General features: G+C 42.6%; 1 protein-coding gene across 1 annotated transcript; it reads left to right on the top strand.

Moving 5' to 3' along the window:
• Positions 1 to 13128: 13128 nt before the first annotated feature.
• Positions 13129 to 42002, top strand: LOC124621857. Its single transcript, XM_047147311.1, has 2 exons — positions 13129 to 13334; positions 38391 to 42002. Exons 1-2 carry the CDS (start codon positions 13170 to 13172, stop codon positions 38700 to 38702), a joined length of 477 nt encoding a protein of 158 aa, XP_047003267.1. The 5' UTR covers positions 13129 to 13169; the 3' UTR covers positions 38703 to 42002.
• Positions 42003 to 72089: the final 30087 nt, after the last annotated feature.

Below are 72089 nucleotides of genomic sequence, written 5' to 3'. Positions count from 1 at the left end.
CTTTGCAAGTATTAGATCAGTAAAAGCAAAACTTTACAAATTTTCAATGGGACATATGTAAATGTTCACACAAAATTTTGACAAAATGACTGTGATGGTCATCTGCGAACTTTTCCCAAAATTAGGCCAATTGGCATGGGATGGCCCTGCCCTTAACTAGAATAACAAAAAGAATTAAATATTTACTTACTGCTATCATATTCTTGAGGTTTAACATCATTCACACTTAGGTGATGCTTAAACATGGTTAGTATAGCTAATACATCTTCTATTATTGTTATCATATGCTTCACTGATTTCTTCTGCGAATGGCTGCCTTCACAGTACTAGAAAATTTAGTGGTTACATGGGATAATACAACAGTCAAAATTCAGCAAGATGTTTATTGACATGTACAAAATCATAAACAACAAGAGAAACTAAAGTGGTGAGGGTGACAAGCTGCCTAAAAAATTAAAGAGTACAACTCAGTTATGAAAATCTAAACCATAAAAAGGAGTTAATGGTAAAAACACATTTTTAAACATAAATGGATTTTATATGAAACATATAAATGGTGGAGAAGAGGAGAAGAGGATCTATAAATTTTTTTGATAAGAGGGAAAAATATATTAATTGTTTGCCCAAATCTTCATTTGGTAACAAATGGCTGCACCAAAATCCTTGATAAATTTAAGAGGTATGTTGTATCCAGTTGTCTTTGTATTAGTAACAAAATTCATGGGGGTTCCTGCATACTAACTAAAAATTTTCTAAATGATAAGGACATATTAGAAAATTGCTGTATGGAATTAATGAGATAAAATATTCTAATTATTTTGACATACAGAATCCCAGATAAAGAAGTAACAAAATTACTTATTTTTAAACTAAGGAATCTCTTACAGAAAGATGCTATGGTAATATTGGTATTCTTTGCAAAATGGTATTTATGACCCTATAGGGTCAAAATGGTAGAAGAGTAACTTGTCCAAACCAGTTTCTGATTCATAGTTGAAGTCTTATTTCTCTTAACAATTTGTTTTGTGTCCTTGTGGCCACACTTCAATATCTGACCTGCTGTCTAGGGGAAAATAAACATTAATGGCTTGCTTATGCCACACACACTTGGATATATGACCAGCCTAAAAACATGCCATTTGTAATAGTTGTAGAAATTCTTCCAGTCCATATGTGGCATACAGCAAACCAGTGCTTAACAGTATTGGTTAAAAACAGTCTTGGTTGCAATTTTTTCGCCTTATTTAGTCATCTTCAGGCTGATCTACATAGAAAACAGAGAACAAATGCATCTGTTTAAGAAATTCGATCACGTTGTGCAGACTTAGCTAACCTAAAAGCATGTATAAACAGATCAAATACTGAAAGAGCAAATACGTTAATTTGGTATTTCTTAAAACTATCCTTTAGGGACTGTAGCCAAAGGGCATCATTGAAAAAATGGAAATCCGGAAAAAGTTTACTCGCATTACGTCCGTCTTCCATATCAGTGTGTATGTATAAGTGTAATAATTTTACTTGTATTTTATAAAAAAAATAGTTTTCTTGTTAGGTAGAAGTTATAGCTCCGAATGACGCAGTATTGAGCATTATATGGGGGGTTTCTTCATCTGAAATTACAGTCCTGTGTTTTTAATGTTCTTGTTCTAGTGGTATATGATACATAAAATCTGTTTATGTACTGCAATGTTATGTTGTATTATACACCCTGTTTTCTCATTTTAATTTACCACCTTCATTTGCATTTTACTTCATCAAAATTTTAGGATAAGTTACTGCACAGGTGTTGCTCCTAGTAATTCCATCTTATTAATGTTTTATGTGCATTACATTTATAAAGTTTTAGTGGGTATGTATATCCAGTTTACGATCTCTCATTCTTACCAGCAGCTGCATGGCAGCGCCACCTATTGAGGTGATTCCATATTAGGCACCAGTACTAGCACACAACGCTGTGGTGCATTATGCTTACTACCTGAGCATCACCTTATTCTGTTACTCACTCCTGTGAACAGAAATGCGTTATGTAGGTCTTGGAGTCACTCGCGTCCATCTAGAAAAGGTAAGGCCTTATCATAAGGCTTCGGCAATATGATTACATTTCTGAGTGTCTGATCACTGGTGAATTTACTTATCTGTTTTTACTATTTTATATTTCTAGTTTTTACTGAGTTTAATGAAGGCAATGTTGGCCTGATGTATTCAACGATGCCCTTTGGCTGCACTCTCTAAAGGATCATTTTAAGAAATACCAGATTAAGGTATTTGCTCTTTCATTATTTGATCTGTTTATACATGCTTTTAGGTTATCCAAGTCTGCACAATGCAATCACGATTTTTAAATAGATGCATTTGTTCTCTGTTTTCTAAGTAGATCAACCTGAAGAAGTCTAAAGAAGGCGAAACGCGTAGTTGGAAAAAAATAATGGCAACCAAGACTGTTTTAAACCAATGCTGTAATAGTTATTATTATTAGTCTGAATACTGATGTATTGTTGTTCACTACACTGACATATTAAAAAACAGTAATAATTTTTCTCAGTGAGATTCATACTTTCATCTCAGGTGCTAGTCTCTTCCTGAACAAGATTCTCACTACCACCTCAGGTGCTTGGCTCCACCTGGTCTTGATCACAGGTCCTTTTTTTTAAAAAAAATCTCCAACATTACGTTAGTACAATTTAAGGTGTTCTGCCAAATTGGCCCACACTACAGAAAGGAGTGATGTACTGGGTTCCAGAACAGCACATAATAGCAGTTATTTCAGCACGCTCAGTGACAGTGTTGACCAGACTAGGGTCTGAACTTATTTAAAAATGCAGTAAAAAGTACCTGTCAAACAATACATTCTGCGCATTGAAGTATTCTTTCAGGGTATGGATCATTCCCCAGAGCAAATGTTATGTAAATGAGCCACATGTTCATCTGTCTTATTTAAGTTTAACAGTACAGAGTAATTCTGATGTAGGCTAAGTAATGGATGATTATAGGAAAAGTAAGATATAACATAATTATTGAAATCAAACAATGGAAAATCCAGGACAGAGTAACAGAGTAATGACAACATTATTAAAAGGATAGTTTACTACTCACCATACAGTGGAGATATTGAGTCACAGACAGGCACAACAAAAAAACAGCCAAATAAGTAAGCTTTGGACCAAAAGGCCTTCTTCTGAAGTAGAAAATGCACATTCACACAAACACAACTCATACACACAGGGCCACTGTCTGTGGCCACTGAAGCCAGACAGCGAGTAGCTGTGCATGATGAGAGAGGCAATCTGGTTGTTGGAGGCTAGGAGGAGGCTGGAGCAGGAAGGGAGACGGATAGCAGGGTAGGGGTGGGGGGACTGTAAAGTGCTACTTGTGGGAAGCATACAGAGGTGAGGAGGAGAGAGGGTAGATCAACTAGATGTGGTCAGGAGATTAGACAGATGGAAGCAGAAGGTGATGGGGGGTGGGGGGTGGGGGTGGGGGTAGAGGGGGAGCATAAAAGAAGAGAGATGAAAAGGCAGTAGGTGCTGGTGGAATGTAAGGCTGTGTAGTGCTGGAATGGGAATAGTGAAGGGATAGGTGGATGATGGACAGTGACTAACAAAAGTTGAGGCCAGGGGAGTTACTGAAATGTAGGACATGTTACAGGGAGAGTTCTCACTTGTGCAATTAGGAAAATATGATGTTGGTTTGAATGATTCAGATGGCATAGGCTGTGAAGCAGTCATTGAGGGGAAGGACAACGTGTTGGGTAGGATGCTCAGAGAATGGGTTGTCAAGCTGTTTCTTGGACACAGTTTGTCAGTGGCCATTCATGTAGACAGACAGCTTGTTGTTTGTCATGACTTGTTGAACACAGCACAGTGGTTGCAGTTTAGCTTGTAGATCACATGACTGGCTTCACAGGTAGCCCTGCCTTTGATGGGATAGGTAATGCTTGTGACTGGAATGTCAAATACATTCTCCCATGATACCTTCTCCAGTAACGGAATGGTAGAATGGTGTGTGGTTTCACCACACACTCAAAACTTTCCTCATCATCATGGTCTGAAGCCTAAAGTCCTACTTGGGATAAGACTGACAGTGAAGGAGTTCTCGCACACATATTTAGTCTGTAGCGGGTAGCTGAGGGTTTCAAGAGAATTAATCATGCCAGCATCCACACAGCCGGTTGTCCCTGAGCTATGTATTCAGTTTGCAGAATAACCCAGCATCAGAATGAGGCACATTCAGCCTACCAATTCTCTCATATATGGAGACCAAGAGTATTTGTGCACAATGGTGGTTAAAAGACCCATGTGTGGCTTGGAGATGTTACTGTGCATCCATCACTCAATTCAGTATACCCCAGACCTTACAGGGTTACTTCAAAAAGAAGTCACAATTTCTCAGTTAGGCACCATTAAAATATTAGCATCTTTGTAATAGCCAGTGACTTGTGATGACATACCCTACATACACTCATTTCTTAGGTGTTCACCATGGAGAATATTAATAAATTCTGCCTAAATACTTTTATACACAATCTTGGAACTAGAGCCAGTTTGTAGTTACATTTATCCCAGGAAAAACAAACATAAAACTCAAAACTTATAACAGGGACTAAAATTGTATAAAAAGTTGCTAAAGGAAGTGAAAAAGAATGTTAAAACAAATTTGTTTGAAGAGGCAGCTACAATGTTCTTCACAAATAATGCACATTACTCAGTTAAAGATTGGTTAGAGGAGCCTGAGTAATGAATAGGAATGAAAGGGGATAACTACAGCACCTTGTCACATTTCAGCACTTGAATATTGTTTGCTACTTTTACAAGGATCTTCTGTCAAGATGTATAATGCATGATAGTAACGTCCAGTGATTTAGTTTTTCAGGTGGACAGTAGCAGATAGTTGAATATGAGGTCTGGAATTGAACCAAGGGGCACAGTAGCATCTTCTCAGTCCAGGAGTAATTGATGCGTGTCTTAATGTGAGTAGCAATGAAGAGTGGAACTGATTTACATAAGGAGTGCCCAGAAGCAGTCCAGGAGTGTCTTCAGCGTGTGGGCAGTTAGGAAGAAAACTGTGTGTCATATTACAAGTTATATGAAACATTTTGTGTGTAAATGAAGAAACACTATTCATCAGAGAATTATCAAATGAGGTAGTGCAGCTGTTAGGGCACTGATCTCAGTTTCTGATGTAGCTGCTCTATCCACCCATCATAACTTTAGTTTTCTTTATTTTTCATGGATTGCTAAAGCAAATGCTGAGATGGTTCCTTAATCAAGGCTATTGCAACCACCTGTGCTATCCGTATTGGCTACCTGTTCATATCCTCTTAAATCATGTTACGTATGCTGTGTATTATATGTTAGCCCATTGATTGGCATTGTATTACCTTGACAAATCCTATATCATTGTGAGATGATCCTTGGATGAATAAATAAATACTGCTTATATGCAAATAATTTGTACCATTGAATAATCCGCTCATCCTAATTTTAAGGGAGGGAAAAGAAAAAAATGAAATATTGGCTTTAATGTATGTGATATTTACAAAAAAAAAATATTCAGATTTAATGATTGTATTCATCTTCACATTCATCAACATCGTTTCTAGTGCAAAATAAATTTTATCATTGCCATCTTTCCATAAAGCATCGTCCTTGGTTCCATCCATTGAATTTGTGCTACCAAATGTTTTGAAAGATTTTTCCACCACTGGTAGTGGAATGGAGTTCCATGCACATTTTATCCACTCACAAATCTGGGACAAATCTGACTGCTTGATTTTTTTCTACCCAGCATGAACTTGTGGTTTTCATCAGCCAGCCATTGTGTATATCACTGTTTGAGTGCAGCTTCAAAAGGCCAATTTATACATGCATCTAGTGGCTTCAGGACAGGTGTTTGGTCTCCAGGGATAATGATCAAGTCAGTTTACCCTTTTTGAACTCTGTCTTGCACTTCCACCGCTGTAGTCTGTGTACGCTGTCCAGTATCAACATGTTATGTAAATTCAGTTAAACACCATGGCGACATTGCCAAACATTTATCACCCAAGAAGAGAGAGAATTTACAAATTCATTAATTTGTAGCTACATATAAGACTACAGACATTTTGCTGAATCTTTATACATCATAGTCATCACATTACAGATGTAATAAATATGGTTTTTGCATTGACATTCAACCCGCATAAAAATAAACTTTAGACACTCTTCATGCATTTATATAAATGTGCAGTGTATCTCTAGTCTTTGGTAGTGTCCACGGTGGAGCAGTCCAGTTTCAATGTGAGTAACAGGAAAATAATCCTATCAAAGAAGCTTTATCAATGTTTATAAATAAAATGTTCCTTGATGCTATATAAACTTTGGGTTAATATCATCTTCCTTAATTTCTATTTAAAAATATGCAATTTTTTCACTATTTTTTTTTTTTAAAGCTAAGCACTGTACAGAGCTCGTGGAATACACAATACACTTTTCTGGTACAAGACGTATAGTGCTATCATCATATTAATGTGCAAGTTGCTATTGCAGAACTGTTTTAAAGATTGGCGAATTGTGTACATAGGTCATAAGTGGCACACATTTTAAAGCAAGAGAAGGCCTGATACCAATTAGCATAGATAAACATTTTGAATTGTCAGCTGTTGAACTAATAAAGCTAAGCGTGCACATAAAATTGATAATTCTGCACCAGTACTGCTCACCTAGTAATTTGAACTCTTTGTGATGACTACCATCCATGATTGCCAGCCTCAGCCAGCCACCTGTATTGTCACCTGTCAGCCAAGGTGTGAAATTACAGCACAGGCCAAAATGTACTGCTGCTAAAAGCCTTAGCTAACCTGTCAATTTACAGCATCAATTACTGTGTAGCGCTGCTTGTACATGGATGGGTCAGCCAACATAAAAGCAGAAATACATAACCCTAATGTTAAAGTTTGTTAGTGTGGTATATAGTTTCAAACAACTGTAGAGTCATCCCACGATATGCCCAATTTTGGGAGCTCAGCAGGGTTATCCAGCAGAGAAATCTAATGTGTACCCTTTGCTGCAAATTCACTGGACATGTGTATAACTTCCTCCATCCCCCCTACACACACTTGTTGGAGTGTGCTGGTTCGTTATGTGCACTGTCATGATACTGCAATTTCAGTGGTTGCCCTTGAAACAGGTTGTATAGTGACATCAGTTCTCACTTGCGCTGAAACAAATGCTGTGATTTCAGTGGTCATCCAAGTGAAAGATTTGGTAGTGCTATCAGTGGTTACCCGTGCGACAGGATATGCTGCAATTTCAATTGTCACTTGATTGGTGGCTTGTGTAGTCTTTTCAGTGGTCACTTGTCCAATGGTGATTGTGCTGGTCACCCAAGCAACGGATATTGCACAGTGTTTTCAGTAGATGCACTTGTGATGGGCCATGTCCGGTTGCACTGCAATGGGTAATGTTTTGTGACAGTGTGACCATTTCTGTCACTAGTTACTTGTATTGAGAGGGCTGTTACTGAATGTTAACTGAGTGAGCAATTGTGTCTTTTATGCACCATAATACGCCTGTTTTATGTAAATTATCCCAAAGTGATGACACTCAGCTGGTACTGATCAATTGCTTTGGAATTCTGGTACATCGTGATTAACTTCGAAGAGGTCATTTCTGCCAATCGTGCTATTGCTGCTGACACTGCTGCCATGTCATCTCCCTGTGAGCTGCATTCTATGGTTTCTCACATCCCTGTCTGACTACCACCTTTCTGGCCTACCTGCCCAGCCCTCTCATTCAAACTGGTTGAGACCAGTTTCCATTGAAGTTGTGTAATGTCACAAAATACAAAGTACCACAATTGTGACATGAAGTCGCATAGTGGATGGGTGACCATGTTGAAAATGAACAGTGGTACTGCATAAAGGCTGGATGGGTCACTAATCAAAAGATCATGCTTCAAAAACAGAATGACTTTGTTGCTCATACTATGACACATTTTGGACTTAGCCACCTTCAGATATCTGCCAAAAATTGCAAAGATTCATTATTCTGATTCTGTTTTGTGACTTCCATGTATCTTTACAACTTTTTAACTGATATCTGAAGATGGCTAAGTCTGAAATGCATCATACTACGAGCAATGAGGTCATTCTATTTTTGAAGCATATCTACTTGATTAGAAACCACTCCAGACTTTATGCAGTAGTACTGTCAATATGAAGTACATTTATGTGGTCAGCCAGCTTGACCAGTACAACACCGCCATGGTTGCCGACATCATCACTGCATCATCATCCACCGAGCCGTACCTGCACCTCATGAGGGAGCTCATATGCCACCTCTCCGTATCTCCAGCTGAAAGTGTACACCGGCTGAATACTGGCAATTATGTAAGTGACAGAACTCTGTCATAGCTCCAGCAGCACCTCAACAGCATGGTCAACATCAGAAAAGTTCCTCATGAGCTACTCCATGCTCTGTGGCTGAACTGGCTGCCTAGCCAGGCACGTGCAATCTTTCCAACTCAACAGTCACTTTCACTGCAACAAACAGCAGTCCTCGCTGACACCATGATCAAAGTCCTCACGGCAACCCTGTGTTCTGGTTGGGACTCATTTTGCCACTACTAGTGCTGCCTCTGACACAACAACTACACCGCCAGCCAGTATGGCAATGCCTAGGCACCCACACAGCAATTCAGGTTTTTGTGCTCACAACACAAGTATCTGCACTTCATGCCTGGTCAGCTGCTGCTCCCGCACAAGTGCCCCTTTTTCAGCTCACCCTGTTCCATCATCATGCTGAAGACTAGCATATGGTGAGTAAGCTTCCCCCTGCCACCACCATGCAACCACTGAAATATCAGCAGATTCATAGGTGAGCACACACAGTTGCTATTTGTGATAGATCTTATTTTGTTTTAGCCATAAAATATACATCATTTAATAACTATCGGAACACTATGCAAACACACATGCACAAACTCACGCACGCACACGCACGCGTGCCCACACACACACGCACACACACACACACACACACACACACACACACACACACAAATGCAAATGCAACTCACACACACCTGAACACAGTCTCAGGCAGCTGAAGTCAGACGACAAGAAGCAGTGCATGATGCAAGAGGTAGTTGGGTGGGGGTTAAGGAGGAGACTGGGGAGGGGAGGGGGGGATAGCAGGTTAGGGGTGGGGAACAGTGAAGTACTGCTAGTGGGACCATGCAGGGATGAGGTGGAGAGAGGGTAAGGCAGCTAGGAGCTGTTGGCAAGTTAGACGGCGGACAGGGGAGAAAGGGGGGGGGGGGGGGTAGCTAGCAGAAAAGGAGAGAAGTAAAAGGACTCGTGCATTGATGGACTAGAGAGCTGTGTAGTGCTGGAATGGGAACAGGGGGATAGATGGGTGAGGACAATGACTAATGAAGGTTGAGGCCAAGAGGGTTACGGGAAAATAGGATATATTGCAGGGAGAGCTACCGTGCACAATTAAGAAAAGCTAGTGTTGGTGGGAAGAATCCAGATGGTACAGGCTGTGAAGCAGTCATTGAAATGAAGAGTGTTGTGTTGTGCAGTGTGTTCAGCAACAGGGTGGTCCAATTATTTCTTGACCACAATTTGTCAATAGCCATTCAAGCAGAAAGCTCGTTGGTTGTCGTGCCCATGTAGAACGCAGAGAAGTGGTTGAAGCTTGTACATCACAGACTGGTTTCACAGGTAGCCCTGCCTTTGATGGGATATGTGATGTTTGTGACTGGACTGGAGTAGGTGGTGGTGGGAAGATGTGTGGGACAGGTCTTGCATCTCAGTCTATTTCAGGGATATGAGCCATGACTGAAGGAGGTTGGAAGCAGAGGTTGTGTAATGATAGATGAGGATATTGTGTAAGTTCGATGGGTGGCAGAGTACCACTGTGGTAGGGGTGGAAAGGATAGTGGGTAGGACATTTATCATTTCAGGGCACGACGAGAGCTAGTTGAAACACTGGTGGAGAATGTATTTCAATTGCTCCAATCCTGGGTGGTAATGAGTAATGAGGGGGATACCCCTCTGTGGCCAGATGGTGGGACTTTGAGAGGTGGTGGTTGACTGGAAAGATAAGGCATGGGAGATCTGTTTTTGCACAAGGTTGGGAGGTTACTTAAGGTCTGTAAAGGCCTCAGTGAGACCCTTGGTATTTTTCAAGAGGGACCACTCATCACTGCAGATGCAACAGCCATGGGTGGCTAAGCTGTATGGAAAGGACTTCTTGGTAGGGAATGGGTGGCAGCTGTCAAAGTGGGGGTACTGCTGGTTGTTGGTAAGTTGGTAAGTTTGATATGGACAGAGATACTGATGTAGCCATCTTTGAGGTGGAGGTCAAGATCAAGGAAGGGTGCTTGTTGGCTAGCAAACAGAGGAAAAGGTGTTGAGTTGCAGGAAAACTGTGGATAGGGTGTCCTCACCCTCGATCCATATTACAAAGCTGTCATCAATTAATCTGAACCAGGTGAGGGCTATGCTCTGCCAGGCATTTCATAGTGGTTTGCAAGGTATTGAAATAGATGTTGACTTTTTCTTGTGAATCTGCTGCATTTGATGCTTTGATGAAAAGGCTTGTATCGTCTGCTAAAAGCACTGCCTCCTCTCTTGTTTAGTGGTTTGGTAAATCATCTATGAGGACTGAGAACAGCAGAGGACCCTCTATTGAAGCCTGTGAACAACAGAGAACCCAATATAGAACCTTGGGCCACACCACAGTAAATTTTCCAGTACGTCAAGAAATACTGTCTGCTATTATGAGGCTTTTCGACTCTTGGATGTCTATCATATTGATATGACTTAAACTATTTGTGGACCAATCCACTGCGGACACCATAAAAATATAATTTCTCTAGTAATAGGTCGTGGCTAATAAGAGCAAATAACTTCAATAGGCCCAAAAATAACCCAACATTTATTTCACCCTTTTGTACTGCAGTTAGGACCTGTTCCAAGAATTGATATGCACCCATTTCAGTTAACATGTTCTTTTTGAAACAATTATATACTCTGAGAAGTGGTTTGTATTTATTAATAAAGTTTAACAGTCCCTCACACATTATTCTATCAATTACTTTAGAAAAGCTTGACAATTGCAAAACTTGTGTGTAATTCTGTTTGTTAAATGTGCAGCCTATTTTTTTAATAAAAAAATTTATATAAGATAGTTGGGTATTTATCTTGTCTGAACTATGTTTAATTGAATAAGAAATTTTATGTCCAACTTGTTATAAACATTTTCTACCTCTGAACATGTTACTACGTATGTTTGTATTTATTTATTACCCATAAATATTCCATACAACCTTTTTTATGTGTGAGATGCTAGCATATGGAATGAGTCACAAAATATATGCAAATAACTTACATATAACATGTAACAAGACTAAGTACGAGCCCAAAACATTATCTTTTTGTTTATGGCAACTATTATACTTTTATTATCTGTGTTTCCGAAGTTGTTAATGAGGTGTTACACTACCTATCCCATCCTTGTCAAACTAGACATGTCCAATATTTTTGCAGGAGTGAGTAAAACTACTACTACTACTACTACTACTACTACTACTACACTGCAGTTGTGTAGTGATTATTAAATACACTAACAATCTAATGGGGTGTCTTAATAACATTTAATACTTCTTTATAATGAGCTCATTGTTTTTCGCTTTATATTTACTAAAGTTATTATTTATTGCCTTCCAAATTGATTTTGTTTTGTTGCTACCTCATCTAATGAATAAATCACTGTTTAACTTTTTTGCAGCACATTCAACATTCTATATTTTTCTGTAAAATCTGAGTTCTGCTACTGAGAATATGATCAGGTTCTACAAGTGGTAAATGGTAAATAATTAAATGCCCCCAGTTTGTATTTTCTGTGACCTATCTGTAAGGTATATGATTGTGTGAATCACACTATCCTCCTAGATAAACTGAGGTTTTATGGTATTTATGGTACAGCCAACCACTGGATAATGTTATTTCTACACAAAATAATGGAGAAAGTTGTACTTCGTAATTCAACCAATGTAATCAGGGAAGATTCTTCTGACTGGGGAGAAATCACATATGGAGTTCCCCATGGCTCAATTTTAGGTCCGTCATTGTTCCCCTTATATGTAAACAAACATCCAGCTAATATGCAAGAAGCATAATTAGTTTCTTTTGCAGATGACAGTCTTCCTGTAATCAATCCAAGCACACAAACAGCAACAGAAGAAGCTCTAAAAATGTTCTTAAGTGCCATCAACTAACTGGTTTTCTGCAATTACCATCACCCTCAATTTTAGAAAGAGGCAACATATTCAGTTCTGCATATCTAGGGGTACTACACCAATGAGAAGTGTAACACACAGTGAGAAAATAATAGGTGTGGTGAACAGTTTAAATTTTTTAGGTCGATATTGATGAGAATTTATACTCAAAAACCACATTTTGGAACTCCTAAAACAATTTAGTTCTGCCACAATTCGATTTAGAGTATTTGGAAATCTTGGGGAGAGAGAAATCAGTAAGTAGACATGTTTTGCATACTTTCAGTCAATGATGTCATATGGAATAAGTTTATCCATAATTACGTTTTCTAGTTGTGGGTATACCTGTCCTTAATGCTTGACCCGTTTTAAATAATGGACGTAATTTTAAAAAAAACGGTAATGAAAAAGAAGTTTTAATGTTGGCTAAGATAGGGGGCCGTTTGAGTGTAACAGCTTTCACCAAGAAGACGTCAGGTTGATAGCCAACATATCATAATGAGTTTGACAATCTGTTTTTTTATTTTATTTGTAGTGGTTGTTAAGTTACCATTAGTAGTCCTTTAGTTTCAGCTTTTGATTATTTCCACTAGCATACCTTCTCCGTTAAATTTCTTTCAGTGGCTTCCATATAGATTATTTCAATGGTGGTAGGAAACACGGAACGTCCCTTCCACCAGTGTTACCGAAGTACACTCCTAGGTGGCATTTACTGGACGGTGCTGCTGGGAAAGGAACATGCTACCACGGACAAATCGTGAAACACAAGATTAGTTCACGCAGTTACCACATGCAGCGCTAGTAGTCACAGCATTTCTCTATTATCATTCGCCCGTGCTGCTCGGGCTGCATTTCGCCATATCCCGCGGCGGTGTGAATCTGTTCAGCGGGAAGCCTGTGCCGATATGCCGGTCGACGTGGTCACCTCGATGCCGGCGCGCTATCTAGCCAGGGCGCCGCCACCGCAGCCGTCGTCGCCAGATGCGGAACAGCGGCGGTGGAGCGCCGAGATGATGAGCGGGCCTATAACATTAGTTGGGCCTGACAAGCGTCACAGCCAAGCAGTGCAGGTCAGTTTCAATTTTCGAACATCCTCTTATTTTGCTATTTACTGTGACACGTAAGCTCTCCTGCCTAACACAAATGCATTAGTAAACGTTGCAATTCCATTGTTATTCTCTTTTCACACAGTCCATTTATGTAAACTAATATTTGATTTCCTTCTATATTCCTGAATCCGGATTATAATATCGTTGATTAGATAAATTTCCGAGGTACACTGCAGCATCACAGCTACGATACTAGTAACTTTTCAGATAATTCGCTGCAATTATCCATTTCGCCATCACCGAAAAAAGCCTTTTGTTATAGTTTATATCGGTTTCAAACCGATATTTTTGAGCTGTAAACCGCATAAGCTGTCTGAAAATCGCCAACCAAAGATAGTTGAGACACATGTTTTGGGCTCGAATCATTTCAGTAAAATATAGTAAAAATTACGAATAAAGATTTTGTTGAGATGTGATATTTAGTGTGATTTGAACATGCAGCGGAAGCAGTTCTGCATAGTATAAAACGTACTCGGCCAATAGAATACCTGCAAAAGTAGTAGAATTATGACCGTAATTATTTTGCGCCAAAATTTTCACAATGAGGTTATCGCTCTCCCAAAAATATTATTTCGTTCATTGACGTAAGTTCCACGTCCTCTTTGTTGAGTCGTCGAGTATTTCAGCTCATGATTAACGTAAAATTTGAGAGCGGGAAATGTTTTCCGTCAGCTCATTGATTAATGTAAAATTTGAGAGCGGGAAATGTTTTCCGTACATCGTGTTTCCGCATTCAGTTGTGAGATATTTGTGCCGTAGTATAATGAAGCTAAATAGTAATTCTGTAGGCTTGCGTTTTGAAACTTGCTGGTGATTCTTGAACGCCATGAAATAGATTTTAGCGCTTAGAGAACGATAACGTCCATCGCATTATGATGTGTCCGGAGGTTCAGGTGAGATAAACTTGATAGGTAAGCAGAACAATGGATATTACCTTCGCGGGCAGACGAACAGTAGAATATGTTTGCTGTTTTGTAGTATTGCATTGTATTTGCTCCTCAAACCGCGCGATCATCGATAAACGGGAGTAGTTTTATCAGATGGTTCAAATGGCTCTGAGCACTATGGGACTTAACTGCTGTGGTCATCAGTCCCCTAGAACTTAGAACTACTTAAACCTAACTAACCTAAGGACATCACACACACCCATGCCCGAGGCAGGATTCGAACCTGCGACCGTAGCGGTCACGCGGTTCCAGACTGTAGCGCCTAGAACCGCACGGCCACTCCGGCCGGCGTAGTTTTATCAGAAACGTCCTTGACCTAATAAGAAAGCGCCAGTGTAACTGAGGTCTGTTGCTTCGTTTGCGTCAAGGCTAACAACTCTCTCTAGCTATGCAATCTGTATTGTACAGTGTAAGTGGTAATTCTGAACCCAACCTTTTGCGCAAGTATATTGGCAGCCCTGTTGAAAAGAGCGTCTCGTGAGTTAGTAGATTGGTATTTACCGCTCTCAACGTGGAGCCATTCTAAGTTCGTGTCTGACGGGAGGAGCTGTTGCATTCTTAGGTCGAACTCAGTTTCAAACTATCACAATGGAACTGTCGAACGAAGTATCGAAGTGTATCTGCCATCTTACCCTACGCTCAAGAATAATGTTTGGGCTCTTAAAATTATTACAGCCAAAAATACGATAAGGTAGGGAGATTAGGATTCAGGTTCCAAGGTCATAATGTACAGCCAAACCTGGATCACCGGCGGGGATTTGATTGAACATTATTCCTCGTGAATTCGAGTCCAATGTGCGGTGTGTCTCTTGAAACTGATGTTGGCGTTCATTGTGACTTTTATGAATTCATTGATATTGGACTTCTAGGAAACACGATGAAACACCACATATCTGAAACTATTTAGTAGTAATTTTTCTTTGTCCTTCTTATATTCGTAAATATATTAGCTTTCTCATAGCGCTGAAATACATTTCTCGTAAATAAGCTGGTTCGATTGACAATTCTGAATGGAGAACAGCGTTAATAAATTGCGCTTATAGAACAAAAGGTCGAATTATTAAAAGTAAGCAATGACTATCATTCAGTGATGGTACACTCCAAGTTCAGCAGTATCAGAGAATATTATTTTCAGTCAATATGTTTAATAGTTTTAATTCTATGACTTTCAGTTAGTTTCAGATACAGGGATGTAAAATACTTAATATTCTTGAAATAAAATACGCAGAATTCATATGACGTTTTCTCTCACAAATCTTCTCTGATCGATGTTTATTGTCTGTACCAGGCGAACGGTCTACCCGACGGGAGGCCCTAGCCACACGACATTTCCATTTCCATTGTCTGTACGATACATACGTAAATTTCACTCCGTCTATACGACGTAAAATGGACTATTTCCACTGGCGTCCTACTAGTGAAGGATACTAAACATTTTCATTTCATCAACTACAGACTCGATTGTAAAGTTTTTGATTTCAACTATTTTTAATTAATGTAGTAAAGCACAATGAGTCGGATCCATCTTCTCGCGGTGGTCATGACATTGTGTTGACCTGCACTGCAAAGCTGCACGTCCACAAAGAAATACCATGCCCGCTATCACCATCTCGTAAACTCAACGTGAAACAGAAAACGAACAAAATTGTGTGAATATTTGGAAATAAATCTAATACAAATGGACTGAAATAAAATTTCATAAATATAAAAATGATTCAAATGGCTCTGAGCACTGTGGAACTTTAACATTTGAGGTCATTAGCCCCCTAGACTTAGAACTACTTAAACCTAACTAACCTAAGAACACCACATACATCCATGCCCGAGGTAGGATTCGAACCTGCGACCGAAGCAGCAGCGCGGTTCCGGACTTAGGCGCCTAGAACCGCTCGGCCACAACGGCCGGCTCTCATAAATATATACCTAACGTCACTCGGGCAGGAATGACATCAGTGTTGACGTCAATATTTGTAACACTAAATATGTCTTAGCCATTTCTCTCGGTCTGAATTTGGATGATTTTGCCGAGCTATTATTTGGTGTTTGTTGTAGTCTCCAAACGGCAGCTAGTGATTACCACTCTATTCTTTTTGGCAGTATGTCTATAGTTCGTTAGCTCAGTTCAGAAAAGGATTAGAGAAGAAACCGGTCACAGCTTTTGGCACTCGCTACTGAACTATTTCTCCCTGTTAGTGGCGTACGAGAGGGCAGGATGATTAATAACAGTGATACGTTTATCGTGCTTTTGTATAGCTCGGATTTTTTAAAATCCTCTTCGTTTTCTCGTTGCCGGCCAGGAGACATCGTTTTGCCTCTTCAAATTCTCTTCCTCTTCACTAACTTTCTGCAGAATTACTGGACATTTTGCTAGACAATGTGTCTCTAACTTTTAGCAAACTACCGAAGCTACTATCAGAATTCCGAAAATCAGTCTGCGTTAAAAAATACTAAGGTTATATTAGCCAAACTAAACGTAGTTTGCGAACCTCAGATATAATCCAAGTAACCGTGTTTCTACCTGACAAAGGACTAATTTACAGGCCGTAAGGTTTCCATTCATTCACTACAACTTTCAAAGATCGCGAGTTACTCTCAAAACTTACCGGTCGCAATAATGAGAAAAGATCCATAGTGCGGAAAAATTCAAATACCGTATCATGAAAATGCTCATTCATCCCACACCCCCAAAGCAATCAACCGATAACCAGTAAGTTACAGGTCGTGAAATACAGGCGATGCAGTATGAAAATGTGCTCTCTCATTTCAATGTTATAACATGGTCCTTGAGTATAAGACAACAGGTCCGCACGCAGACGTCGAGTGTAGCCCTCTGTCGTGACGGTCACGTAGAACAAGTCCACATCTAGTCTTGCAGCAAAATACGTGCTTGGCAGAACGGCAAGTGTTACTAAATAGAGGTTTTTGAAAGTTAAGGATTTCACTCATAATGTAAAACACTGCAAAATCCGAAGGGAGCGTGACTTAAACATCTGCAGCTGCCATACAAATTTTCCTTTCATTAGGCCCGCGAAAGGCAAAGGTCCCGAGTTCTAGTCTCGGTCGGGCACACAGTTTTAATCTGCCAGGAAGTTTCAGGCCAAAAAATGTCTTTACGTTAGCCGACCCTATAGCTGCTGATCGTCCATTCCTTCTTTTGAAGGAAAATCTTCTATTTCTTCAGTTTTGGATACCAGGTCATGTAATCTTGCTTTGCTGACTCCGAAGATAATATGATTCATTCCAGCGAACTTTTTTCCTAGTTCGAATCACCTGTATCGTTCGCGTCAGCCTCCTCCGAACGTGAACTTGATGAGAGAGAGATGATCGTAACTATGGCATTGTTGGCAGGGAGGCCCCTCCTGGCGGGGGAGTTCGGCCGCCGTATTGCAAGTCCTCTTTAGATGACGCCACATCGGCGACTTGCGAGTCAATGATGATGATGATGATGACGATGAAGGACACACAACACCTAGTCCCCTGTCGGGAGTCGCATATTACACGTCTTCTTAAACATATAAACAATGCATCTACGGAAAATATCAGGTTTTGGCGTCGAAAATGTCAGAAGTGTGATTTATTTTTCCTTTATTCATTCACTGAAGTCTTGTGATATCATACTCTTGGGTAACGCGTCAGTGAGGCAAAACCGCGCATGTAACATTGAATCGTGTAAGGACGTGTGGTGGCCATTCTAAAAAGTATTGCACACAGGTCTTGAGATCGTTGGGCATACTAACTGCAGGCTAACAGTATTTTTACTCAACGTGAATTTTGTTGTCAACAATCAGTCACAGTCCGTAAAATCACAGTAATATTCATATGTTTGATACTAAAGGGAGAAATGACTTAGCATTATTAAAAAACTTCCTGGCAGATTAAAACTGTGTGCCCGACCGAGGCTCGAACTCGGGACCTTTGCCTTTCGCGGGCAAGTGCTCTACCAACTGAGCTACCGAAGCACGACTCACGCCCGGTACCCACAGCTGTACTTCTGCCAGTACCTCGTCTCCTACCTTCCAAACTTTACAGAAGCTCTCCTGCGAACCAAGCAGAACTAGCACTCCTGAAAGAAAGGATATTGCGGAGACATGGCTTAGCCACAGCCTGGGGGATGTTTCCAGAATGAGATTTTCACTCTGCAGCGGAGTGTGCGCTGATATGAAACTTCCTGGCAGATTAAAACTGTGTGCCCGACCGGGCACACTCCGCTGCAGAGTGAAAATCTCATTCTGGAAACATCCCCCAGGCTGTGGCTAAGCCATGTCTCCGCAATATCCTTTCTTTCAGAAGTGCTAGTTCTTCTTGGTTCGCAGGAGAGCTTCTGTAAAGTTTGGAAGGTAGGAGACGAGGTACTGGCAGAAGTAAAGCTGTGGGTACCGGGCATGAGTTGTGCTTCGGTAGCTCAGTTGGTAGAGCACTTGCCCGTGAAAGGCAAAGGTCTCGAGTTCGAGTCTCGGTCGGGCACACAGTTTTAATCTGCCAGGAAGTTTCATATCAGCCCACACTCCGCTGCAGAGTGAAAATCTCATTCCTTAGCATTATTACTTTTTCAATCTTAGTGAAGGATGGAAAGGAGTTAGGTATTGAACCATAAGGACCTAGCATCTACGCAGTGATGTAAATAACTTAATAGAGAAAGAAACAAACTGAAATTGTATCTGCTTGACTACACATACTACGCCGTTGGAGAGTTTCTACTGTAATCAACTGATTCTGACCTCGTCAAACCGAGGATCGAAATTATTATCCCGGCAATACGCAAATAAGCAACATCTTCCACCTATTCCGCCACCTTCACCATCGTACAGACCTCTGACTTATCCCTGTCATCTGCCATATTTTGTGGATATAACTGACGTTTCCCACCTGCACCACGTAGGTTGACTTGTATTTTTTAAAATCTCTGAAAATACTTTCTACTCACCTGTAGCCCTCGTCAATATTTACAATGACTATCTCAGTACAATTTTTTCACTCTTTTTTATTAGGCATATGATCGCCAGAGTCCCAGTTAGCTAATGTTAATAATAACAGTAATGAACTGTATTTATAGGTATCATAGGGATATTGCGCCCATAGTTGATGCGCTATAGGCTGGATGTACTTAAGCACCTTAGGTGCCAGGTGTCTTACGTGGAACTGTCTAGTGCAGATTACTAATCAGGCGGGTATCTAGGACGGGAGGCGGGGCAGCAGGAGAAGGAGGGGTAAACACATTATTATGATTAAACATTCTTTATTTTTTTTTGTTATTAAAAGTCTTAGACGTCTGTGGCACGTTAAATGTTCGTGTGATGGTAAGCTGTATTTCTGTGTGTGCGGGAGTAGGGAGAGGGGGGGGGGGGAGGGGGGCGAGGGCAGTGACATGTCTTCCCCCCAGCACTGAATCTGGAGCAGCATCTACAGTGAGTCTGCGTGTTGTGTATTATCATACCTTTGTTCCCGTTGTTGATAGTGGTGGTGGTAGGGAGGGGCAGCCTAAATTGAGTGAAAAACTGGGAAAGGGCTTGGAATGTAAACAGGACATTTGCTTTAAATGCGGTGATCATAATTCATACCTGCCAAATACTAAGACGAAAATATTGTCACACATTAACCAATGCTGAAGTTGCAATGCGGGGAACGAACCTATTGTACGTTCAGATGCAGGGGATGTTATTAGAACCGAAAGAAACTTTTATCTTAGCAACAAAAGTAACACAAAAAAATCGGTTAATAGAAAATATGGGTCATTTCAAAATTAGAAGAGACAAAGAAATACTCATCAGACTTCCGGACGTGTATGGAGGAGGAACTCAAAACATGACGACAGTAACTGAAATACAAAATCGAATTAAAAAATTATCTAGACGTTGTTGTTGTTGTTGTTGTTGTCTTCTGTCCTGAGACTGGTTTGATGCAGCTCTCCATGCTACTCTATCCTGTGCAAGCTTCTTCATCTCCCAGTACCTACTGCAACCTACATCCTTCTGAATCTGCTTAGTGTATTCATCTCTTGGTCTCCCTCTACGATTTTTACCCTCCACGCTGCCCTCCAATGCTAAATTTGTGATCCCTTGATGCCTCAGAACATGTCCTACCAACCGGTCCCTTCTTCTTGTCAAGTTGTGCCACAAACTTCTCTTCTCCCCAATTCTATTCAATACCTCCTCATTAGTTATGTGATCTACCCATCTAATCTTCAGCATTTTTCTGTAGCACCACATTTCGAAAGCTTCTATTCTCTTCTTGTCTAAACTATTTATCGTCCATGTTTCACTTCCATACATGGCTACACTCCATACAAATACTTTCAGAAACGACTTCCTGGCACTTAAATCTACACTCGATGTTAACAAATTTCTCTTCTTCAGAAACGCTTTCCTTGCCATCGTCAGTCTACATTTTATATCCTCTCTACTTCGACCATTATCAGTTATTTTGCTCCGCGAATAGCAAAACTCCTTTACTACTTTAAGTAGTAATCTAATTCCCTCAGCATCACCCAACTTATTATCCTCGTTTTGCTTTTGTTGATGTTCATCTTATATCCTCCTTTCAAGACACTGTCCATTCCGTTCAACTGCTCTACCAAGTCCTTTGCTGTCTCTGACAGAATTACTATGTCATCGGCGAACCTCAATGTTTTTATTTCTTCTCCATGGACTTTAATATCTACTCCGAATTTTTCTTTTGTTTCCTTCACTGCTTGCTCAATATATAGATTGAATAACATCGGGTAGAGGCTACAACCCTGTCTCACTCCCTTCCCAACCGCTGCTTCCCTTTCATGCCCCTCGACTCTTATAACTGCCATCTGGTTTCTGTACAAATTGTAAATAGCCTTTCGCTCCCTGTATTATACCCCTGCCACCTTCAGAATTTGAAAGAGAGTATTCCAGTCAACATTATTGACTAGACGTAAGTGTTGTGAAAAATAAAACAGAAGAGGCGGGGGGGGGGGGGGGGGGGAATGGGAGTGTCTGCTTCCCGTACAAGAAGCCCTGGTCTCAGACCCTCGTCCTCCAATAAAATTTTCTAAATGCACCATTGTCTATCTTTTCTTAAATTATATTTTTACACGTTCACTTTAATTTTGGTTTCAATTGTAATCAAGCAATTGTAAGAAAAAGAAAATGTTACAAAAAAATGTCGAGCATCAACGCACATGCGTGTCAGCGACCTCGCTTACGGAGGTTTGTTGTTACGGCGTTCAGCCAGAAGACTGATTTGATGCAGCTCTCCGCGATAGTCAGTCCTGTGCAAGCCACTTCAGCTCCGAATTACTACTGCACCATTGAACCTTCTTGCTTGGTTCATCCCTTGGTCTCCTTCTACAATTTTTGCCTCCCCTCCCCCCTCCCAAACTATTCGTTGATGCCGGCCGCTGTGGCCGAGCGGTTCTAGGTGCTTCAGTCCGGAACCGCGCTGCTGCTACGGTCGCAGGTTCGAATCCTGCCTCGGGCTTGGATGTGTGTAATGTCCTTACGTTAGTTAGGTTTAAGTAATTCTAAGTTCTAGGGGACTGATGACCTCAGATGTGAAATCCCATGGTGCTTAGAGCCATTTGAATTATATTCGTTGATGGCTCCGGGTTCGTCCTACCGACCGATCCCTTCTCTTAGTCCAGTTGTACCATACATCCCTTTTTCCCCAATTCGATTTAGTACCTCATCAGTGGCCACTCGAACTACCCACATAATCTTCAGCATTCTACAGTAGCACCGTATTTCAAAAGCTTCTAATCTCTTTTGTTGTGAACCGTTTTTCGCTCACATTTCGCTTCCGTGAAAAGGCTACATGCCAGACAAATACCTTCACAAAACACTTCCTAACATTTAAATTTATATCCAGTGTTAATAAATTTCTCTTTTTCAGAAATTCTTTCCGCACTGTAGCCGGTTCGAATTGTATATCCTCTCTACTTCGGCCATTAGTTGTTTTGTTACCCAAATAGCAAGGCTGATCTACTTACTGCTTCCGGTACCTCGTTTCCTAATGTAATACCTCTGGAACTCGTTTGAGTGTCGATGTCTTTTTCACTGGGCAAGTGCTGAGGTACAATAAAGCGACTGATTCGAGAAACGCAGCCTACAGCCTTGTTGCGGGTGCGGGGGAGTGTCAGAAAGGTGGCCTTACCGGCTTGGTGCAGATCTGGCAACGCGGCCGCCTTTCACCGTAGCGTAGCGGGCCGTAGCAGGCGGTCCGCTTTCTTTTTTGCGCTATGACTCACCGCAGAGGCTCCCTACTCCACGGCTGCAAGCGCTACCTTGCAAGCCCTCTGGAAGCCCTTACTACGCGAGGAACCTGTGCTTTAGGTTGGCTACTATATGGCACTTTTCTTTTAAACAAAGCTAATTTTTCTTGCGCTACCCCCTCCCCCCTCCGTCTGCTTACAAGAAGTTTCATCTTCGGCGTTAAATGAATAGAGTATAGATGATTGTAGGTACAACGACTAAGAACTCCCGTCAGTGTTAATCAGCCACAGAAGGCTTAGGGGCAAGAAACAACATACCCCCTCGCCTATTTGGTTTCATTCCTCTTCCGTCGCATTTCTTTCCAGTACTCAGCTGGCAGAACTCAGAAGCCTTTGGTGAAATACAATATTTTCTTCGATACACGCCCGTGAGGACCTACAATACTACAGCGTAGGGTGACCAGATTTCCAGAACCGAAATATGGGACCGAAATTAGACGTTGAAATGCATGTAAATCTTGTGGAAACTTTTGTTAATGCTAAAGGTGCATAGATAATCGTACCATTTCGTTAAAATACGCACTGAAAGATGTGCCGACACGGTAGCTCAGCGTGTTCGGTCAGAGAGCTGGCTAGCCTCTGCAATAAAAAAAACTGGGTGAAAATATCAACAACGAACTTCAACGGAAGTCATGTGACGTCCGCTACGACGAAATACAACGGACCATAAAAAAAAAAATTGTCAGCGTGACGGACTGCCGTCCTAAGGGCCCCGGGTTCAATTCCCGGCTGGGTCGGGGATTTTCTCTGCTCAGGGACTGGATGTTGTGCTGTCTTCATCATCATTTCATCCCCATCCGGCGCGCAGGACGCCCAATGTGGCGTCGACTGTAAGAAGACCTGCACCAAGGCGGCCGGACCTGCCCCGTAAGGGGCCTCACGGCCAAGGACGCCAAACCCTCCTTTCCACTTTAATGTCTTTCCTTTCCACTTTAATGTCTTTCCTTTCCACTTTAATGTCTTTAAGTAGGGTAGAAAATGATTGATGTGGATTCTTATGATTCACTCTCAATTGGCCTGAAAGTTTCGCTGTGGATTGTTTCTGAAAAATGTTTTTTTTCTTATATTTTGCAGAAGTTTGATATTTTCAAACGAAATTTTATAAAAATCAACACATGAAGCATCCTGAAAATGAATCTTAGTTATAATTATTTTCTTAACAGTTTACACACTAAACCTCTTGTTTTCATCAGTTCATAAAGTATTTGTGATTGAGAACATCCTTTCTGCAGTAGCAATAGTTCCACGTAGAGCTAGCACAAATGCAGTAATGAGCTACAAATTCTTGCAGCAGTTATCTTGAGATGTAATGAAATTGAAAATGTTAGTCCTCATTCAGTTTGGTTTAATCAAAGAGCGTATTTTCTTTATTCTTTGGGTATAACTACATTTGTTCCCAATTTGGTTATGCTATACGTTTAAAAACATGCCATTTCAAAGTATACGGGACGGTTAATGAAATACAAGACAATATAAGTCGCGTATGTATTTCGTCGTGATAACGAAACACTGAAGCTAAATTAGGGACGATTCTGTTAAACGCGGGACGCCTAGTCAGCCTCCCGTAGCGAAGCAGCAGCAAGAACTTCACTGTCGAACTTGAATGCGCTGTGCAGGCAACAGCTGTATGGCTCTGAGCACTATGGGACTCAACTGCTGAGGTCATTAGTCCCCTAGAACTTAGAACTAGTTAAACCTAACTAACCTAAAGACATCACAAACATCCATGCCCGAGGCAGGATTCGAACCTGCGACCGTAGCGGTCTTGCGGTTCCAGACTGCAGCGCCTTTAACCGCACGGCCACTTCGGCCGGCCAACAGCTGTATGAATTAAACACAGGTAGCCATATATGTGGTGTCACACAAGGTTCCAACTTAGGGCCCTTACTTTTTCTTGTGTTTATCAATGACCTTCCAACAGTAACATTACCAGATCACAAGTTTTTGCTTGTTTGCAGATGATATAAACATGTCAATAAATAGCAAACCAAATATAGGCTTAGATAGACCAACTAGTGAAATTTTCATGGGCTGTAATAAATGATTCGATTACCTGACATCGTCAGTGAAGCAAGAGCCAATCTTCCATATCTGTGAATGCAGTATCCTTTTTGAACTGTTTATTGCCAACACCGCAAGTCTTGTTACATGACGAAGTGCCACTGTGACAATAGCATGTGTTTGAAGTAACGGAACGAGGGAGAGGCTACTCCTCGCCAGCAGAAGATGGGAACACAGCAGGCTTACTTCTCCCGGTTAATTCATAAACTGTATTTCTTTTTTTTTCTGGTAAATTTCTCTCACCTCTCTGTGGGCCTTCGTCCTTGGTGGCCCATTTCACCAACCCCTCGCTAGTGCCCTGCCCTGTAGGTAAGGGAACTTCACCATTGGTATATGTTCCCCTAGCATTGTCATTCCTTCTCCCAAATTTTATTTCACTGCTTCCTCGACATAAATTTGAACAGTCGTGATAAGCTGCAACCCTGGCTTACACCCGTCTTGGACTTATACTTCTTTAGTTTCCACTTTCATTAATTTTGATTTTCTATGGGATCCACCTTGAGCAAAACACAGTTTTCTGTTCTTTTACCCAGACATGTTTCCCTGACGTTACAGCATCATCAGTGGGTTTTTATTTTCTTTCTTGTTACCATATGCTATGGTTTGTGTTTTGCTCAAGGCGGATCCCATCCAAAACCAGATTTACTTGTAAAGAAGCACGGACACAAGAGCTTGAACCTAAAGATGAATATTCCGTTTTTATTATTTGCATTTGTGTTTCATGCGTGTTGCGGCTCATAAGCTTGCTTGTGTACGTACTTTAGCCTTGATGTATTGCTAACATCTTATTGCGTATTACACTGTCGAAGAAATTTCTCTAGGTCCAAATGCTAGAAGGGTATCCTGGTTGTGCTTCGTTCCATTAGTAAGAGCATTAGTAACAGCCAAACACACCTCTGGTAATTTTCACTACCAATATTTGTACCGGTGCATAAATTTCACTCACTCGGCAGTAGATAAGTGTAAATTATCGCCACGCGGTTAGAGGCGCCAAGTCACTGATTGCGCGGCCCCTCCCACCGGAGGCTCGAGTCCTCCCTTGGGCGTGGGTGTGTGTTGTTCTTAGCATAAGTTAGTTTAAGTAGTGTGTAAGTCTAGGGACCGATGACCTCAACAGTTTGGTCCCATAGGAATTCTTTTATCCTTGTATACAGACAGCTGCCAAAGAGCTGTTTGTAGAGACGCCCAATGATACGGTGCATGTGAAACGTGTCACGCCACAGTACAAACTAGGAGCCTCTTCTTCCACTATTTCCATTAAATATAAAAAAAACAGTGCGAACAGGCCACGAAAACGCTGAATAGTCGGACGGTCACCAATCCCGACAGCGCTTAACGGCGGTGATCTAACTGGAGTCGGGTGTTACCACTGCGGCTAGGCTGTTGACACATTGAGTATAACCTTTGCGGCAAATTGCGATTCTTTTGTCCTGAATGTTGCGTGCCTTTGTGGAAGCAGCTGACGCAATAAACGATGTAACGCCATCTTGTCTCTAGCGTGTAATGAAATTACTCTCCACCATGCTCTATCATAAACTGCAGTTACTAGCGGTCGTTCATATAAAAGGGCAGACATCTAAAGCGGATAGTGTCACGTACATATTGTTCAGAGCGGAACGCCATTATTTCAGTTTTATCTTCGCAGTTCTGTCAGCGCAGTAGACATGCGCCAGCAAAGCTCCGATAACCGCTTCGCTATCAGGAAGCCACTTCCAGGCTTCCTGTGCGTTTCTAGGAGTTGGCACAGTGGTCTGTACGGGATATTTCCCAACGCTTTTCTGTGTAAATATGGGTATGGCAGATCGGGGATATGCAGACATAAGTGAATGGAGCGGGAAGAATATCTAATAACTATTACAGCGGAAAGTACCCTCTGCCATGCACTTCACAGCGATTTGAAGAGTATACGCGTATGCGTCAATGTCTAGTATGTCTCAGAGGGTGGCTGCTGCAATGTTACCATTATGCGTTAATGACTTAGCGGATAGTATTAGCTGCAATCTCAATTTTCTCAGATGATGCAGTTTTCTATCTGGAAATTCTCTTCGGTGAAATATGCATTCCTATCCAGTTAAATCTCGACATAATATTGTGCCCCAAAGACTACCTATTGGTTCTTAAGGTTAGGTGCCGAAGTTGTTCGCTTCACGAAACGTAAAAGTGCTTTTCTTTGAGTACACCATTAATAAATCATAGGTATTCATTCGTGTCAGACGAACGTTTGGGAGCAATAGTTTGTATGGATGAGAAGTGGAACGACTATATATCCTCAGCTGTAGTCAAAATGAATGACAATCCATGGTTCATTGGTAGAGTACTAGGAAATTGCAATTAGTCCGCAATAGAAGAAATGCCTACAACACTTATTCAGTTCATACTTGAATACTGCTCAAATGTATGGGTGGATGGTTGACAGTTTTGTTTGACTGATGAGAGAGGACATCAGATACGTTGAGAAATCTATCCTGGCAGCCACTCGAATAAAACTGTCACAAATTTCGCGATAACCTGCTTTGAAAACGTCAACAACAGTCTTTGAGAGAAGAAAATACGAATATTCTTTACCCCCCTACATATCTAACCCGTAGAAATCGTGGAAATAATATTGTCCAAATAAGTGACACAAAATCCCTCATTTTTAGCACGCTTCAACCGTGAAAGTACGGGAATAATGATTTTTGTGGACTCTGCCCATAATTTATTAGTTACGGGTTGCAGAATAAAGCTGAGGAAATCACGAAAACAGTAAGAAATTAAGGAGATCGGATTTGGACAAGTTGAGGAAAAAATTCAGACTTGAGAGTTGCAAAGGGAGTGTTATGCAACTGAAAAGGGGAAAGGGAATGCAAGAGAAAATGATATCGTTTCTTTGATAGATGAAACGCGGAAGGAACCAGAAAAAACCATGCAAAAAGACGAAGACTAAACAGAAATTTGTGGCTAGCACCTATTACTAAATTTGGTGCTGTAGTAGTAGATCGCTTTTGGGAAGGAATGTTCACTTTACATGTACCAATGCAGCTTGCTTCGACTGTTCGTTTTGTTTTGCTTACAAGATAGCAGAATTTCTTCACTTTATCCATAATATTGGCCCCAATTATTTCTGTTCCTACTTAATATTGTATTATTTATTTGTTTACCTCTGAATCCATATTCTGTACTCTGTAGTGTTTTCAATAAATCAGCAGGTTCTGTAATGCTTCACTTCCACAGAGAACAGCAATGCAATCGGCGAATATTATCATTGTTGTCCATTCACCCTAAATTTTTCTACCTGAACCCTTCTTTTATTTCCGTCGTTGCTTCTTAGATTCTAAAGTAAGACGGAAAAAAGTACATTCCTGCCTTGCATCATATTAATCCGAGCGCTTCCCTTTTGGTGTTACATACCCATCGTTACTTCTTGGTTCGTGCACATTTTACATATTACCTATCAAAAGCGGGCGTGGTGGCCGTGCGGTTCTAGGCATTTCAGTCCGGAACCGCGTGACTGCTACGGTCGCAGGTTCGAATCCTGCCTCGGGCATGGGTGTGTGTGATGTCCTTAGGTTAGTTAGGTTTAAGTAGTTCTAAGTTCTAGGGGACTGACGACCTCAGATGTTGAGTCCCATAGTGCTCAGAGCCATTTTTGAACCTATCAAATACGTCTACTTTTTGCCTCTTTCTTCGTGAGATACATGTCGGAGAAAGCAATATGTTGGTTGAGTCTTGTAGGAACTTATGTTTTCCAAATCTGAACATTACAGCAAGTTCTGCTGCACAACGCCTCTCTCGTAGTGTCTGCCACTGGAGGTGGGTGGGCATCTTCGCGACGCGTTCGTTATTCCAAAACGAATCCGTTACGAAACGTGCCACTCTTCTTTGGATCTTCTCTATTTCCTCTATCAGTGCTACCTGTTAAGGGTTCCTGAATAAGGAGATAGTGTCGGTCGACAAGAATTTCGTAAGATGCTTCCTTTGTAGATGGACTAAGTTTCCCGAGGATTTTTGCAATGAATCATAGGCATATGTCTTTCCTATTATTAGTTTTGTATGGTCATTCCACATTAACCCATATGTGCCCACTGGATCGATAACGATCCTGCTGCGACCCAACAGATTCATGATATTTTTCTCACTGATCAGGTCAGAAGAAGATGCGAGTTTTGTAAGAATAAAACTGTCGCATGTAATATAAACTTTCATGACAAATGCTTTACAGAGTTTCCTGCATAATGATATTATGATTTAGATTCCTCATGTACACTGTGTGATCAAAAGTATCCGGACATCTGGCTGAAAATCACTTACAAGTTCGTGGCGCCTTCCATCGGTAATGTGGAATTCAGTATAGTGTTGGCTCACCCTTAGCCTTGATGACAGCTTCCACTGTCGCAGGCATATGTTCACTCAGGTGCTGGAAGAATTCTTGGGGAATGGTTGCCCATTCTTCACGGAGTGCTGCACTGAGGAGAGGTATCGATGTCGGTCGGTGAGGGCTGGCACGAACTCGGTGTTCCAAGACATCCCTAAGGTGTTCTATTGGATTCTGTGCAGGCCAGTCCATTACAGGGATGTTATTGTCGTGCGTTATGAACAGGTGCTCAACTGTGTTGAAAGATGCAATCGCCATCTCCGAATTGCTCATCGACAGTAGGAAGCAAGAAGGTGCTTAAAACATCAGTGTAGGCCGGTGCTGTGATAGTGACACGCAAACCAAGAAGGGGTGCAAGCCCCCTCCTTGAAAAACACAATCACACCATGACACCACCGCCTCCGTATTTTACTGTTGGCACTACACACGCTAGCAAATGACGTTCACCGGGCATTCGCCATATCCACACCCTGCCATCGGATCGCTACATTGTGTACTGTGATTAGTCACTCCATACAACATTTTTCCACTGTTCAATCGTCCAGTGTTTGCGATCCTTACACCAAGCGAGGCGTCGTTTGGCATTTACCGGCGTGATGTGTGGCTTACGAGCAGCCGCTCGACCATGAAATCCAAGTTTTCTCGCCTCCCGCCTAACTGTCGTAGTACTTGCAGTGGATCCTGACGCAGTTTGGAATTCCTGTATGATAGTCTGGATGGATGTCTGCCTATTACACAATACGACTCTCTTCAACTGTCGGCGGACTCTGTCAATCAACAGACGAGGTCGGCCTGTACGCTTTTGTGCTGTACGTGTCGCTTCACTTTCCCACATCACCATCACATTGGGAACAGTCGACCTAGTGATGTTTACTATGGAAATGTCGCGTACAGACGTATGACCCAAGGGACACCTAATCACCTAACTACGTTCGAAGTCCGTGAGTTCCGCGGAGTGCCCCATTCTGCTCTGTCACGATGTCTAATGACTACAGAGGTCGCTGATATGAGAGTACGTGGCAATAGGTGGCAGCACAATGCACCTAATATGAAAAACGTTTGTTTTTGGGGTGTCCGGATACTTTTGATCACATAGTGTACCAGGTATGATTACTTAATAGTTCATAGTTTGTAATAATAAAAACCAATTATCTAATTCTTCATAATAAACACCGATAAGCGTAAAATATGATTTATTTTGATTATTCCTGTTCCAAGTAGTGTACAACTTTATGCGCCCTTGGGGTCAATGTCGACTCACTGAAAAAAAAACTCCTTTTTGCAATTCACAACTATAAGTTACTCTTACAGCTGTTGTCTATGGCAAATAATAAGTAACATTTGTGAAAATCATAAAAATCAGTGTTGAAAAAAGTTCTAAGCATGTATGGGATAAAGCTCTCCTTATGCACACTCCTAGATATGTAATGGATTTGACTGATTCCAGTGATTGTTCGACAATCGTGTAACCACACAAGCGGTCTTCCCGCATTTTTACGTGCAGTACGTTAGATCTTTCTATGCTGAAGGCCGGCTGTCAACCCCTCGTCTTCAAACCAACATCCATTCTGGGTTAGTCATGAAGTCTTTATCACCTCACAATTAAATCAAGCTGCGACCGTGGAACGTGGTGAAGGTGTTAGTCATCCTCTACGTAAAGTGATGAGGAAAACATTATGACCACCTGCTTAACAGCTTGTTTGTCCGTCTTTGGAACAAAATACACCACTGATTCTGCGTGTCAGGGATCGGACAGTGTTGGTAGGTTTGCGGAGATATGTAGCATTAGATGTCTACGTGCAGGTCACGCAATTCGCGTAAATAACGGGCCGCTGATTTGCGTACAAGGCGATTGCGCCCGGTAGCGAAATAGATGGGCTCCGTAGGATTTACATCAGGCGAATTTGGTCGCCGAGACATCAATGTGAGTTCACTATAATGCTCCTCAAACCACTGTAGCACGTTTCTGTCTCCGAGACACGGACAATTATACTGCTGACCGCAAGATAACGTCGCCGTTGGGGAAGACACAAAGCATGAAGGGATGCAGGTGGTTCGCAGCTGCCAGCGTGTCTTCTATTACTACCACAGGTCCCATGTAAGCGCAGGAGAATGTCTCCCATAGCATAATACTGCTCTCACCAACCTCCGTCCGTGGCGCGCTGCACGTTTCGAACCGCCCTTCACCTCGGTGACGCCGTTTGCGGAGACGACCAACGACCGAGAGTAGCAAAAATGTGATTCACCCAAAGAGCCGACACATTTCCCTGGATCGACGGTCGAGTCCCGATAGTCCCGTACCCACTGCAGTCGTAATTAACGATATCGCTGGGTCAACGTGTGAACACGTAGGGGTAGTCTGCTGCGGAGCTCCATGTTCAACAATGTACGATGAACAGTGTGCTCCGAAACACTTTTGCGTGCACCAGCATTGTACTCTTTCGGCAGAGATGCCACAGATCACCATCTATCCTACTTTGCAGAGCAGACAAATCTCTGAATCCCACGTTCTGTGAAGAGTCGCGGACGTCCAACCATTTAGTGTCTAGTGGTAATTTCGCTGTCCTATCTCTTTCCGCAGAAACTCACGACAGTAGCACGTGAAAATTCGACCAGCTTCGCCTTTTTCGAGATACTCATTCACAGGTTCCGCGCAGTAATAATCTGCCATTTGTCAGAATCGTTAATCTCAATGGATTTCTCCATCTGTAACCCATATGGTCGCTAGGATGATCCCCGTCCGTGTCTGCTCCGCTTACATACTTTTGCTATCGCGAAACGTGCCTGCAACTCTACCAGGCGGCAGTGGTCATAATGTTTTGACTGATCACCGTATTCACCATTCAGTGAGATTATTTTTCTGTACGATGGAAAACATAGCGGAGACCCTGGGTCTTAGTTTCGATCGTTAAGAGCACGTTCCACCTAGAGTCACCTCCTCCGTCATTCTGGGAGTACGTGCCATACAGTGGTTTCTTCGCCCGAGTAAAGAATAATAAATCACTAGGTGTCATACGAAGAAAATACGGGGCTGGAGCGGGGTGGGGGTATGGGCAGAATTTGATAGTCCAAAGAAGCAGCATGTGTGAATGTGCCCGGTAAAAAATGAGATGGGGCATTGTCGTGGACCGAGAACAACACCCTGTCCAACTGGTTCCCGCGACGCTTTGCCTTCAACGCCTCCCGTAATCTCGTCAGGAGGTTGATCACTAACACCGTCATCTTTCCTTGGGCCTCCCTCTTTTTCGGCGGTGGTGAATACACTTATTTCCACTGCTTGCTTTGCTACTTTAACTCTGGTCATAGCGATACACCCACAAAGCATCCGTGGTGATTCAGGGACTAAAGAAGCCTTCTGGATTGGCCTGACTCCGTTGCAACATTTCCACAGCTCATTCAGTTCTGCAGGTTTTTCATGATTATGAACAGCCGCGAAACCCAACTGGCGGCGATGTCTGTCGTGTTGAAAAGGTCGTGCAAGATTTTGGAAATCAAACCATGACTGATATTCACCTTTTCCACTAACTCTGCGTTTATGATACGCCCCTCCTCAAGCACCAGGGCTTTGACTTCTCTTGACGTTTCCTGTTCTTGGTTATATCGACTCGTTGTAGGGATGGGAAATACCTCTCGATTAAAGCCGACACCGGTGTTTTAGTTCAAAGTAACCGGTATTTTTTGGTCTAGGCTATAACATGTACTTTTTACTACTAACGGGATAAAAATACCGAAACATAAATTAACCATAGCAGCAGTGCTAAAATTTTTGATTTTTAAATAAACCTTTTTTAAAAAAGAAGATTTTTATGTGTAAAACTTTCAGTACTTTGAAAATTGCGTTATTATAGAAAATGTGAAAAGCGATCAGTGCTATTTTAATAACAGTACCGACAGGAACGAGCAGTAGACACATGGCACAAGAATATGTATTAGTGGACAACAATATTACTGCACTTGGGGGGTGAGGGCACTTTGGTCGGATTATCGTGAGTTTGTATCGTGTTATTTCACGCAGAGATGCTGAAACACTTGATTGTATACACATAACCGTCTTGTAAGCATTCACAGCGCGACGCCTTTTCCTTCGTCACCACCGTACTTGCTCACTGTGACTTCACCGCGTGTTACCGGTAGCGGCCACGGTAGGCTAGGTGCAGCAATATCGTGGTCGAGTAACACAGCACTGATGAGGCAACAGCGCTCTTGTTGGACGAACTACGTTGTCAGTGTTACCGGTGTGATAGCTGCACGGGACGCCTCGATGGTTTCTCGTAGCTCATTCAGTGTAGCTGGCTTCTGTTGATAAACTTCACGTTTCAACGTTCCACATAGGTAGAAGTCAAGAGATGTAAGTTCTGGAGACCATGCTGGGTACTCAACAGTTGCTCTTCGATTTCTTCATCACCCGCATAGATTTTCATCCAATTTGGTTTGACGTCTCTGTGGTAGTGAGGCGGAGCGCCATATTGTTGTAAGTAAAATCTTTCATTCCCAAGCACCTCTCGGATGGCAGGTAAAATCGATGTTTGCTGTATATGAAGATACCTCACCAGTTACGGTACCTTCAAAGAAGAATGGGCCAATCAGACCACGCGATGACAGACAATGCCACACGTTAACACCTAATAGATTAATAATATGTTCGTTCACGTGAACATGAGGATGTTCAGAGTTCAGTACACGTAGATGCGGCGATTTACAGTACTGTTCAGTTTGAATTACGCCTCGTCAGACAAGATTACCATTTCTGCAAACCGTTCATCCTCGCGAAGCGTAACTTCAAACCATTTGCAGTACTCCATCCTTCTATACGGGTCGGCCTCGTTCACAGCGTCCTGTGATCTCAGAATGTTCACTTTCCACTTTGCAGCCTTCGGAATTAGTCTGCGCTTGATCGGCTTACCCCACTTTCACGTGTACCCTACTTCACAGATTTTTGAGATGATCTAGTAAAATGTTGCAACGCTGCAGCGCTGGAAGCTGGACTTGTTGATGTTTTTGGTCAGCCAGACTTTTCCTTATGCACATACTGAACAGTACCGTCAGCTTCAAATTTATCGCTAGTACGAAAAATTGTTGTATGTGTTGGTGACTGGATTCCATACACATTCCGCCATTGCTGTTGTGCCTCCATCATGTTTTCGTACTTCCTGTACCACTTCAATACGGTCTAGCATTGCTCAGACGACAGTCGTACTTCATTCATTGCTGCATTGTCATCTGGAAAACGTGCACCAAGATCAGTTGAGAAAACAATGGACTACTCTGCTGCTCTTTGTTCCAAAGATATTAACTATCAAAGAAAGTCTACATTTTTCTGGGCCTGTCTGTAGTACAGTGTGGCATCGCAGGGAGCGCTGAACAACGTGTCACAGCCTTACTATGTATAATCTCTCCCTTTGATTAAAACTTGATGATTTTCCCTCTTAGTGTCGGTGTAGAGCACTTTGAGACAAGAAAGTTTTCGCCGTCTGTGATACTGAATGGCGCACCCTCAGTACCCCAAACAAACTCCGTGTTATCGAGGAGACAACAAATGTGTGGCGGTCATCCATGCGAGCTACTCGCAAGGACTCAGTTGTCCTTTGCTGGCTCCGCAACGGCCATACTTTGCTGACCTCCTCCGTCACGAGGCTCCACCTTGGTGTCGCTGTGGCACCCATATAACTGTCGTTCACCAATGGACTGCCCAATTTCAGCCCCTCTATGGCGAAATGTTAACCTTCCCAAAACCCTGCCTACGGTGTTGGGCGACCATGCGAAAATGGCTGATTTAGTTTTACGTTTATTCGTTAGGGTGGTTCTTATCATACCATCTAAGGTTGGGTGTCTGGCATCCTCTCCCAGGCCACCAACCTCCCTCCCCTTTACCTCTTCATCACTTTTACTTTGGATTTTGTTTGCCTTGTTGTTCGTCTACATCTGCATCTACTTATATACTCCGCAATCCACCATACGGTGCGTGGCGGAGGGTACCTCGTACCACAACTAGCATCTTCTCTCCCTGTTCCACTCCCAAACAGAACGAGGGAAAAATGACTGCCTATATGCCTCTGTACGAGCCCTAATCTCTCTTATCTTGTCTTTGTGGTCTTTCCGCGAAATATAAGTTGAAGCGGTAAAATTGTAATGCAGTCAGCCTCAAATGCTGGTTCTCTAAATTTCCTCAGTAGCGATTTACGAAAATAACGCCTCCTTTTCTCTAGAGACTCCCACCCGAGTTCCTGAAGCATTTCCGTAACACTCGCGTGATGATCAAACCTACCAGTAACAAATCTAGCAGCCCGCCTCTGAATTGCTTCTATGTCATCCCTCAATCCGACCTGACAGGGATCCCAAACGCTCGAGCAGTACTCACGAATAGGTCGTATTAGTGTTTTATAAGCGTTCTCCTTTACAGATGAACCACATCTTCCCAAAATTCTACCAATGAACCGAAGACGACTATCCGCCTTCCCCACAACTGCCGTTACATGCTTGTCCCACTTCATATCGCGCTGCAATGTTACGCCAAAATATTTAATCGACGTGACTGTGTCAAGCGCTACACTACTAATGGAGTATTCAAACATTACGGGATTCTTTTTCCTATTCATCTGCATTAATTTACATTTATCTATATTTAGAGTTAGCTGCCATTCTTTACACCAATCACAAATCCTGTCCAGGTCATCTTGTATCCTCCTACAGTCACTCAACGACGACACCTTCCCATACACCACAGTATTATCAGCTAACAGCCGCACATTGCTATCCACCCTATCCAAAAGATCATTTATGTAGATAGAAAACAACAGCGGACCTACCACACTTCCCTGGGGCACTCCAGATGATACCCTCACCTCCGATGAATACTCACCATCAAGGACAACGTACTGGGTTCATCTTTTCCCTGTGTGTTCTTCTCGCCTTGTATTTTAAGCTGGCGATTTTAGTATGTTGCAGAGTGGCTGGCTCATCCTTTTTATCCTTGTGAGCAGCCAGCCCAAGCCATCTGCTATATGATTTTAATACCTTCCTCTAACCTTTTCTTGTACGTTTCCCCCTTTGGTTCGGTTCTTTCGTTTTCTATTTTGGTGTGTTTCCCCGTTAGTTTTACCCCCTTTACCTCCCCAACACCTTTGTTTTTAGTTGTTTTACGAAAGGCTATTTACAATTTGTACAGAAAGCAGATGGCAGTTATAAGAGTCGAGGGACACGAAAGGGAAACAGTGGTTGGGAAGGGAGTGAGACAGGGTTGTAGCCTCTATGCGATGTTATTCAATCTGTATATTTAGCGAGCAGTAAAGGAAACAACAGAAAAATTCGGAGTAGGCATTAAAATCCACGGAGAAGAAACAAAAACTTTGAGGTTCGCCGATGACATTGTGATTCTGTCAGAGACAGCAAAGGACTTGGAAGAGCAGTTGAACGGAATGGACAGTGTCTTGAAAGGAGGATATAAGATGAACATCAACAAAAGCAAAACGAGATAATGGAATGTAGTAAAATTAAGTTGGGTGATACTGAGGGAATTAGATTACTACTTAAAGTAGTAAAGGAGTTTTGCTATTTGGGGAGCAAAATAACTGATGCTGGTCGAAGTAGAGAGGATATAAAATGTAGACTGGCAGTGGTAAGGAAAGCGTTTCTGAAGAAGAGAAATTTGTTAACATCGAGTATAGATTTAAGTGTCAGGAAGTCGTTTCTGAAAGTATTTGTATGGAGTGTAGCCATGTATGGAAGTGAAACGTGGACGATAAATAGTTTGGACAGGAAGAGAATAGAAGCTTTCGGAATGTGCTACAGAAGAATGCTGAAGATTAGATGGGTAGATCACATAACTAATGAGGAGGTATTGAATAGAATTGGGGAGAAGAGGAGTTTGTGGCACAACTTGACAAGAAGAAGGGACCGGTTGGTAGGACATGTTCTGAGGCATCAAGGGATCACAAAGTTAGCATTGGAGGGTAGCGTGGAGGGTAAAAATCGTAGAGGGGAGATGAATACACTAACACGGGAACCTCCCCATCGCACCTCCCTCAGATTTAGTTATAAGTTGGCACAGTGGACAGGCCTTGAAAAACTGAACACAGATCAATCAAGAAAACAGGAAGAAGTTGTGTGGAACTATGAAAAAAATAAGCAAAATATACAAACTGAGTAGTCCATGTGCAAGATATGCAACATCAATGATAGCCTGAGCTCAGGAGCGTTGTGGTCCCGTGGTTAGCTTGAGCAGCTGCGGAACGAGATGTCCTTGGTTCGAGTCTTCCCTGGAGTGAACATTTTACATTCCTTATTTTCGCAAAGTTATAATCTGTCCATTCGTTCATTGACGTCTCTGTTCACTGTAATAAGTTTAGTGTCTGTGTTTTGCGACCGCACAGCAAAACCGTGCGATTAGTAGACGAAAGGACGTGCCTCTCCAATGGGAACCAAAAACATTTGATCGCAAGGTCATAGGTCAACCGATTCCTCCACAGGAAAACACGTCTAATATATTCTATACGACACTGGTGACGGCATGTGCGTCACATGACAGGAATATGTTGTCTACCCACCTAACTTTTACACTTGGCGAATGGGTAAAAAGATTCTTCTAACTTGCCCCATTTTGGTTTTCTTGTGGATGTGATAATCACTCCCAAAAAAGTGATCGCATCGGACGGACGGACGGACAGATAATAATTGTCTGAAAATAAAAAGTTAAACTTTACACCAGATGGAAGACTTGAACCAAGGACCTCCCATTCCGCAGCTGCTCACGCTAACCACGGGTCCACGGCGCTCCTGAGACCACACTGTCCTTGATGTTGCCTATGTTGCGCATGGACTAGTCAGTTTGTATATTATGCTTATTTTTTTCATAGTTCCACACAACTTCTTCCTGTTTTCTCGATTGATCTGTGTTCAGTTTTTCAAGGCCTATCCACTGTGGCAACTTATAACTAAATCTGGGGGGGGGGGGGGGGGTGCGATGGGGAGGTTCCCTTGTAAGCAGATTCAGCAGGATGTAGGTTGCAGTAAGTACTGGGATATGAAGAAGCTTGCACATGATAGAGTAGCATGGAGAGCTGCATCAAACCAGTCTCAGGACTGAAGACCACAACAACAACAACAAATGGTTCAAATGGCTCTGAGCACTATGGGACTTAACTTCTAAGGTCTTCAGTTCCCTAGAACTTAGAACTACTTAAACCTAACTAACCTAAGGACATCACACACATCCATGCCCGTGGTAGGATTCGAACCTGCGATCGTAGCGGTCACGCGGTTCCAGATTGTAGCGCCTAGAACCGCTCGACCACTTCGGCCGGCCAACAACAACAACCTTGAGACTTGTTTGCTTGTGGAAAAAAGGACGGATTACCTTGTACTTTGGTCCCTTTATACCCGAGCCTAACCAACCAAACTAAGAGCGCCTTCTGCTGTTGCAGGTGAAGGTGTACCGCACGTCGCTGGAGCACTTCGCGGTGGTGTTCCCGCAGAAGAAGGTGTGCCGGCCGCTGGGCGTGGTGAACCTGCGGCACGCGACCGTGTCCCGGCCAGAGGGCGCGCCGCTCGCCTTCAGCGTACGCCACAAGGGCTGCGACGCGGCGGATGCGAGCCTCACGTTCGTGGCGGCGACGGCGCGGGACCTGGACTCGTGGCTGGAGGCGTTCAGCCCCGCCGCCCCCTCGTCCCCCAGTGCAGCGGCCGCCGCCGCCCCCTGCCCCTTGCCTGCCGTCGCCGAGGACGAGGAGTTGTAGTCCGCCCGAGGCATCACCCCACACTACCTGCACTACTCTCGCCCCGGTGCACATCTGACTGCAGCCTGCTCACAACTGGAGAGTCTGCCGAGGTCCTACGTGTCGTCACGTGCGCGGGGATGCCCCGGATAACTCTCTATTGCACGTGAAAGAGTCGTCGTACAACTGATTTCCCTTTCCTTTAGCCCATCTGTGTCGCACGAGAAGAGTGGATCTGTGGCAGAGGGAAGGTAGCTTATGCGAACTGTAGTCAGCCACTCACTTATTGCATTCCTGAGTGTAGGGACCGAGACCCGCAACAGATACACAGCCCAGAGGATTTGGCAAAGTGTGTAGCTTGCCACAATTTTTTCTGCAGTCTTTCTAAATGGGATGTGGTGTATCAGGGACACAAAAAAGAGCACGGAGCTGCGAATTTGTGCAGCAATAATATAATAACTGCAGATTATATCAGACTAAGAAGAGTGAGCAGTTATTTTACAGTGTGAAATTGATGTAACAACAAGGCCACAGACAATATGCATGTGATGATCGAAAATTGAAGGATTATGCAGGGTGCCCCAAAAAATCAGACATACTTTAGGTACAGGATACTTAATCCAAAACACTGAGCATTTGTTCAGTAGATGAGATGTGTTTACAATAGTGAAGATGAGCAAATGCTCACAGCTTTTAAGGTATACATTTTAGAACCCATGTTTATTAGACATTTTCTAGTTAAGGAACCTGTCCCTAAAGTTTGTTGACTTTTTTGGTGTACACTGGATATGCTCCCATCAGGCAATGTCTTATTGGGTACTATTATTGTGTAAATTTTACCAGTGAGATGGTATCTGATTAACTTTCCATACTCTCCATTTGATGAACCACTTAATGGCAGAAACACAAAGAACAAGAACTGTTATCTGATACTGTATCAAAAAAGTTTCAGTACAAAAAATGGTTCAAATGGCTCTGAGCACTATGGGACTTTACTTCTGAGGACATCAGTCCCCTAGAACTTAGAACTACTTAAACCTAACTAACCTAAGGACATCACAAACGTCCATACCCGAGGCAGGATTCGAACCTGCGACTGTATCAGTCTCAGTACAAAAACTGTTATTTTTGTCTGATATTCCCTGTATGTCTCTAAATTTCAGTAAACTGTTCCATTCTCATTGTACAAGTAATCATAGACCTTTATTACATGATCATAAAGGAACACCAAAACTAAATTTAATAGGCCATTTAACTCAACTCAAGAAATGGTAAATACCAAAAATGTTACTGTGGCACTGGAAAACACAGCAAGGGGAAGATTCATGACCTGCACTTCTGTAGTTCTGGTAAGATAATTCGTATATATGTGGTCCTATTGTTCACTCTGTCCCCCACCTCAGGAATGCTCTGAACTGACCTTTTACGAAGTGCTGCGACAAAAAAATCTGAAGGTGGTATAAGGCAGAGTCGTATCTCATTGTTAGTGCAGCAGAGAGGCAGTTACTTCAGATTTCACAATAAGACAAAAATGCTGCAAGTACCTACTGAAGGAGGTTGTAAACTGATTCAAGTGTTTATCAAAGATGTGTGCTTCCATACTGAACTGCATTTGAAACACTGTTCATTTCATTCAGATAAGATTATGTGGATGACATATCTTAAAAATGTGTCTAATGTATCTTGAATTCTGTAAATGGTTCTGAGAAAATGTTTGTCATTAACACTCACTATAGTATATTGTAATATAATCTTATAGCTTCATCCAATTTTCGTGATGTGCAAGTTCCAGATCTTTGAATGGTGAACTTGGCATGTTAGCACTGACAAAGGTCTCCCCCTTTAACTCTTTAGTTGACATTCATTATTAATACCAGCCAATAGAAGTGAAATGATATATTTATTGAAAACCTTTCACAATTTCTGAGAGTAATTTTGAAACAATATGTCTGTGAGTTATTCAGATCAGACCAAATTCCAATCTCATCATCATTTTGCTACTGTAACATTTGACTTAACTTGTGGAGTCCCCAGCATTTTTCAAGTAAAACCTTACAGCAGTGTTAAAAGTTATTTCTGTCAAATGCAAGTTCATGTTAAACAATGCAGTTAATCTGTAACTCTTTGTGCTGACTACGACCAAACCACTAGTAACTCTGATGTAGTGTTTCATTTTGTATAAAATACTCTTGGTACAACACTAAGTTAAATAGTAAAATGATCTATATACTATACATGTATCAGTCAGTACTGTTTATTTTGGAAGTCACTTTTTCATAGATTATACAAAAAGAAATGTATATAGCATTTATATGAGGAGACTAATTTTATAGTTGAAAATCTCCCGACCAAAACAGGTATGTTTTCTATAGGAACAATATTTTCTGTAAATTTTCGACCAATGTAGGTACATTTCTACATGACTGATGTTTTCTCTCTACTAACTTGAGTATATAGGAAGGGTACAGTTATTCTATTGTACATAAACAAATTCTGTAGGTTGATCACATGCATGTTCCTCTGTAAGGTTTCAGACTTCTATTCGAAGGTGAATTCAAGTTACGTTGACAATGCATAAATTGTATAAATTTAATTTGTATGCTATTGGGATGCAACCAAATATCTGATGCTTTCTCACTAATACATATACACTTTTGAACTTCAGTGCAGTTAAGTAATTTTTACAATTTTTTGTAATTTATATTCAGCAATTTTCCACTATCATTTGTGTTTGATGCAGTACTTCATTGCTGTGATTTGTACTGTTTTAGTTTATTAGCACTTCACATGAATACAAACATGTGGTCTGTCTGTGATAATTATTTTTATAGATTATTTATCATTATGTTGAAGTAGTTTTGATATTTCATGTTTCTGTAGCAATCCTCAGTGGGCTGTCTTTCTTTGTGGTGTATGGAATTTCTTGTCTTGCTTGTAATAATGTCATCAGTATTTGATTTTTTGACTGTTATGTGTGAGAGTTATTTCTGCCACTGAAAGTTAAAATTTTGTTAAATTTATGCCAAAGACTATTTTTGTTGTTTATTTATTGACTTCACTGTGTGTTTTGACCTTTAGCAGTCAACTTTATACTTCAGTGAACACTTGAATGTGTGATTGTTTGTGTAATGTGAATTTTATGGTGTATGTCTTATGTTTGTGAAAACTTGTGCTTTTTATTGTGTAATATATGTATCTGTTTGTCATTAAATCTGTATCAAAAACAATTATGTTTTCATTAAACTTTAAATACAGGATTGGAACTCAAATATATGAAAAAATTTCATTGATAACATTTTGTACCTCTGTCCATTCCAAAAGAATCACTATTATTGGATAGCACTGTAAAATGATGTCATTATAACACAGCTGAGATACAGTTGTGTGTACAATTCAAACTGATAAATGTATATAATGGTTTTCTTATTTTTTAAACTAATATTAAAGTAATAATTTCTTTTGAGTTTTCTGTTTGCTATTTTTGTGCCTGATTTGGTGTCTGTTTCAGAAAATCAAACAGTTAAAATAATTAAAAGGAAAGTTAATAATCCTGCTACAGAATTAATATGGTTAACTATGAATACAGCAGAAAGAGCAGACAACTTTTCCCAACTTACCAAATACAATTTGTAGAAATGTACTTTGCGATTAAACAGCACTAAGTGCATTCTCTAACGAGAAGTCATACTTTCCATATGCGCTGTAAATGTATCATACACAATGATCTTGTCACTTATCTAAGTTCTATTGTCAAAGGTATTTCTTAATAAATAATGACTTCGAATACCAAGTTAGCGATTTAGAATACAAAGCACACTGTACACTGGAGTATCAATGCAATATACAGGTGACATATCTGTCAAAAGTCAAAGTATATTGCAGTTTGATGACAACTGTCTCCATTGCACATGTGTCACATTAAAAACTGTTACAGAAGTTGTAATTAATCATTTTTGATTTGCAGAGCATCAATTAAATTACTATAAAACCACCTGAATAGTCGAATGAAGTACAAATAGAATACCTATGACATTTAAATGATGCGAAGAGCATATTACATGCATTACTCTAGGGCCGTCCTTTTGATACATGAAATCGTGCAGCCTCAATGATATAACTGCTTGTTCCATTTTTTTGCAGATGTCACTGCTTTTGAAGGCTCTTCAGAATATAATTAATAAGGGAATTAAACTGAAAATTTGTTTTATTTCTACCACAAACACTATAAGTTGATTAGAAAGTATGCAGATTTACCTCAACTGCAGAAATGGTCCCAGGAAAAGTAACTTAACATACTGCCCTTATTTTAATTCTCTTACATCTAATAGGATAGTATTCTGGGATAACTCCTCACTCAGCAAAGGATTTTCATTGTACAAAAGAAAGTAATTGAACTTATGTTTGGGGTTCATACACATATGTTTTGTAGACATCTCAATAAGCAGCTGGGAACATTAAAACCAATACCTCACATTACATTTATTGACTTGTGTGATTTATTGACATGCTTCTGAGTTTCAGAGTAACAGCATATTCACAAATACAGTCAGGTCTGGTTTGAGAACTTTTTCCACACAAGTGACTTGTCATTTGGGGCTCTTTCTCCTCACTCACTTTCACCTGTGTCAGTTTTCACTCTTAATTGTGGCACACACCGTAGCTGTACAAAAAAAAAGTTTTACTAGGGTGCTCCTTATGCCTCTCAGCTTCGTGCCCTAAGTGGCCACTGCTAATTCTGTTGCATTCTGCACAAAAATCTTGCCACTGGGGCCCGAAACCAGCCCTGAGTACAATACTACAAGGAAAATAGATGTGTTACGTTTTTAAGGAAATCACTCTTATGCAGAGGTGGGTGAAATAAACACTTATAAAACTGATTGACAGTTTATCCATGGAAATAAATTGGTTGCACTTTAATATGTCATAGCAAGGCTAGACATTCTACATTGGACTTTCTGGTGGGTGTCGAGAAGCTTCTGCAACATTTAAATATCATTAGATCAGTTTCAGTAAACTGCTTTAATAATTAATTCTTGTCTTTAGAAGACATCAATATGTTGGACGATATTTAAGTAGAGATCTATGCAGTGGCAGTGTGCAAAACTTCCTGAGGGTGTGCCTTCGTAGACATCTCTCATTCATGGCTGCATCTGGCAGTGGCTGTCTTTGGCTTGTGATTGCAACCTGTGATAGCATCTTTACCATGGGACGCCAATCTTTGGATGATGCCACACGTTCCACTTCAAGTTTATCAAGTGTGATCTTTGGAACAAGTAACTAACTAACTAATGAAACATGTTTGAAGAAGTAATTCGGGATAATGAATAACTTATTGCAAATTCTGATAATATTTTTCCATATCCTGATGCTTTCATTATCTCGGATATTAACACGTTGATTGCCATGTGGCCACTGGAGGCCTCAGCAAACCCTAAGGCGTGACGGCATGTGCCTGCCGAGGCCACAAAAGAACCTCATGCCGTGTGCCTGGCTTGACCTGGCAGCGGAACACCCATCACAATGCATAAACTGTCAGCGTGTTAAAAATATGGAGTTTACAATTGTAAGCATGCAAGCTGCACAGGTTAGGAAGATCTATAGCAGGTGTGTCCAATCCAGGGGCCGTATGCGGCCCAAAGCAAGTATCAATGTTGCCCAAGAATGAGCATCTATCACATGATGAAGGAGAAAGAAAAATTCGTGTATGTAAACTTATTGATAAATTGAATATTTTCAGTTTGAATCTCCTGCCACATGATGCTATTCTCTCATTGCCATCGGAGTCTTGTTCCTACAACCGGCTGGTCCGTGAAATGTGCTGGCTTGTTATCTTTGGCTACTTCAGGTGCAATACAATTGTGATACAGAACCTTTTTCACTGTAGTTCTGATCACTAGCAGGTGGTAGAACTTAGAAATCTTCATATGGATTGCAATTATTGTCCACGTTTTGCTGTCTGACAGTACAGTAATTATATCAGGTTTAATTAACTATCACATCCATTCCTACAAATAAGAACTACATTTGAACGTTAACGTCTCTGTAATGGGCTTTCACGAAATCGTTTTACTTTTGCGTGCAATTTCTATCATGGCAGATGTTTGGTGCAAGGGGATGAACTTTAATTTAATTCAGTTTCTTCATTCGACAGCCCACAGACTAGTTTCCTATGGGACTGAATCATTAATTGCAGGAATTCCTCAGAAGCTTGGATGCAGAGTATGGTGATATCGTATATTTTATAGAAGTAAGGCGACTGAATTGACGCCAGACGTTAAAAAGATTTTACACTTTGATTAATGAAATCCAATGGTTCGTGATACCAAAACCAAAATCCATGCCAGAACTTGACGATACCTATTGGATAACAGATTTAGTATGTTTGATAGATTTGACTGCTCATTTAGGTAACTTAAACAGGCGTCCTCAAGGTTAAATCCTATTTATCAGTACGTCTTAAAAAAAAAAACACATTTCAGTGCCTTGGCCAAACATAATCCCAAAGACGTAATGAAACGCGCAGCCATACTGTTCGATTTGATGCAAGAATCTGAAAATGGATTTCAGTAGTTCTGAAAAAATAATCAAAATTGTTGTATTATGCGACATCTTTTCAAATAATGCCAGAAGATTTTCAGGTGGAATACACAATGTTGCAGTCTGACATCCATCTAAACGAAAAATTTGCTCTAGTATCTTTGTGGAACTTCTACAAATCGTGTCCTCTCAGAGACATATTCCTTACTGTACAGTCATGGATTATACAAGTCACTTTTGTTTGGAAGCATGTACGTTTGTGAACAGCTACTTTCAAGAGTAAAAACACAAAAACAGTAAAAATAGAACGAAAATCTCAGATGGACACCTTCAGAACATCCTGAGAATAGGAACCACTTCGAATTTGGTATTGATACATTAGTTTCACAAACTGAAAGGCAAATGTTACATTAATTCTATGATTTGTAATTACACATGTATATGAAATTATTAATGAAATCTCACATATAAAATATTAAGTTAATTTTGTCTTGATTATTTAGAACAAAGAATCATACTTTCTACATTACTTAAATGTGCTAACTGTAGATCTTCGAACGTTTTTTCTTTATCGTCATTTTTATCTGTTTTCCGTCCTTTCCTTATTTGCTCTAAATTCGCCAAGCTATGTACCGTGTATGCTACTTTTTCTTTGACCAGCAGTTGTTTATAGTGTTAAGTGAATTATGTGTGGCTCAAACATAATCACCATCTTCCAGTGTGGCCCAGCTATGCTAAAAGATTGGACGCCCCTGATCTACACCATTAGCTCAGTGTGATATATGAAATTGATTGTGTGTACAAGGCAGTCAGAAGCAGCCTGAGAATTCTGTAAGGCTATTGCACGGTATGAATGTTAAGAAAAAATGTTTATACATTGTGCTGTTTTCGATTTAATTAGCATTGAAGTTAGCCAAAGAGGTCGTTGAACAGGCAAATTCAAGTAGCCTCTTACTGATAACGTGATCAAACGCGTTCTTCGTTTGGTGTCCTAACTTAAATTGGTACCTTGCGGAAACGGCATATTACTTATATGTGCTAACTGTATAACTTCGACCGTTTCTTCTTTAACCGGCGGTTGTTGATAGTGTTCAGTATATTATGTGCGGCCCAAACATCCTGACCTTCTTCCAGTGTCGTCCAGGTAAGCTAAAGGGTTGGACACCTTTGTGATGAGCATACGAAAAAGTGGAACTCATGGATCCAGAGGTGTCTGTCCATTACTGCATTTGAGCTCGTGAAAGTGCTTGAATTTCGCAAGCGGCTAAATTCAGTGCTTAATAACTCGGAAACGACTCAACATATCGAACTTTTTTCTCAACAATTTTTTCTCAGCACAATCTCACGTGCAACGCCCTTTCAAGCTTTTCAGACTGTTTCTGATCACCCTGTATATGAGTGTCTTTAAAATTAATATTAGGGCCATTAATGGACACACTCCCACACACACCAGAATTAGTTCCACCACACAGGAAGGAGCCCATTGGAGTCTAGTTGCGGTTGAATGCTTTATCAGTAAATAACTTGCATGATGGTGAAGCCCCCAACCAGCTGGAAATAGTTGCAATACTTATGACACATGACCTGATGTCTGATCTCCACAAAATCTGCCACAAATAAGTATGGCTCAGTTACACTAAGTTGTGATACTGATACATAAAGATTTCTACTTGTCTGATGGCTGGAAGACCAAGAATGAAGTGCTCGGATTAAAATGGGTGTAAGGCAGAGGTGTAATCTTTCACCCCAGCAATTCAATCTGTATTTCGAATAAGCAATGATAGAAATAACAGAAAAGTTCTAGAGTAGGATTGCAATTCAGGGTGAAAGAATATTAATGATAAGATTCGCTGATGACATTGCTATCCTCAGTGAAAGTGATGAAGAATTACAGGATCTGTTGAATAGATTGAACAGTCTAATGAGTACAGAATATGTATTGTAAATAAATCGAAGAAAAATAAAAGTAATGAGAAGTAACAGAAATGAGAAAAGCGAAAAACATAACATCAGAATTGGGACTCACGAAGTTAAGAAATTTTGTTAGCAAGCCAGCAAAATAACCTGTGACGAACGGAACAAGGACGACATAAAAATCAGACTAACACTGGCAAAAGAGCATTCCTGGCCAAGAGAAGTCTCCTAGTATCATACACAGCTGTTCATTTGAGGAAGAAATTTCTAAGAATGTGCGTTTGGAGCGCTGTTTTGTATGGTAGTGCGACATTCGCTGTGGGAAAACCGAAACAGAAGAGAACAGAAGAATTTGAGATGTGGTGCTTCAGAAAAATGTTGAAAATTAGGTCGACAAATAAGATAGGGAATGAGAAGGTTCTCCACAGAATAGTCAAGGAAAGGAAAATATGGAAAACACTGACAAGAAGACGGGACAGGATGATAGGACACGGGTTAAGGCATCAGGGAATAACGTCTATGGTACTAGAAGGAGCTGTACAGGGCAAAAACTGTAGAGGAAGATAGAAATTGGAATACACCAGCAAATAATGGAGGACACAGGTTGCAAATGCTACTCTGAGATGAAAAGCTTGGCACATGGGCGGGGTTCGTGGTGCGGCACATCAAACCAGTCAAAAGATTAATGACTCAAAAAGAAATGTGTCCGATAACCGCCTCTGTTTCAAAATACCGGGAGGTTATAATTAAACTTTTCCTATTTAACACATTATAACACAGAAACCTATTACTGAATGAGATCCAAACTTGGTAGCATTAATGTGAAAGACATGGGGAAGAGAAATACTGCAGAATCATTTCAATTGAAACACGTTTAATGTGCTGCTACGGTACATCACACCATTACATACCGGTATCATTACTGCTACAAAATGGCTCAATGTGGCGCCCATCGGTGTCCAGAAGAGTCTGAAAAAACGCAGGATTGGATTCTGCACAGTAGAAAGAAGCATGTCCGTAGGTAAGTTGGCTACCTCTTTTAATATGCTGCGTTTCAGATTAACACATGTGTGACTGTCCTCCTGGTAAACCCTTTCCTTCAGGTAGCCCCGCAACCAGAAATCACAGGGAGTCAGGTGACCGTGCCGGCCAAACATTTGGAAACGATAGTCTGATAATTCGATCGTTTCCAAACGTATTTCGGAGAAGCAGGTGAACTTCACGAGCAATGTGCGGTGGAGCCCCATCTTGGATGAAAATTGTTGAGTTCAATGCGTCTCTCTCCTGTAGGGTGGCTTTGATATGCTGGCGAAGCATATCGCAGTTACGCTGGCCAGTCACACTGCACGTCTTTGGTACTTGAGTGCCAACCTGTCCAAAAAGGAATAGGTCAATGATGAACGCGGCTTTGAAGCCACACCATACGGTGAGACGTTCACCATACAGAGGAGCTTCATGTACAGTGACTAGAGATGAAGATCCCCACACTCAACAACTCTGTGTGTTCACCTCGCCCATCAGAGAAAAATGAGCTTCGTCTGTCTATAGGATGGTCCAGGGCCAGTCCTCATCAACTTCAATCCTTGCGAGAAAGTGGAGAGCGAAGTCAATAAGTCGTTGTGCGTCCTGTGGTGAAAGCTGCCGTACAGCATGGATCTTGTACGGATACCATTTGAGAATGGCTCGAAGCACCTTCCGTACAGTGGACCACGGGATGTTCAACTGCCGTGAAACAGCACTCGCACTGACTGTCAATCGGGAATTGCGCGCAACGTTGTCTGCCACAGCAACAGTGATTTCATCAACCACCTGTGGTGCAACCGGTCAGTTCTCCAGTTGATTCGAACTTATTCATAATGCTCCGCACGGCAGGTGGAGAAAGAAGGCCCTTCCGTAATTCTTTCAGCCGGCGATATTCTCGAAGTGCAGCTGCAGCATTACTGTTGTTTTGATAATAGAGCTTCACCAACAATCCCCTGCTTCTTTTGTCCAAGCTCATGTTAACACGTCAACAAGTGCACTGCGACTCGTCAGATGTGTGAGACTATGAATCGCGATCACTGATCACAGCACCTGGTGACTACAGCCGGAACTGAACGATGGCACTGTGATGCATGGAAATCATGCACCCCATACTTTGGACATTAATGATACCAAGTTTGGTACTCATATGGTAATTAATTTCTGTGTTATGATGTGTTAAATAGGCCAAGTCTAATTATAACCACGAGGTAGAAAGTACCAGTAAGTGCAGATGCTCCAGGTTACCTGTTCCAGCCGGCCGCGGTGGCCAGAGCGGTTCTAGGCGCTTCAGTCCGAAACCGTACGACTGCTACGGTCGCAGGTTCGAATCCTGCCTCGGGCATGGATGTGTGTGATGTCCTTAGGTTAGTTAGGTTTAAGTAGTTCTAAGTTCTAGGAGACTGATGACCTCAGATGTTAAGCCCCATAGTGCTCAGAGCCATCTGAACCAGTTTACCTGTTCCAAAGGCTTAAAAGTGGCTTCATACGTCTACAGTACCTTATGAAAAAAATTGGTACCAAATCTGACTGATGAAGTGTTAGTTCATAAAACTGGCTCTGTTAATTATCATCCTACAACCCCACACCACAGACACGAAATGGACACCAAAGTGTCGTATTCACTTAAAATCCGTGTAAATCAACAGTCTGAAACGATGTGTTGCGCCCACGTCACTGTGGAATCGAAAAAAAATTATTTGTTCACGTTGCTCATTTTAGTAAAAGATCTCGCTACTATGGTGTGTGGCAGCTAAGACAGGCCACCCCAAATACACACTCTCACAATAAGTGAAGCACCCGGAAGGGGGAGCGAACGAAATGAAATTTCACGATTTGAGAGGATATGTGATCTTGGTCAGAGATTCCAAAATCGAGTCAAATTTACAGGTCTTGACAGTATGAGCTCACTTACCTTTATAATCTCGCGGCCTCTCTGGCCAGGACACACGCACTCAATCAACTGCTGCGGGCGTATCATACAGCCATTACATCCTCTCCTGAGACAAACTGACTCACAACTGTTGTATCTTTGACGAAATTAGAATTATACAGGGTGGTCCATTGATCGTGACAGGGCCAAATATCTCACGAAATAAGCGCCAAACGAAAAAACTACAAAGAACGAAACTTGTCTAGCTTGAAGGGGGAAACCAGATGGCGTTATGGTTGGTCCGCTAGATGGCGCTACCATAAGTCAAACGGATATCAACTGCGTTTTTTAAAATAGGAACCCCCATTTTTTGTTACATATTTGTGTAGTACGTAAAGAAATATGAATGTTTTACTTGGACCACTTTTTTCGCTTTGTGATAGCTGGCGCTGTAAGAGTCACAAACGTATAAGTACGTGGTATCACGTAACATTCCGCCAGTGCGGACGATATTTGCTTCGTGATACATTACCCGTGTTAAAATGGACCGTTTATCAATTGCGGAAAAAGTCGATATCGTGTTAATGTATGGCTATTGTGATCAAAATGCCCAACGGGCGTGTGCTATGTATGCTGCTCGGTATCCTGGACGACATCACCCAAGTGTCCGGACCGTTCACCGGATAGTTATGTTATTTAAGGAAACAGGAAGTGTTCAGCCACATGTGAAACGTCAACCCCGATCTGCAACAAATGATGATGCCCAGGTAGGCGTTGTAGCTGCTGTCGCGGATATTGCGCACATCAGTAGCTGACAAAAATCTCAAAAACGTCGGTGTTGAGAATGCTACAGCAACATCGATTGCACCCGTGCCATATTTCTATGCACCAGGAATTGCATGGCGACGACTTTGAACGTCGTGTACAGTTCTGCCACTGGGCACAAGAGAAATTACGGGACGATGACAGATTTTTTGCACGCGTTCTATTTAGCGACGAAGCGTCATTCACCAACAGCGGAAACGTAAACCGGTATAATATGTGCTATTGGGCAACGGAAAATCCACAATGGCTGCGACAACTGGAACATCAGATACCTTGGCGGGTTAATGTGTGGTGCGGCATTATGGGAGGAAGGATAATTGGGCCCCATTTTATCGATGGCAATCTAAATGGTGCAATGTATGCTGATTTCCTACGTAATTTTCTACCGATGTTACCACAAGATGTTTCACTGGATGACAGAATGGCGATGTACTTCCAACATGATGGATGTCCGGCACATAGCTCGCGTGCGGTTGAAGCGGTATTGAATAGCATATTTCGTGACAGGTGGATGGCCCGCACATTCATCGGATCTAACGTCCCCGGATTTCTTTCTGTGGGGAAAATTGAAGGATATTTGCTATCGTGATCCACCGACAACGCCTGGCAACATCCGTCAGCGCATTGTCAATGCATGTGCCAGCATTACGGAAGGCGAACTACAGGCTGTTGAGAGGAATGCCGTTACACGTATTGCCAAATGCATTGAGGTTGACGGACATCATTTTGACCATTTATTGCATTAATGTGGTATTTACAGGTAATCACGGTGTAACAGCATGCGTTCTCAGAAATAAGTTCACAAAGGTACATGTATCACATTGGAGCAACCGAAATAAAATGTTCTAACGTACCTGCGATCTGTATTTTAATTTAAAAAACCTATCTGTTACCAACTGTTCGTCTAAAATTGTGAGCCATATGTTTGTGACTATTACAGCGCCATCTATCACAAAGCGAAAAAAGTGGTCCAACTATAACATTCATATTTCTTTACGTACTACACGAATATGTAATAAAAAAGGGATCCTATTTAAAAAAAAGCGCAGTTGATATCCGTTTGACCTACGGCAGCGCCATCTAGTGGGCCAACCATAGCGCCATCTGGTTTCCCCCTTCAAGCTAGACAAGTTTCGTTCTCTGTAGTTTTTTCGTTTGACATTTATTTCGTGAGATATTTGGCTCGGTCACGATCAATGGACCACCCTGTATATTAATACCTTCAGCTGCTGACGGGCGTTGATATATACCAACGGGGACAGGTGAAAATGTGTGCCCCGACCGGGACTCGAACCCGGCATCTGCTACTTACATGGCAGACGCTCTATCCATCTGAGCCACCGAGGGCACAGAGGATAGTGCGATTGCAGGGACTGTTTCACGCACGCCTCCTGCTATACCCACTTTCTCACCTTATATGTCCACTCACTACATTCGTAGTGTCCCTACCCAACACACTCATTACTCGTGGAAGTCATTCTTACCTAGTCCTGTAAGAGTTTGGGTAATATGTGTGCATCCACACAGAAGAGGAAGGTCATGGCCGGTATTGCCAGAACTATATACTTATATGGATATGGTGTCTGTTCTTTCGGACATGTAAGTATATAATTCTGGCAATACTGGCCATGACCTACCTCTTCTGTGCATATGCACGCATATTACCCGAACTCTTACAGGACTTGGTAAGAATGTCTTCCACGAGTGAGTGTGTTGGGTAGGGACACTACGAATGTAGTGTGTTGCCATATAAGGTGAGAATGTGGGTCTTGCGGGAGGCGTACATGAGATAGTCCCTGAAGTCGCACTATCCTCTGTACCCTCGGTGGCTCAGATGGATAGAGCGTCTGCCATGTAAGCAGCAGATGCCGGATTTGTGTCCCGGCCGGGGCATACATTTTCACCTGTCCCCGTTGATATGTATTAACGCCTGTCAGCAGCTGAAGGTATTAATATATAATCGTAATTTCTTTCTAGACGGCTGCAGGCCATCAATGGTGTCTCGTCTTTCGGACATATCCGAAAGAACAGACACCATATCCATATAAGTATACTGTTGTACCTGGTCCTTAATGTCCTGGATACTGGCACCAGAATATATTTGACATCTGAGCTGGTCCCGCACATGTTCTATAGGTGACAGATCTGGGAATCTTGCTGACCACAGAAATACCAAAACATCACGTGGACAATTCGTAGAGACACGTGACATGTGTGAACGTGCATTGATCTGTTGATACGTGGCACCACAGTACTGTCACATGAGAGGTGATATATGAGGACGCAGGATGTCCATGTCACCAGAGTTTCCTCAATCTCTACCAGCTGTGTCCTGAAATACGAAATGGCTCCCAACACCATGAAGCCAAGAGTAACGCAGCTGTACCTCTCCAAAACATTAGAAGAAAGGGACCTCTCCCCAGGCCGCCGCCATACTGGTTGGCGATGGTCATCACAGGTAATGGAGAACCGCGATTCATCGTTGGACACAGTGCGATGCCTTTCATCAGCAGTCCATGTTTCCCAGTCCTGCAACACTACAAACATTGCCGTTTGTGTTGTGGTGTCAATGGCAGCCTACACATGGGAAGGTAATTCCCTAAAGCGGCTGCTGCAGGCCCCTACCCCATGGTGCGGGCTGAAACACAGTGTTGCAATTGTGGTGATCAGACGTGGTCGGCTGGAACCTTGAAGGCGAGTATGCCTGCCAACGGGTTCCCAAGTAATTCAACCTCAGACCAATGTCCACACTGAATTCCCTACAAATCTTGACATCGACCAAGTGGCCAAATGGAGACTCACAACGAGGTTCCTTTCAATCTATGCCAGGTGCTGATAACGCTTTCTCACACGTGTACTCGTCATCTCCATATCCTTCACAATGATCACTTAACACCTGACCCTGCTCGCGCTGCTTATATACCCTGTCAGGCCTGGTAACAACATTAAACAGGAACAACACTAATGCACTCTCGTGGTTGTTCTGTTACAGAGGATTACAACTCTAACCATTTACTTACCTGCCGATGGTGTGTTCGTGTACGCAGTTACTTTGATATCCGGCCATGTTTTCTGTGTGCTTCACAGTCTACATCCAGAAGAGTAAATCCACTCAAGCACCAAATAAACTGGTACAGTCATGTATATTCAAATGCAGAGATATAAACAGACAATACGGCGCTGCGGTCGGCAACGCCTATATAAGACACCAAGTGTCTGGCGCATTTGTTAGATCGGTTACTGCTGCTACAATGACAGGTTATCAAGATTTCAATGAGTTTGAAAGTGGCGTTATAGTCGGCGCACGATTGATGGGACACAGCAGTAGAGATGATGTGGGGATTTTCCGGTACGACCGTTTCACGAGAGTACCGTGAATACCAGGAATCCGGTAAAACATCAAATCTCCAACATCACTGCGACCAGAAAAGGATCCTGCAAGAACGGGATCAATGACGGCTGAAGATAATCGTTAAACTTGACACAAGTGCAACCCTACCGCAATTTGCTACAGATTTGTATGCTGGGCCATCAACGAGTGTCAGCTTGCAAACCATTCAACGAAACATCATCAATAGGGGCTTTCGGAGCCCAAGGCCCACTCGTTTAGCCTTGATGATTGTACGTCACAAAGCTTTACGCCTCGCCCGGACCCGTCGACAACGATATTGGACTGCTGATAACTGGAAACATGTTGTCTGGTCGGACGAGTCTCGTTTCAGATTGTATCGAGCGCATGGAAGTATACAGGTATGGAGACAGCCTCATGAATCCATGGACGTTGCATGTCAGCAGGGGACTGTTCAAGCTAGTGGATACTCTATAATGTTGTGCGGGGTGTGCAGTTGGAGTGATATGGGACCCCTGATACGTCTAGACACGAGTCTCACAGGTGACACGTACATAAGTATTCTGTCTGCTCACCTGCAGCCGTTCTTGTCCGTTGCGCATTCCGACAGACTTGGGCAACTCTAGCAGTACAAACCGACGCCCCACACGACCAGAACTGCTACAGAGTGGCTCCAGGAATACTCTTCTGAATTTAAACACTTCCACTGGCCGCCAAACTCCCCAGCACGAACATTATTGAGCACGTCTGGGATTCCTTGCAACGCGCTGTTCAGAAGAGATTTCCACCCCCTTGATCTCTTTCGGGTTTATGGACAACCCTGCAGGGTCCAAGTTCTCAATTGCATCCAGCACTACGTTAGACATTAGTCGAGTCCATACCACAGCGTGTTGTGGCACTTCTATGTGCCCGCGGCGGCCCTGCACGATATTAGGTAGGGGTACCAGTTTCTTTGGGTCTTCAGTGTAAATAGAAGCGTGTTTCCGCTAAGTTACAGTGGACACTTATGTCTAATTTTTGGACGTGCGCGAATAATAATAAATTTATAACTGCCGAAGTATGAAACCAACTCTTTTATGGAACTGTATACTTTATCTGTAGCATTAGAAAGAATCTTCAGAGAGGACTTCAAAGACATAAAATGCATGGAGCTGGATGAAATATTAACAAGAGTGCCTTCAAGTATTGTCCCGCTGTTAGGAGAAGAGATGCTACGAATGTTTGCTCAACTACACCAAATGTAAGTAAACAGTGACAGAGGTTCGGTTCGTTTACCTGTGTGTTTGAAGACCATCAGTCTATGATATGCTGTTGTAACAACGATTCTACTTGCTCGTCCAGCTGTTTTAAAGTTTTACGTCGTGTGTGGCAGTCGGAGAAGTGGATTTGGTTTTATCCGTGTTAAAACATGCAATCCACATACCACTACACGAAGCAGCTTGAATGGGCGAGTGGGATCAGCCAAAGCAGTTTTCTGCGAAAACTTTGTTGCAACGCATTTCATCCGTGGCGGTGACATACAAAACCGGTTACAGTTCTCCGAATTGTGTCAACAAAAACGACAGAGTGATGTGAAGTTTTTACATGGGGATGGACAAAAATATGTAAACAGCGCGATAAATGCGTGCTTCGTCATAAATCCACATTTCGAAAGAGAGACCGACCCATCCGCAATAGGGAATGGAAATAAGTCGATGGCGAAAGTTGAAAACTTGTGCCGGACCGGGATGCGAGCTCGGATCTCTCGCTTTAACCGTCTCGGCCATCAGACCAAAATTCTCAATTTGCCACGCGCTATTAGCGTCCACTGTCCATTCACGCATTTGCTCGCAGCGAGTCCTGTGTTCACAAGCTGCGACAAGGTGCCGGCCGATGTGGCTGGGTGGTTCTAGGCGCTTCAGTCTGGAACCGCGAGACCGCTAAGGTCGCAGGTTCGAATCCTGCCTCGGGCATGGATGTGTGTCATGTCCTTAGGTTAGTTAGGTTTAAGTAGTTCTAAGTTCTAGGGGACTGATGACCTCAGATGTTAAGTCCCACAGTGTCATTTGAACCATTTTTGCTCAAGGTCGCGAATGGAGCAGTAATCCAGAAAAGTGTAGAATAAATTTCTTTATTTCCATCTTTGATCACAAAATGATAGGTCCTCGGTCTACCGGTTTCAGTGGGCAATGACCATCATCAGATTTGCAGCAAAACATGGGGAACACCAAATGTAGCTAGTAGGTTGTCCACAACTTAAAAAAATAAAACAGGCCATAATGAAAAGTATTACTGACATACAAGTGGAAATTACGCGCTTTAAATATGACGAGGCATACCTGTTTTAAAAACGTGTCCCAACGTAATGGAGTCATAGTGGCACCGTCAAAAGATAAATACAAAATCAGCTCAGCATTGTCACACATAAATGAAATATCTTATACACTAGAGTCATTTTGTTAACAGCGCTATTGTTAAAAAAAACTGTCGTACAGTAGCTGCAAAATGTTCGTGTTGCACGCTCGTCAGTTGTCACTACTGTAGGCGTACACATATTCTTCAGTCATATAATTGTGCAGTATGGAATAAAAGGAAGAATACAAACGCTAAAGTCTGTATTGGACTTACCAGGTACATACCATAAATAAAATGCTATAAATTAAAACCTAACCAAAGGTAGATTGTTAAAGGGGAAGTAGTTAAGTGACAATAATTCTGATACTCTCTTGTGGCTAATTGAAGATAAAACTATAATGAAGTTCACAGAATAATATGAAAATGATACAACAAATACTACAAGTTCCAAATGAATAAAAACAGAGTGTAGTAAGTAATCAGCGCCCTTCGTTGGCGTGGCCGCCAGAATGCCGCGTAGGCGGGACGTGCTCAGAGGAAATTAACCGACTGAATGCCCATCTTACTCTACGAGACGCCGTTCCAAGAAAATAATGATAAAATATCGTACTAGTCAATTAACAAGATTATATGGTTAATGAAATATAATACATAAACAGAGAGAGAGAGAAAGAAAGTCCTGTATTCCCGAAAGAGGCTCGGATCTGATGTGCGTCCGTACTGAAATTATCAAGGCAGTCATGCCTATATATACTGAAGATCCAAAGAAACTAGTAGCAATACGCCGATGACACGGCGCTTTATACGACCGGCCACAATCATGATCAAATCATTGCTCGCCTCCAAAGGCAAGTGGACGCAAAGGTCACCTGGTGTCGCTCCAATAAGATGGCCCTTGAGGCCAAACCTACGGCAGTGTATTTCACTAAACGGCGCCCTATACTCCGCGACAACATTTCAATCGGGGGCGTCCAGGTCCCGTGGGCCCGAGCTACCCAGTATCTCGGGGTCTGGTTGGATAAGAAACTTTTCTTCCACCGTCACGCAGAATACATCACCCATAAAGGGTTAAAGTTGACAAAGGTCTTGTACCCGCTCTTCTCCAGCCGAGAGCTGAATTTAGATACCAAGCTCCGGCTGTATCACTCGGTTAGTAAGTCCCAGATGCTGACGCTCGAGCGCCTACAGAACAAAGTTCTCAGGTGGAGTCTTCACACCCCTCTGCTCACGAGGACTGTTACTCTGCCTGAGGAGACAAATACGGCCCTTCTCAAGACGACCATTCGCCATAAGGCTCGCCAGCTATACAGTAAAGCGGACGCCCTCCATGAGACGGTCGCTGGACTCCAAACCATCGGCACCACAGTTCCACGGTGCTGGCACCGACACCCCGTTCCGCTCACTATCCTGGAGGACTCGGATTTGGGCTATGATTGACGATAGGCCCAATATGACCACGTTTTTCTGTCCGTTTTCGTGCAGTCACTAGCCGTGGTCTGTTCTCGTCCAGCCACATTTTTCCTTCTCCATAGACTTGGCGCATTATTGCACCCCTCCTCTGTCCTTCCATCGTCGAAGGGTGGCGCAGAACTTAAAAGTTCCACCGCCACAACTTAAAAGTGTTATGCTCGGCTGTTCTTCAGCCGTTGCTTTGATTCTCCTATCACTTGCCCACTAAGACAGTTGGACGGGGTCTGAACTAGTGACGCTGTGTAATAGTACACTAAAAAAAAGAACTGGTACACCTTCCTGTGCCGAAACACAACGTGGCATGGACTCGACTAATGTCTGAAATAGTGCTGGAGGGAACTGACACCATGAATCCTGCAGGGCTGTCCTTAAATCCGTAAGAGTACCGGGGGGGGGGGGGGGGGGGGGGTGGAGATCTCTTCTGAACAGCACGTTGCAAGGCATCCCAGACACGCTCAATACAGTTCATGTCTGGAAGTTTGGTGGCCAGTGGAAGTGTGAACTCAGAAGAGTGTTCCTGGAGCCACTCTTTAGCAATTCAGGTCGTGTGGGTTGACGTATTGTCCTGCTGAATTGCCCGAGTCCGTCCATGAATGGATGCAGGTGATCACAAAGGATGCTTACGTAAGTGTGACATATCAGAGTCGTATCTAGACGTATTAGGTGTCCCATACCACTCCAAATGCACACGCCTCGCACCATTACAGAGCCTCTACCATCTTGAACAATGCCCTGTTGACATGCAGGTTCCATGGATTCATGAAGTTGTCTCGATACCCGTACACGTCCATCCGCTTAATACAACTCGAAACGAGACTCTTTCGACCAGGCAACATGTTTCGAGGCATCAACAGACCAATATCGGTGTTTAAAGGCGCAGGCGAGGCGTAAAGTTTTGCGTCGTGCAGTCATCAAGGGTACTGGAGTGTGCCTTCAGCTCCGAAAGCCCATATCGACGATGTTTCGTTGAATGGTTCGCTCGCTGACACTTGTTGATGGGCCACCACGGAAATCTGTTGCAATTTGAGGAATGCTTGCACTTGTGTTACATTTAACGATTCTCTCCAGTCGGCGTCAGTCCCGTTCTTGCAGGATACTTTTACGGCCGTAGCGATGACGATTTGATGTTTTACCGGATTCCTGATTTTCACGGTACACTCGTGAAATGGTCGTCCGGGAAAATCCCCACTTATCGCTACCTCGGATATGCTGTGTCTAATCGCTCGTGCGCCGACTATAAGAGCACGTTCAAACTCACTTAAATCTTGATAACCGGCCATTGTAGCAGCAGTAACCGAACAAAGAACTGCGCCAGACACTTGTCTTACACAGGCGTTACCGACCGCAGCGCTATATTCTGCCTGTTTACATATCTCTGTATTTGAATTCGCATGCCTACACCACTTTCTTTGGCGCTTCAGCGTATATATGCATGAATGCAGTGACACCGTCTGTGTGGACACACAACATCCGTGCTTCTTGCGGGAATACAGGACTTACCGCGAGCAAGTGGGTGAATGGACAGTGGACACTACCAGCCAGTGACAAGTTGAGAATTTCGGTCGGCCGCGAAGCGTGGTCGGATAGTCGAGTGATTACGCCGGCACGGTAGCTCAGCGTGTTCGGTCAGACGGTTAACTGCACTCTGTAACAAAAATAACTGAGCGTTGCATCAACAACGAACTTCACCGGGCGGCATGTGACGTCCGCCACGAACAAATGCAACTAAGTATAACGAACAAAATGAGATCACAAAAAAAGTGATTAAGGCAACAGCTCGCGTTAAACAGGAGGCTCGGGTTCGGGTCCCCATCCGCCAAAAATTTTCGACTTTGACCATCGAATTATTCGATGAACCATTTCGGCTGGAGTATCTCTCCCCTTCGAAATTTGATATTTGTGGCCGCTGCATCAAACAAGAATGTGGTGCCTGTTGTGCCGGATATGTCGGGTAGAACGTATGTATAAAGTAAATCCAGATGCTTGCCAAATCTGGAACCGCGAACGGCATCTGGGGAATGCCTTCAAAACTTTACAAGTGCCTATTGTGATCAGAAAACTGTTCTGTGAAGCTAGCAGTGCATTATGTCTGAGCTCAGTGAATGCGAAAGTGAGTAAGTTATTGGTGCTTGTTTGGTGGGTGCTTCCATAACCATGGAAGCCAGGATGTATTGTGTATCCAGTGGCACCGTATCGAAGATTTATACGGCATTCAGGGAGATCGGAAAAACATCATCCGCTGAGTCACAACGCGGACGATAGTGTGTGCTGACTGATCGTAACGGACGGTCATTGATGAGGATCTTTTTTTAAAATTTGTTTTGACTCATCAGCATTCTGACTGGTTTGATGTGGCCCGCCATGAATTCCTCTCTGTGCAAAGCTTTTCATCTCAGAGTAGCGCTTGTAAACTACGTCCTTAATTATTTGCTGAAGGTGTCCCAATTTCTGTCATCCTCTGCAGTTTTACCCTCTACAGCTCCCTTTAATTCCATGGAGGTTATTCCCTGATACCTTAACAGATACCATCCTGACCCTTCTTCTTATCAGTGTTTCCCGTACATTCCTTTCCTCGACGATTCTGCGGAGAACCTCCTCATTCCTTACACCATAAGCCCACCTAATTTTGAATCTTCTTCTGTAGCACCGCTTCTCAAATGTTTCGATTCTCTTCCAGTTCCAGTTTTCCTACAGTTCATATTGAACTGCCATACGATGCTGTGGATCAAACGTGAATTCTCAGAAATGTTTGACACTATCGGACTTCTCTTGGGTAGGAATGCCCTTTTTGCCATTGCTAGTATCATTTTTATGTCCTTCATGCTCCGTCCGTCATGAGTTATTTTACTGCATAGGTAGCGGAATTCGTCTACCCACCAGTTATGAAGATAGGCTTGCCGCTGTGTTCATTTCTGCTACTTCTCACTACTTTCGTCGTTCTTCGTTTTAGTCTCAATCCGTATTCTGCATTCGTTAGACTGTTCGTTCCATTCAAAAGGTCCTTTAATTCTTCTCCACTGTCATTGGAGATAACAACGTTGTCAGCGAATCTTAACATTGATATCCTTTCACCTTTAATTTTAATCCCAATCTTGAACCTTACTTTTATTTACGTGATTGCCTCTGTGACGTATAGATTGATCAGCAGGGCGGAAAACTACATCCCTGTCTTACACCTTTTTCAATTCACGCACTTTCTTCTTGATCTTCCACTCTTATTGTTCCCTCTTGGTTCTTGTACATATTGTATACTACCCTGTAGCTTACCCCTACTTTTCTCAGTATTTCGAACATCTTGCACAATTTCTTGCTACCCTTACCAACCACAACGTCGGAGCTGCCTCTTGCTGCCATTACATTTCCTAAAGCCAAACTGATCGTCTCCTAACAGATCCTCCATTTTCTTTTCCATTCTTCTGTATATTACTCTTGTCAGCAACTTGGACGCATCATCTGCTAACTTGATTGTGCGATAATTCTCAAACGTGTCGACTCTTGCAATCTTGGGAATTGATAAGGCTAGTGACGAAAAAATAAGACGACGGTAGCTGCAAAAGTCAGCACAGAACTGAATGTCGCGTTAGCGAACTTCATAAGCTGCGTGTTGCAGAGGGAACTCGAATTCTAAAACCACTCATCAGTGAGACAAACGCACGTAATAGGAAAACGTGCTCTGGGGAGCAATGGAAGAATATCATTTAGTCGGATGAGTCTTGTTTCATGCTGTTTCCAACATCTTCCCGAGTTTACGTCCAAAGAATAATCATGACGGAAGTTTGGTGATGATTTGAGCAGCCATATCGTCGTATCCGTGGGCCCATGGTTACTCTGCGAGCCAAGGATTCTGTGACCATTTTGCCTGATCAGGTCGATCCCATGGTACAATATTTAGTCCACAATGGTGACTCTGCGTTCGAAGACGACAGGGCTTCAGTAGTAGAGCAAAAAGAGTGTCACCCCACTCTCCATTGTTGCCAAATTTATTCAAGATGGCGGATCCAAGATGGCGGCGATAGATATGGCAATGTCACAATGACATCAAGTTGGAAAGTTCAAATTTTGGCGGGAAGATAGGTCAATTAGGCTATCTCCACTAACTTAATCCCCCTCCCCCCATCCCCCCTACCCCAGGATATGGTGGGAAGTTCAAATTCCAGCACTACAATGTAACACACCATGGATACCTCCACTAACCTAAGAAAATGGCGGGCAGAAAGGTCACTTGCCCTACCCTCACTAACCTAAGTCATCCGACCGCCACCTCTTCCTAGGAATTAGCAGGGAAAAGACTCAGCCTCTGCTGGATAGGATGGACGTAAGCCTTTATTTTGCATGCAGTGTTTATTTAAACAATTTGAGGCAGTAGCTCCATCCAGTGTCTTCATCATGCTGTCTGGAGTCCAACTGACCTAGTACACAGTACTGCCACCAGAGAGTGCTGTCATCCATTCCGTGATGTAATCCAGGATGGTGGTCTGGAGGGGAAAATGGCGAGAAAAAGACTCAGCCTGTGCTGGTCTACTGGAGAGAGGGAGGAGTGTACTTGATTTATTTTGGAACAATTTATTTAGGGATGGATTTCACATAATTCATTTATTACACTGATACAAAACACTCGCTCTAACGTGCTTGGGGTCACAATACACAGTTTACAGACCTGCAAAATAATTGCAAATCACTTAACTAATGCAATACACTGGTGTGCAGACACACTCACTGTTTATAAACTGTCGACATAATGCATATAATTTATTTAGGAACAGATTTCACTTAGTTTATTTATTACACTGATAAAAAAATGGTTCAAATGGCTCTGAGCACTATGGGACTTAACAGCTATGGTCATCAGTCCCCTAGAACTTAGAACTACTTAAACCTGACTAACCTAAGGACAGCACACAACACCCAGTCATCATGAGGCAGAGAAAATCCCTGACCCCGCCGGGAATCGAACCCGGGAACCCAGGCGTGGGAAGCGAGAACGCTACCGCACCACCACGAGCTGCGGAGATTGCACTGATACAAAACCCTAACCCTCACGTGCTTGAGGTCGCAGTAAATAGTCTACAGACCTGCAAACTACTCGTAAATCATCGAAATAATGGAGTACACTGACGTGCAGAGACGCAAACAACTCGTAAATTGTCAAAATAATGCATGTAAAAGGCTCTGCAAACACGCTTCCTAATGATCAAAGGTCAAAATCATGCACTGCACAGCCTGTACAACTGTTCACAAAGTAATGCAACAGACATGAAAACAACTCGTAAATTGTCAAAAAATAATGCATGTGTAAGGCTATTCAAATATGCTCGCAACGCTTAAACACCCGAAAATAATGTAGTGCACAAACACTCAGTGCACATAAAAAACGCAACATATCAGCGAGCTGCTCCAATGTGTACACACGCTATGCAGGACCAGCCGGACACAACCCAGTGCTATTGCGCAGCTGTTGATGGCAAGTGAAAGTCGCGTCTATTTTTGGGTACACAGTTACAGTTCTTTGAGTGTTATACTGATGTCACATGTCTATGTAAATAAGCGCCAAGCCACCCTCTGGACCACGTGCATGTGTTCACTGTTGAAGGCGCGATACCTCTCTCTACTTGCCATCCAGTGAAGACCTAATTGCCGAGTGACTCATCCTCGCAAACACTGCAGAAATCCATTCCATTGCTTCCCAGAATAGCACAGGCTGTATTATTCCTAGTGATCCTAATGGGACATGCGAGCTGTGTCTAGCCATTCACGCATTTACCAGCCAAGTATGGCTGATGCATCGCTGCAAAATGCTTGTGTAGCTACACACCATTACAAGGGCATCTAACAGTTTCCCAATGTTATACTGTTGTCACCTGGCTATGTAAAATAAGAGCCAAGTCGACCTCTCGGAAATTGTATAGTGTCCCAGAAATAGTTAATGGTCGCTTTTGTAGGAGCTTTTGTGATGTCTCAGCTTGTCTGCTTGGAAATTCTTGCGCTAACAGAACCTGTTTACGATAATAGCGCAGAATAATGCAGAATGCATTCCTCCTGATGGTCCTAACATGGCACCCCATCCATCACGTGTCACCCTTCCTGGAAATCGTTAAGTACTGCTTTCAACAAGCATCTCCTAAATGCAAACATTCTCACCACTGTGTAGAGGCTCCTACATACTGGCACAAAGGATGTCTTGTGAATGAATGGAGCATTATGACTGGCTCTTATTGAATTTACCCGCTGATTTACTGATGCCGCCACTGTGGAAGCACCGATCGCCTTTTTCTTTTCTTTCTGCAGATGAGACTTTCAGTGGCAAAAAACTATTTTGTGCAGATCACCATATTACACCGACAATTAAACCCTGCAAAGTGGCCTACAGATCGTCAAATACGGAAAGATTCTTACTCAATTACACCACTCTGCCACTGAGGGCAGGAGATTAAATATTAGAGCGTGAAACCGATCTCCAACCCGGCTATATATCACCGCACACTGTGTCGATGTAGTAAGCATACATTTCGTATCCTGCACCATACAAAATCGCCCCTTTTACATCATTGATATAGCTTTCGACTGCCTGACACTCATACATATACTGCGAAGACAGACAGCATAAGCACATGCACCATAGGTATACTCCTTGCTGCACTAGATATTTCCTACGAGTTCGGGCAGTCATCCACGTCTAAAGTGTAACCACAGCGCCCTCAGTGGACCAAAGTCACTCTCAGAACTGTTCTACAAATTTGGAGTTAGCTCCCCTCAGTGCAAACGTGTTATTGTTTCTGGCCCTGACCTGCTTGCTTGCCTGCTTTTCTACACCCATCTCCAGATTCTGGGATTACAAGAGCATATGTAATTTTGCTTGGTTTGCCAGAATATCATACCATTTTCGCGATACTTCTCGATATCAAGCACATAGCAGTATCGCTTTGCATAGCAGTATCGCTCGAGCTACATAATTACAAAGATACAGATTGGAATTTTTTTTATAGAAATTGGAAACTTTAGCGAGGTGGAGCGTGCTGTAAACCACTTAGTAACCAGAAACTTATCCCGTCTGTGAAGACCTTTCCATCAAAATTCGAAAAAAAGAGGAAACTGATATTTGCAATCACAAATACCAATGTCGGTGATGTAACAAATTCCAAATCATCCCTATAATTTACAAAGTCAACTAACGTGTTTCTCTTGTTTAGAGAACCAGCAAATGTGTTGCACCTGTCTTTCACTTGCTAGACGAACACGCCACAATCGATGTTCCCTCAACTAAATAAAGGCGCGAAATGTGCATAAGAAGTCAACCAGACAATTTACATGGGAGGGAATAATGGTCCAGTGCAAACACACGCCCATATTGAATTTTCTCAAATTTCCACGGGATCACGGAAATTGTCCAACACATACTGAGTACTGGTTCGCTATTCGACCGTCTAGAGGACGACACGGTTCGGTCAGCTGCATTCCTACACCCCAACAGGCCTCTCCATCCAGGTAGCTCCAACCGTTAACTGTAAACGTGAATCATTCCCGCCATAAGTCACCGGCGCTGTACGCCAAGCACTCATGGAATCGTCCTAGGAAAACCGGCCACATATGTTTTTTTATCCCTGTACTTACAATTAAATATTACGATCGTGGCCTCAATTGGACGACATTCGACAATGAGCGAAGTATCGGAAATACACCCTGCTGACGGCCGTGGCTCTGGAAATAGGAATATCTGTACGATTCTTATGACTTTACATACTCTTCCCTTTGCTGTCACAGTATTCCACGTCAAATACATACCTTCCTTACTACTGGACTCAATAATTTCCTTTGCACATGTCAAAACACAAACAAATACTTTACAAGCCTTAAGCTCAAGGTGATCCTATCACACATCCCCAACTACTATGATACTCTGCCAATAACTGACTGCTGACGGTACGAAATAATACTAAGAGAAAATCGCTGACAGGAGGACACGCCTCATAAGTTTTTCCTGCTAGTGCGACCACTGTGTCTTAGAAAGAGAGACATAATCGTCTTACAAACCGCCAGATGTTACAAAACACGATCACAACGACCATATTACTATCACAAGCGGTCTTGATTTTTCAGGTGCATACAAGGATCCCTGTTAAAAGCTATACTCGCTTTATAAATTGACTTTTGGCATTACCTCGAATGAATTGGTTTTTTTTTCCAGACAAATACCGTGACACTGAATATAGACGGTGATCACTGAAGTATATGTATTATCAGACCAACAGTGCGGTTACATGTAGCTCATGATGCAACCTCGTGATAAAATCACAGGATTTTGAAAGTGATTTGGCTAAGGAATGTCGTATGAAACTGGTATTTGCAACTCCCTCATGCCGCCGCTAGATATTTCTCCAGTATTTGTAATGCATTCTCTCTCGATGCCATGTCAGAGGTTCTGCGATATATTGACTGGGTTGTAGGCGAAAGAACACAAACTGTAGATGGTGTACTGATTGAGGTCGTAAGAAATGTACACTAGTTTTTCAGATCTCTAGTGTTACACTAGTAGAAATGCTGTCTGGAATTACGAATCAAGTCTTTCTATTCAACCACATACCTGCGTTGGATGCTATGGAGAAGTCCTCTAATGATTACTGTCACTAGTGAATCATATTTCCAGCACTCTCATATCTCGAACCGAGTCACCTTTTTCGAACCTATCAGCTACGGTAAAACTTTAGATAGCCCCTATGCCTTCTATAACTGCTGCCATTTCTGCAGCATTGCGCATGTGATCATTCCAATTTAAGCTGGGGCTGGCAGAAGTCAGAGAGAGCTAGATCCACCACCTTCTGCAACCTGTGTAGAAACAGAATGACTTGAGTTAGCGCGACAGGGCTGTGTTTTGACCATTCGGTGGAAATGGGAACAGGTTGTCGTAGCTCCGCCAACAGTGTACGATGTGTAAGGTCAGTGCCAAATGAAGCCAGCTACTGCAACACGAAGTAGTATAAAAGACAGTACGGGAATTGAGAGAAGGACGAGGATTTTGCTACTGCATTGTGGTGTGCCCCCAAACTATATACCAGTACTGCTGTCCAAAGCAAATCCACGTCCTTCAGGGCCTATTCAAGTCTATCACCCCAACATGCTATCTTTGTTATTCTGTACCATCCAACAGAGAAAAATGACCGACTATGAAAACTCCACTAACTTCATCTGATAGAGAACTCGAAAAAGATTTTTACTGCATCTCTCTCCGCCCTTATAACGAAAATAAATACTGTCTGTGTGCCCGCATTGAGCACATGTGATGATCCTATTAAATATACACCTATCGATCCACTGCACGGACCAGTGTGAAGGTGCATCGCCTGTACTGTAAGAGGATGATCGTATGACACAAACTATATTATAAGTCGAAGAGATCCTCTCTGTGACCCTAAGTCGTCGTTTGAAACACGCTTAGTACACTGCCATACATTTTTTTTTTCTGCCATGACTTCGAGGACTGTGTCAGGTTATAAACTGACATTAACACGTTCTGATCCATTGCTTCTCACAGAAAACTAGACATTGCACAGTATAAGTCATGTTGTTTCTGCTGCTACCGTAACACACCACACACACTCGATGATTTTAAATAAACGACAGTTACAATATAAGGAAACGGGAAAGGTTTGGCAGCATTGTGGACAGTTTCCAAACTGCTGTCCAAAGGTGACTGACGACCTCTGAATTGAAACTCATCTGTCACAGTGACAGAATTGCTGGCGATTCTGAATTCCGTTTCAACTGATTCCTCATACTGCAGTCATATACGTGATCACTGTTTTGGTGCTAGCCATCCTCAGAAGGTGATGCTCCTCCACCAAAACTCTCTCACCAAGTCAAACAAGCGATGTCAGTCAATCATTATATGGTAACCAACAGCACGCCAGTGGACAGATGAAATGGAAAACACAGCGTTGGTATACTGTAATAATAAACATCACAGTTGATAGTGTGAACAATTTTAGCGATTTTACAGTAATTTCAACTCCGACCAATGATGTGATGGCATTTCCCCCTATTTCAGTATCATAGCTAAATCGTCCCTTTTCTAATTAGCGAGTATTATTGCGAATGTTGATAGATGCTTGTGCAATATGTTAATTCATTGTTAATTACCGAACACATACACCATCAAAGTATTCGAGACAGTGCTCTACATATTTCTAGCATAGTGCTTAATTTACAATCTTTCTCTATGCGGGTGGAAGTCACAGAGCGTTCTTGCAGTCTTAGGATAAAATTAGAGACTGAAAGACACCCTCGCACTGTCTTTGACCAACCTGCCCTGCAGAACCATTGGTTCAAATGGCTCTGAGCACTATGAAACTTAACTTCTGAGGTCATCAGTCGCCTAGAACTTAGAACTAATTAAACCTAACTAACCTAAGGACATCACACACATCCATGCCCGAGGCAGGATTCGAACCTGCGACCGTAGCGGTCGCTCGGTTCCAGACTGTAGCGCCTAGAACCGCACGGCCACTTCGGCCGGCGCAGCACCATTACCAACTTAATCTGCAGCCGACCAGAAGTAGACCGCTACATTCCATGTCTCGTTAATGAATGGAGCTTGCCGAATCCTTGCTCATCCAAGTGCACAAGATTTCTTCAGATGCGCTCATGTCGAGGAGATTAGCACTCCTTATCGATGTTTAGTAACAGATTTGAAAGTGTTGTCATGTAATAGCAGACGGTTAAGAAGAACAAGAAACAGGTGATTTTTACGCATGATAGTGCTCCAGACGGATGGAGTTCGAAGCATTTTACATGAAGCAACTATGCTATCAATTTTAAAGTATTGTTCTAGTGTCTGGAATCAGTACCAGGAGGGTATTGGTAAGAGAGAACATAAACACACGCATTCCTAAGGCTACATGCACTTAAAACAAGCTATAATGTTAGATCGCTTGAGTTTCTGACCTATCAGTCATGTGGAATCCAGCGCTGTTAGTATTCCAGTGTAAGAAGTACCAGGTGATCAAAAAGACAGTATAAATTTGAAAACTGAATAAATCACGGAATAATGTAGGTAGAGAGGTACAAATTGACACACATGCTTGGAATGACATGGGATTTATTAGAACCAAAAAATACAAAAGTTCAAAAAATGTCCGACAGATGGCGCTTCATCTGATCAGAATAGCAATAATTAGCATAACAAAGTAAGACAAAAAATGGTTCAAATGGCTCTGAGCACTATGGGACTTAACAGCTGTGGTCATCAGTCCCCTACAACTTAGAACTACTTAAACCTAACTAACCTAAGGACATCACACACATCCATGCCCGAGGCAGGATTCGAACCTGCGACCGTAGCAGTCGCGCGGTTCCGGACTGCGCGCCTAAAACCGCGAGACCACCGCGGCCGGCAAAGTAAGACAAAGCAAAGATGATGTTCTTTACAGGAAATGCTCAATATGACCACCATCACCCCTCAACAATAGCTGTAGTCGAGGAATAATGTTGTGAACAGCACTGTAAAGCATGTCCGGTGAGGCATTAGCGTCGGATGTTGTCTTTCAGCATCCCTAGAGATGTCGGTCGATCACGATACACTTGCGACTTCAGGTAACCCCAAAGCCAATAATCGCACGGACTGCGGTCTGAGGACCTGGGAGGCTAAGCATGACGAAAGTGGCGGCTTAGCACACGATCATCACCAAACGACGCGCGCAAGAGATCTTTCACGCGTCTAGCAATATGGGGTGGAGCGCCATCCTGCATAAACATCGTACGTTCCTGCAGGTGTTTATCAGCCAGGCTGGGGATGTTGCGATTCTGTAACATATCGGCGTACCTCTCACCCGTCACGGTAGCAGTTACAAAACCAGAATCACGCATTTCCTCGAAGAAAAAAGGCCCGATAACGGTAGATGTGGTAAATCCAACCCATACCGTGACTTTCTCGTCGTGCAATGGAGTTTCCACGACAGTTCTAGGATTTGCGGTAGCCCAAATTCTGCAGTTGTGGGCGTTGACAGACCCTCGGAGCGTGAAATGAGCTTCGTCGGTCCACAACACGTTACTCAACCAATCGTCATCTTTCGCCATATTTTGAAACGCTCACACCGCAAATGCCCTCCGCTTCACTAAATCGCCAAGTGACAGTTCACGATGCCGATGGATTTTGTACGGATAGCATCGGAGGGTACGCCTAAGTGCCAACCAAACAGTAGTGTATGGAATGACGGTGTGATGGGCGACTGCACAAGCGCTGACTTCCCCGTGCATAGACGAACACGCTACAGTCTCCATTTCTTCCTGAACTGTCCAACAGCATCACACCTTGCGCTCGGTCAGCCACTACGGGGTCTATCGTCTAAACAACCCGTGGCTTCGAACTCCAAAATCATTCTCGCCACGGCAGCATTTGTCAACGGACCTTTACCCGTTCGAATCCCCTTCCTATGGCGATAAGACAGCTTCACTAAAATCGCCTTTTCAGGTAACGTCAACATGCTGCAACTGCTGGCGCATCTGATTCTCTCTCTTTTTTTTTCTATATTGTTATTTTAATACCAGGATAACAGGTAGGCTGGCAGCAGCACAATACGCCGCTCTTCAGCCAAAGATAGTACAATGACAAAACAGAGAAGACACATGGGTTGGAACAAAATGGCGGGGAAAAACAGTGACACATGAACATAAAAAAACATGAAGCCGTTCACACTCGATGACAATCCACACTACAAACTGTTGACACGAAGCACAAACACTGAAGATGTCGATGGCACTGGTGAACGATGGAGTGTGACGGTGAACACTGAACACTAAACACGACGGCACACACGAGACACTGATGGCGATGATCTCCGGCGCGCGAATGTCCACTTAGCGTGTGCGAGTCTGGGGACCTGCCAAGAGGTGAAGAAGGGTGAGGTGGGGGAGAGGGGAGAACAAGGATGCCAATGGCTGACGAGATGGGGGGAGGAGGAGAGGGAAAGGGGAGGGGAAGCCCAGGGGAGGATTGGGGAGAAATGGGGGAGGGAGGGAAGAGGGAGAGAAGGGTGGGAGGGTGCCCAAAGGACCAAACACAGGAAGAGTGGGGGAGGATCAAAGTTGGTAGGAGGGGTAGATGGAGGGGAGGAGGGCATCATCAGGGAGAGGGAGCTGGCGGAAGCCACCTTGGGAGAGGGTAAGGAGGGTGGAGAGATAGAGACCAGGTGGGACGTGGGAATACAGGTGCGGCAGCGGGCGGGGGCGGGAGAGGATGGGCGAGACAAGCAGGCGAGGAGAATCGAGTTTGCGGGAGGTATATGATTCTCTCTTTCATTACAGCTCCTTTTATACACGATTGTCATGCGCAGTCACTGACGTTTTGCTGTCCAGCGCCATCTGTCGGACATTTTGTGAACTTTGTTTTTTTTTGGTTCTAATAAAGCCCCACGTCTTTCCAAGCATGTGTGTCAATTTTTACCTCTATCTACATTATTCCGTGGTTTATTACGTTTTCAAATTTATACTGACTTCTGAAGCAGAAGTCTGCTGTTCGTGTATCCTGTATTTTGATTCTAGTGGGAATGGCTATAAATGCAGATAAAGCATGTCTAACATTAACTGTGTTGAAAGCAGAAGAAGAAAAATACCAAGATGCTGGTCCAGAGAATAGTTTAAAATGAAAAAGAAATATACACATGAAAACCTGTTAAAGGAACTGTTTCTGTTGGATCATGGTGATTACTTCAACTTTCTCGGAATTCACAGCGTATCTTTTAGTAAATTCTTTCGATTTGCTTCGCCATCATATTGGAAAAGAATACACAAGCATGCGAAAATTTATTGTCTTCTACTTGGTCGTCTAACGAAAATTCATTAAACTACTACAACGTGAGAATAGACACCCTATATCGTCAGTGGACGAACACGAGATCTTCGTTTTTTTTATTTTATTGCACTCCCACTTGTATGTTATGTGTAAAATACTGATTTTTTCCCCTAATCTCTTTCTGCGTAATATATGGCTGTGAAAGATACGGCACCTCTGCCATTTTGCTAACTGCCAAGGCTCTTTAGTTTTTATCCTTGATCGTAGTTTCCATAGATGTGGAAACTCACGATATAGTGAAATAAA

Source organism: Schistocerca americana, chromosome 7, assembly GCF_021461395.2.
Source record: "Schistocerca americana isolate TAMUIC-IGC-003095 chromosome 7, iqSchAmer2.1, whole genome shotgun sequence".
Taxonomy (NCBI): Eukaryota; Metazoa; Arthropoda; class Insecta; order Orthoptera; family Acrididae; genus Schistocerca; species Schistocerca americana.
Note: the sequence above shows the minus strand (reverse complement) of the source record. Positions and strands in the feature narration are given on the sequence as shown.

What these genes read in the sequence shown, in the direction of transcription:
- LOC124621857 (XM_047147311.1), top strand. Translation starts at nt 13,170, where the DNA reads ATGCCGGTCGACGTGGTCACCTCGATGCCGGCGCGCTATCTAGCCAGG. An exon ending in GTCACAGCCAAGCAGTGCAG is followed by an intron (nt 13,335 to 38,390) that starts GTCAGTTTCAAT and finishes CTGCTGTTGCAG; the next exon opens with GTGAAGGTGTACCGCACGTC.